At 31.4% G+C, this 72,089-nt stretch overlaps 4 protein-coding genes and 1 non-coding gene across 6 annotated transcripts in view; 2 read left to right on the top strand and 3 right to left on the bottom strand.

The window, feature by feature from the left end:
* The window catches only part of LOC132733395 (aquaporin AQPAe.a-like), a 13,953-nt gene extending 9,853 nt beyond the window's left edge, over positions 1–4,100 (bottom strand). The window contains exon 1 of one of the 2 annotated variants that reach the window (XM_060720047.1): positions 3,723–4,100. In XM_060720047.1, coding sequence (XP_060576030.1) covers positions 3,723–3,956 — 234 coding nt within the window. In that variant the 5' untranslated portion in view covers positions 3,957–4,100. Of the gene's footprint in view, positions 429–3,722 lie in introns of those variants that run through there. The other variant, XM_060720048.1, reaches the window with a different exon arrangement.
* A 3,755-nt stretch (positions 4,101–7,855) lies between these two features.
* Positions 7,856–14,878, bottom strand: LOC132733396 (aquaporin AQPAe.a-like). Its single transcript, XM_060720049.1, has 6 exons — positions 14,584–14,878; positions 12,950–13,137; positions 10,629–10,833; positions 10,024–10,113; positions 8,987–9,098; positions 7,856–8,090 (listed from the first exon to the last, which is right to left on the bottom strand). Exons 1-6 carry the CDS (start codon positions 14,785–14,787, stop codon positions 7,993–7,995), a joined length of 897 nt encoding a protein of 298 aa, XP_060576032.1. The 5' UTR covers positions 14,788–14,878; the 3' UTR covers positions 7,856–7,992.
* An 11,732-nt stretch (positions 14,879–26,610) lies between these two features.
* On the bottom strand, positions 26,611–37,536 carry LOC132733401 (aquaporin-4-like). The gene is made up of 6 exons (XM_060720053.1): positions 37,519–37,536; positions 32,155–32,342; positions 30,552–30,756; positions 29,759–29,848; positions 27,503–27,614; positions 26,611–26,708 (listed from the first exon to the last, which is right to left on the bottom strand). Exons 1-6 carry the CDS (start codon positions 37,534–37,536, stop codon positions 26,611–26,613), a joined length of 711 nt encoding a protein of 236 aa, XP_060576036.1.
* A 12,450-nt stretch (positions 37,537–49,986) lies between these two features.
* LOC132733382 (uncharacterized) lies at positions 49,987–66,410 on the top strand. The gene is made up of 2 exons (XM_060720025.1): positions 49,987–50,072; positions 61,425–66,410. The coding sequence occupies exon 2, from the start codon at positions 61,730–61,732 to the stop codon at positions 65,957–65,959; it is 4,230 nt and encodes a 1,409-aa protein (XP_060576008.1). The 5' UTR covers positions 49,987–50,072; positions 61,425–61,729; the 3' UTR covers positions 65,960–66,410.
* Positions 54,909–54,987, top strand: Trnat-ugu (transfer RNA threonine (anticodon UGU)). The gene has a single exon. It is a non-coding gene; the product is annotated as a tRNA-Thr (tRNA).
* Positions 66,411–72,089: the final 5,679 nt, after the last annotated feature.

Below are 72,089 nucleotides of genomic sequence, written 5' to 3'. Positions count from 1 at the left end.
GCAATAAACTCTGCCAGTACAGATCTCCATAACTCCCATGATTTTAGTTCTTTTATAATTTTACCACTAAAGCTTCGAGGTAATTCAGTCTTACTATGACTACTCCTTAACCTCTCTATATAATTTGCAATGTGAATAAAATATCCTTCCATTTCTTTTCGTATTGTAACAAAATAAATCAAATCAATTATTTGCTATCCATTGTATTACATTTTCGAAAGATTTTCTTACTTTGCAACCAAAAAGAAACGCCACTCTTGTTATACTGTGCCTCTTATTTGATACCAATATCAAATAATGAATTTATGGGACCAGAATCAAAGAGTTTACAGTACTTTATATTACTACGCGCTATAAAATAGTATTGACAATGCACTTCAACTACCATCACTCTGATATCAGTATATCGGATGTAATTGTGAGTACTGAACGGCCAACAGGTATCATTTAGTCATTTATCTGATCAATATGAGGGTGATTTAATCTTTACTTGATTAATTCGCCTTAATATATCTAGAAAACCCATCGTCATTGGTTCAGGATGCAAATTACAAAATGTGTGAACAGCTCGTTTTATCTTAAGATTTGTTGTGTTTTTTGCCTTTTGTTTAAATGCAAATTTTAGTTGTAAAAAAAGATGTTTTGCTTGAATTTAAACAGTTGACAATTTAATTAACGTTTGAAACACATGATGAATTAGGATTTCTGTTAAAAGTCCATTAAGCCTAAAAATACCATGATTTTTTTTTTTAAAGCCCCCAAGTGCACGTGTCCTGTTACTATTTTTAGTTTAAAAAAAATTAATGAAATGAAAAAAATATAAGTAGATAAATAAAGGTCCATTAAGCCTAGAAATGCTATAATTTATATTTTGCAAAAGCCGTTAAGGTTTGGTGTCCTGTTACTGTCTTTAGATTAAAAAAATACTGATATTAAAAAAAATAAATAGATAAATAAATATATAATCAAAAATTCTTATTGGCCATAAACCTGATCTTTTTTTCTGCTTCTTTTGCGAAAAGTACAGTTAAAGTTGATACTTTGTTTACATTTCATTTCCATTATCAGAAATATTTTCACATTCAATGCTGTTTTCATCAGCGGATAAGCATTTTACATGCTCTTAATCTATTATTTCAAGATATTAAAAACATGTTTGCGCTTTCCCAAAGAAAGAAAAAAAATTTTTTTAAGGGATAATGTGTGTTTAAGCTTAGAGCAAGCATTTGCTTTAATTGATAGGGCTTATAATTGATCGAGGTAAGTACATGACGAGAAAATATACCTCGGTAAAAAAATTTGGAAAGTTTTAATATATGAAATTGCTTGTTTCTGTGAAAGCGAGACTTGTTGAGTTATATTAAAGAGCTGATTTTACATGAAAATATTTATGATAGTTAAGAGCAAATAAAGCCTTAGTCCAAATAAATTCAATAGAAATATTGTGCAGTTTTTGTGTACTGCAGTATAGGTAATATCACCTCTCTACGAGAAGCGATATTCTGACACAGAACAAAAATATTGCAGAGACACATCTGGCTGCTTACATTTTGTTATTGAATTATACTTGTAGATGTTTTTATAGGCCTACAATTAACATTTTCGACTTCATAGAAAAATCAATTTAACCAATTCAATGGGGTCAATGTTATTTTACAAGCAATTCTCAAAAAGTTTAACTTTTTTAAATAAATCCCTTTTCACGATCGATTTAACACCCATGTTCTTAATTTCATAACTTTGCACTTTCAAATAATATATTTTAATAGAATAATTCACCTTAAGTTATATCTGATCAAGGAGAAAGACATTATATACAATACACTTTACAGAATATAACAAGACTCATTATAAAATGCTTTGAAGAATCAAAGAAATATTAGTGATATTAATATTGAGTTACCATGGTGATTTAAAATATTTCTTACCCTCGATATTACGTAAATGAACACTTGCAGAATGACAAGGCATATTTTCAAAATGGTTATTTTCGTTATTATGCTGATTTCTTCAGACTTTCATTTATTATGTTTTTATTTTCAGGTGTTATAGAAGAGGAGATATTGTTGCATGCAATGATACCTCTCTCTCCAATCATATAGAAGAAGAAGAAGAAGAAGAAGAAGAAGAAGAAGAAGAAGAAGAGATTATTCCAACCTGTACACATACCTCGTTGTGACAAGACTAGTAACAATATAATAAAATTAACAATGCACAGTGATTGGATGTTTATATGCAAATATTATAGCTAATTCAACATACTTATAACAAAGAAATAGGCTGATAATATGAAATATTCTTTGAACACATGTATTCTGTTTAATAAAACTTACTTTTTAACACATTATATGTCGCATTATTTCATTCTCTTCTTTTTTGTGGCGCCTATAGCTACCACTACCACCCGCCAAAATCATAATAGTAATTATAAAAGTTATGGTTTATATATTCGAAATAGTAATAAAGAAAAGCTTTTGCCTTATTGTCCTGCGTTTCAGCTAGTTATTCGTGAAAAATCATTAATTATCTTTAGTTATTTTAGTGTCTATTTCTTTGTTCAAATACCTATGATAACAAATACTAAAAATAAAGAATATAAACGCAATTCTGCTTTAATGAAGACAGCAAATCGGATTTCAACTTTTTCATTATCCGTCATGTGTGGCTAAATCAATCCGATTTTGCAATTTTCATGTAATTTTGCTGTTTTTTATCGCATAGTTTGGAACTTTTACTTTGTTCTTACTAACTTATTATACTCAGAACACTTTCAATGAGCATTTGAAAACTGTATGAATATATATCAGTACAGTTTTTTCATTGATTCCAATAGTAAAAAAACTCGACTGCTATATAGCGGTTGAGTTTTTTTCGCACCTTGTATATATCAATGTAGTTTTTTTTTTCAAAGAGGCTCCAATGGGGCAGTGGTAACGAACATTCCCAGTAGCAAAAAAAAATGGAATTAATAAAATAAAATAAAATAAATAAATACAATGAAAAATATAAACAAAGATAATTAATGAAATGAAATTTACTCTCATTTAATCAAAAGGTACATCCGCTGAATGAATTATTACCACTAAAAAAGCCCATCTTGAATCAATATTGGTAACAGTTTACAATCCGCCTCTAACATTGGATGTTTTTTGCATATCTTTTTTTGCGGCAGCAAAAACAACTTGAAAAAACTGACTTATCATAAATAACTGTAATGTAGCTAACAATTTATTTATTTATTTATTTCTATTACAAAAAAAAGAAAACATTATGCCATTGCGATAAAACAGTTATAGTATATGAAACGAGTTAGTTACGAGGATATAACACTGGCATCTCGGGATGTTTCTGCAAAAAATTGTCTCGGCCTAACGGCCTCGCCAATTTTTTTTAGCAGAAACATTCCTTGATGTCGCCCCAGCCAGTGTATATCCTCGTAACTAACTCGTTTCATGTACTATAATAACTATTACTTAATGATTACGAAGATCACTTTTTTCTCCAGATATTGACTTATAAGCCGTTCTTTTGCATTAAACATATTTTAATGTCAATATTGTTCAAAAGTGAAGGAACTCAAATGAAAACTAATAATTAAGCCCCTGTAAATGAAGATTTGATTTACCATTTAAAGATAAGTGAAAAGTTACAAGTTAATAAAGCAAACATTAAAAGAAGGAACATGAGTAGGTTACAAATAACGAATCAAAAGGTCAACTTACCCTAATATATGTAGAGTTACCACCAACCATTTCAACAAGATTTACAGTTGACATTGTTCCAATAAATACAAACAAAAATGTGGCAATAAATTCTGCCAGTACAGCTCGCCAAAGGTCCCATGACTTCAATTCTTGCACAACCTTATGTGTTAAAGTATAAGGAAACGAAGACCGAGTATCAGTTAGTCGAATTTTTTCCAAACGGTTAACGATATACAGAAAATAACCTTCCATGATTAAAATCCTTATTATAGTTTTTCTTTCAGAATATATTTAAGACACACTGCTCCGTTAGTTATTGCTGAAATTGTTCTGAAATAGTTTAAAAGGTCAACAATCCTTAACTTAACATAAAATTTATAACCTTTTTAGTATCATTTACACGGCATTTGTAAATTTTTATACCTCTCTTATCATGTTGACATTAAAACATCGAAGCTTACAAACTTGGAAAAAAATGTTTGCGTTATACTTACTGCAAAATAGGAGCATAACGGTTCATCATATGAAATTTAAATAAAGGTTACCAATAATATAAGAAAATCTTTGTATCATATTTTGGTGGCCTTTCTGTTGAAAACGTGTCCGAGTTAAATCGTATACATATACATGCACAGTGCGTTAACTGGCATGCAGGTATTAGTTACCCGCACTCCAGAGCATGCCCATTGATTGGTTCATTTTTGCTGGGGTTTACATATTGTGACGGCAGAGAAAGGGAAAGCGACAGAAAAATCATATCTAGATGTTCGTTCGTGGTTCCTTTTTGCCAGGGTTTCATGTTGTGACAACAGGGAACGTGTTTTTATGTTTGAATATGATACAAAAGAGAAAGAACATCAAAACACTCGGCAATCTGATTAATACTCGGGGGGCTACGCCCCCCTCGTACAATTCAGATAGCCTCGTGTTTCGATGCTCTTTCTATTACTTAGATAACATTTGATGGAAAATGATTACCCACATAGCAGGATTTGCCATGATTTTGATCTATTATATAATTTTAGATGAATAAAATAATTGTTATAATTTTAATTCGGTGTTAGACATAATATTTTGAATTTGGATAAAAGTGTGCTATAAACTACAAACACATTCAGTTTCCTGATATCAAAAAGAATAATTATGTATTTCTTTGATTCTTTTTTAAGTGCCATCTAATTTATTGTGTACTTGATAAAATTTGAATTCATAACTAAGTCTTATTGAAGTTTTCTTTGTCATCTAAAGGTCTAATAAAGGTTTGACAGCTGTGAACTCGTCCAATATAATTCAGTATTGCACTCAAAAATGTATCATTACGCCATATAATATACACTCGCATGTTTGTATTGCACGTTTTCATATCAATATCAAAATCTAGGTTTAATTTGTAACCTTAACATCGTTAAATATCTTAAATTTTTTTTTTTCCAAAATATGTATTGACTAAATACCAAACAACGCAGGCCGACCACGATCAGACGACACAAATATGCTGGCGGATCTTTGAAGACACTGGCCACATAGGTAGAATAATTATGTTACTGCAAGATGCCTAATAGTTAACTAATTAAGTGCGGTACTCAATCGATTAAAATCGACTATACGATTTCGCAAGGAACAAAAACGTATATTTTATTCATGCTTAAAGAAAAACTACAATGTTAATACACCATAAAAATTTAGCTGATAATCAAAACACATGCTCACCAACACAATAATCTGAAGTACATTTTGTAATAAATACACAGTGAAAGTGAAATATTACCATATGTCAATGAGTTTTTTTCTCTCCATAAATTCCTTTTTTTATATACTTTACTTTATTTACATAGAGGGAGAGAAAGAGATAAGTGAAAAATTTATGACACCAACGATAGATAATTTTCATCCCTAAGGTTTTAATTCTCTTCACATGGTCATGAAAACTTGATTTATGCCACGGATGTACTTTTTAACAGTGGAAGTTATCATGATATTGATGAGTATCTTTTACAACATTCGTCCCAAACACCTGTCAAATGATTGCTGAATTTCACCGGTTTACGACCATTTAATGCGAACAGGTAAAGCCCTCAACAGACGGTAGGATTTAGTTGTACAGCACTAATTAAAGATAAGATGTACAATTTTCAAAGCTCTACAACACTTGCATTTAGACGGTAATTCTACACTGTAAGAATCATTTGAGGTTTCCCTTAAATAGGATCCCTTTACATTGATCATTTACATACTTTACTCACTAAATACTTTTTTCGCCATGAGTAATGATTGAAACACCTCCATTTATATATTTTTTTAATGTGAAGCTGGACCGAGACTCAAACCTGGTAACCCTCGGAATACCATATTGCGGCTCTGCTGACTAAGCTATTTGGCCGCCTACAAACTACCTCCCCTCCCCTAATTAGAGAACAATTCAATACCATGACATAATCATTTTTGGAATAATTTGGGATTCGAACATAACACAACTTTGGGTCTCCTGAAGAGTTTTTCAACATCATTTTTACTCCATCTTACTACTATGCTTACCTTTTAGCCCAAATTCTTCTGGAATTTCATTCATTACACCCATTATCAGGAGATAATTTGGTTATCTGTTACTTGTAATTGTAGGAGGTCTGTAAAAATGTGTACGACAATATTTTCAAAATAGAAACATGTTCTATTCCTTACATCTAGACTTAAGATTTCCGAAATTAAGAAATAGTAGCCTTCACACATTAAGATTTGTCTGTACATCTTACTTTTAATTGGTGTTGTACTACAAAATCCTACCGTCTGTTGAGGCCTTAAGATAGATACTTTGTTCCGGAGTGTGCTATCTTTGCTTGTTCCTTTACAGTCCTACGCATTTACCCCCAGAGACCTGCTGAATTTCAATAAGGGCTAATCAGCTTGTAAATCACTATTAACTGCATATCTCCCATTTACACATCCGCCAGTAGAGAATCTTGTCATCATTAATTGGCCCTCTGTATTCTTATGTAATGTTTCGTAACGTTGAAGGATTAAGTTTTCTGTACATGCAGCTTTTCATTTTTAATATACACTCACTTTTTCTCTATTTAAATTGTGAAACTTTTCAATTATTTGTAAATATAGTCTATATCACAATATTAATTTTAGCTAGTATATGAATCATATGTAGGGACATACCTTTATTAGTTATAATCATCTTTTTAATAAATCAAGTTCCATAGTTTCTACTTCAAACTTCAAATATATGTTCCTTATCATCACCCTTATCATGTGTGTCAAGATTATAATTCTAGCCTGAATATTTTCAGAATTATTTCTAACTTCTTTAGTTTTCATAGGAGTTACTTCAAACTTTCAATTTAAGATAAATCCTTTAAGTGTCATATCAACTCCCATATATACATCATGACAAGGTTCATTATTCTAGCATCAATGTTTTCAGAATCATCATCCCTTATAATTTTCCTTATTAAATTCAGGTTTCAAAAATATGCTATCATCACGATTATCACATGTGCTAGCTGTTTATTTGGTCTTGTACTCCTCTTTCAAGAAGGGCGATGGCTGATAAGGGTTTATTAATAAGTTAATCGTATAAAATAAGTTTAAGAACATTTAATGGGTAATTTGTTTAATGGACGTCTTTCAGTATACACGTGAGAATTCGGTTTACGTAATAATTCGGTTTATGTGATCATTCGGTTTATGTGGTAATTCAGTTGATGTGATAATTCGGTTGATGTGATAATTCGGTTGATGTGATAAAAATATACATTTGTGTCTTTTCATGTCGATTTTTATCATTTAAATATCACATTACAAACTTAAAAAATAATGTTCTATTGTTAAATTGGTACCTATCAAGAAGGATCATATGCCTTCCAATTTAAGATCGGCCACAAAGCTTTTAATGATTCATTCATAGATGTTAAGTTATTCGAATTAACACAGATTTAAGAATTCGTCACATATGCAATACTATTTCATATCTAAACAACCTGCTAAGAAATATTTTGAAAGGAGAATGGGCCATTCGAAACTAACGTCTTTAATTGGTATGGTGGGTCTGTGATCGCAAATGTTCATATCTCGTTTTTCAAAAGGCCATAGGGCGAGTATTTATATTTTTGGAATTGTAATGTTTTAATAAACAAATGAAATACTGTTTAATTGCTTTATTTAATAACTACATAATTGCATCTAACAGGAGAAATAATATTTTTCTTTGGTTAAAACTTTGGTCATCATTATCTGATGCAATTATTTATCTTGAAGTCATAACACAATTTTCGATATATCTTGTTTACAATTGAAGTGACTGGTACATTTTCTCTTCATTTCCAGAACTTGGATGATCTTTAAAATACGACCTTGGAATAACAATCATGTCATTCGACTCCACTGAAAAATAAGTCAAGATAACAGTTATTTGCCTAATGTTGATGTGGCCTTTCTATATTCTGGTGTCAAGACTTGTCTATCAAGTGTAAATATGACAACAAATAAATAAGTACATATGACATATGAAAAAGCACCTTTATCTAAAGACAACCTTAAACATAATAATTAAATATTTTCATTTCAAATCTATTTCAAATTACTTTTCACAAACAACAATGTTATCGAAAAGGACGCGGTTTGAACAAAAGTACGATAATAAAGAAAATCCTCTTATTTTTAATATTTTTAGTTTCATGAATGATAATTGTGATTATATTAAAGTCACTTTTTTGCAATTAAGACAGTATTTGTTGAACACCATTGTTTATACATTTAAAAGAAGCTCGGTCAGTTAGTTACAGTCTTTGTTAAAGAAAGACTACCTTTTATACATGACAAAAATATAAAAAAAGATAATAGACATTCTTTGAATCTCTTTCCTTCAACAACGGACAATTGTGAGCTGCATGACAAAAACATTTATAACGTGTATGATTTAAAGGATTTGGATTTTAAGTATTGCAAAAGACATGTGACAAAGAGGACCTCAAATGCCCCAATGAAAACTGAGTCAAATCATCGACCTTGTATAATCTTGGTATTTGGAAGAATAAAATGTCCCTGTTGTCATTTAAATGTCAGCTCACTTGATTTTTGTTTCATTATTATTTTAATATACTCATAGGATTAAACAAGACAGTGAAACGAATTATATTTTGACCATAAACAGTACTTTCACTTTATGTTGTTCGTTTAATACCGTTCCTTGCAAAAATGTGGATTCAGGCGACTGTTTTGAATTGTCTTAGAAGCTTTAAACAACCATAGTTTATCAATTGTTTTTATTTTAATCTTACTCATTTTTGTTGTAGCCTCAGCAACTGTCATTTTTCCCCTGTATGGACTAAACAGAAACTTGTACACAATAGCTGCTGCCACTCCTCCGATGATTGGCCCAACCCAATATATCTTAAATAGATTGAATATCCAGATTTAGGAAATGTGGTGTATATGCTTGGACCGACTTTAAATACATCAAACTTTAGAAAAACGAAAATGAATGCAGCCGAAACAGTTTTAAAATAAGCGAGAGGAAATAAAGGTTTTTAGTTAAAAGACTCTAAAGTTTTAGCGACATCTAAATTGAAATATTTTTTTTCTGTTTCATCAAAAAAATCAAAATAAAAATCGAAATGATAGCGTGTTTAAATGTTTCTATTTAACCCGTTTCCGCATGAGTATTTCGTGGGAAATGGCTGTTTTCATTGAAAAGCCTCCTGTTACATGTTCAAAATGCTATGAAACTATAAAAAGGCTTCAATACTTTTCAAACTTGTCACAAATGTTGACTGGACCATAGCCTTTGTAAAGGCATACTTGTCTTAAATTTATTTTTACCATGGCCACGAGGGGACATCTCAAAATTGCCACAAATCGCTATTTTGCGTTGATTTTTCCATCAAAACTGATTTCAAAGGCTGGCACTTGTCAATGGATTGAGATAGAGTCAAAGGCTTTTCAGCATTGGCTGCACGTTACCTTAAGGTCGATCTTAGGCCATTTTTAGCCTTTCACAAGTCCAAAATTTTCTTGGAGATGAATTATTTAATTTACTTTTATTATGAAATGTAAACAGTGTCTAAGGATATTTGTTTCTAGGAGCATAGTAACATTTAAATGTAAAAAAATAAGATTGATCAATAAACTTATAAAGCTTGTTATCTACAGGTAGGCTAGAAATATATAAATGACAAACCAGCCTTACAAATTAAAAACTCAAACCATCTTCACAAATAAAAAAACACCAAACTGGCCAAAAGAAATTAGCCGCGCAGATATTATAAAATATTCTTAATCTAATCAAAAGGACTGTTATGTGTTCATAATGACGTACCCAATGATTATCGAATGCGTTGTCACCAGTTGAAACTGCAGAAGACGCAAATGAACGCGCTGGATTCATGCTCGCTCCTGTGAAAGGAATCTGAAATTAATGATAATATGCTTTAATTAGTTTTGATAACAGATAATGTTTAATAATTGCAGAAATGTCCAATAGACGAGTCATAAGTATGCTCTTGATCAAATATATCAATAAAGTGTCTGTTTAACAATTGCATTGTCATGTGTTGCACTCATCAAATAATGAATTCTATAAATTAACTTTTATATATTTTTTTGTATGACATGCAGAGATTGATGTATATCAAATAGCCATTAAACATGATCCTTTCCAATAAGCTTTTTGGCTAATAATTATGAAAACAGTTGCTCGATTTTCTCTATACCGCATACGTTTTTATTTAACTAGATATTTCCCTTTTTAGTATCGTGTTGTCCTTGTGAATAGACATATAAACATGTGCCGAACAAACCTAAAAACTTTGTACCCGGACAATAATTATTTATCTTCATAAATCTTGCTTTCTTGTCAGAAGCGTTTGACATTGTACACCATAAAAATCTCTCACGTACTTACAGAGTATAAAATAAACTTACTGCTGCCAGATGAACAACTGCGACAGTGAAGCCTATACCAAGAGCAGGACTCCCAAACAGTGCTCTATTCGGATCAGTTGTTCCAAATATGGACATAACTAGGATGAATGTGAAAACTATCTCACATACAAGTCCTTGACCTTCTGAGAGTTCACTGTACAATGTCGTCATACCAAGATTTTCATGAAATCTAGACGGTAACACCCTTAAATTTATGCAAATTTATGTAACTTTAACATGTATTTGTATGAAAAAGTATTGACTAACAGCATGGCGATTAATAAAAGTATCATTCGTCAGTCGTAAACCCAATCGTCATATAGAAATCATCGGACATATGTTAATTTTTTAGAGCAGCACGCCTCCAGATTCATTTTAATTTTAATAAAAATTTATTTTGAAAAAATATTTAAAAGTTAAATATTGTGAAATGAACAAAGAAAGTAATTGATACATTGCAATCGGCACATATAATCCACGCAAATAGAGGTCAAATATGCTATAGTAGCCCCTACTGCTATAGAACAATGGTAATAAATACTGCAAAAAAGTCATTAATTGCACATAAGAGATATAAATTATCACTTGAATCTTTAATCTGTTTTCTTTTCTTAAATTTAGTACAGTTTTCAAAGTTTATTTTTTTAACTGTTTTGGCTCATCTGGAGGCATGCAGCTTTAAATCTTGATAGAAACACATTAATGACGACACAGAAATCAATTGGTTAGATTTATCTTAACAATTTTGTATTTTGCAAGACTTTGATTCTACAAACATAGTTACATTCGTCTGAAACATGTACAAATTATAACTTTACTAAGTATTTTATGTATCAATAAAACAAATACATTTTGTTATTTTATCTCTTTTAATGCACGATTAGATGAACATAGTTACATGTTTAATATTCTGTTCCTTATAAAAGTTTATTTAGACATGATCGATTGGCAACTTAGTGCAAATAAGCATTTTCCATCAAAGTATCATTTAATTTCGATATGGTAAAAAGTGTAAAACATGTTTCAGTCCCTCATGGAATATTTCATTATTTAAAACACAATAAAACGTAAAGATTTATATATTTTTTATAATTAGATAGCGGCAATATTTGATTGAACCGTACAATTTATATGATAGCACGGAAAACCTCTTCGGTATCAAAAGAAGAAAACGCTTTGAATGCACTGAATGTTTTTCTAAGAACAATTGCAATACCATTAAATTTGACATTCATTTGAAAATCTCTTTCTATGGTTCTTTCTATGGCTATATATGTGCACAACTTTTACTTTGTATTTCAAATAAATAAAAAAATGTTTCTTATGAATGAAGCACTCCTACAATTAGATTTATTGATTAAAATTTACTTTTAACATTTTTAGGTTTCGAAGCTCAGAAAAATACGTGCATATCTATTTATTAATTTATCCTTCGTCCGTTCTTATGTAGGCATATATTTTTTTTAAAGATAGGCTAATTGGAAAACATTTGTGGTAGTACGCTTAAGACTAAACATATTTTATTCTGTGTCCTTATATATATGTTTGTTGTTTGGTTTTACGGGGCACAAACACAAGTTAGGTCATATGGCACCGAAGGAAAGATGATTTTGGCTTACCTCGGGTGTTACAAACTTAAAGAAAAACCAGGGATCAAAACCACCTCACTTACTGAAGCTAAGAACAAAATCATAATTTATGTTTGTCTTGAAGAGGTTAATGTTAATATTTATACAGTGAGTGCTTCTAAATGAGCCGCGTCACGACAAAACCAACATAATGGGTTTGCGACTAGCATGTATCCAGACCAGCCTGCGCATCCGCGCAGTCTGATCAGGGTCCATGCTGTTTGCTATCAGTTTCTCTACTTGTTATAGAGTATGTAAGCGAATAGCATGGATCCTGATCAGACTTCGCGGATGCGCAGGCTGGTCTGGATCCATGCTGGTCGCAAACCCATTATTTTGGTTTTGTCATGACGCGGCTCAAATCATTATTAACAAGACCAGTCTAAATTATTCAAGTTTGATTACAGGCCAATAAAATAAAACTTGTAACTTTGTTTTGATTTATAATATCTAAACTCGTTTTTCTATCAAGATTTTGTCCTACATTTACATAATTTACTATTTCAAAGTGGAAATAAACTTTATATTTAAATATTTAAAGTCGGTCAAAATGTTTTAAGATTAACATTTGAAAACTGTGCGTGAACTATTTTAGAGATTTATGTAGCACATATATATTTAATTTTTATATTAGGACGGTAAATACCAAAAAAGATACTAGTATACTATATATGGCATTGATAACATATCTACCATTTTAAGAGAAGTGATCCTAATATTCCACCTGCGCACTGTGCTTTTATGTAAACAATAGCGCGTGAAGGTGATATCTTCGTTGCAACCGCCATAGCCAATGAAACAGCCGGATTCATGTGACCGCCGGACACGTGACCAAACATTTGAATACATACAGCTATCATAAGTCCAAATGTGAACGCAATCTGAAATATAACAAAAGAAAGCAACAAATTAAAGCAACGATCATAAAAATAATAATAGTAAAAAAATAAAAACAACAACAACAAACTCCAAAAGAAAGCAATCACTTAGTACATGTATTTTAATGCGAAAGAGCTTAATAGCTATTTTCGCTTTATGCTTCTATCTTTTTATTACAGTTTCTGAAAAATACATTATTAATTATATTTTGTTTGCTATTTTAAAAGGAAATAAAGCAAATATTTTATCAATATGTCTTTAATTTATGGTTCATCGGCGTGTCCAATGGGACGCCGTCGGGTTCCATATTCGCAAACGCCAACGTAAATCAATATGACGATTTTGTAGCCATGGAGATGATCATGAGCAACTGAATGAGTTTTTATGAATTAAACGCATGTTATTGCACACCTCTTAAAGTTTGTGCTGCAATTGATTGAAAGGCACCAGTAAATGCTTGTTTTCATCATTTTTCAAGACTAGAATGAAGTACTGGACATGTTACTGCAGATTTATGTTCTTAAATATGTTAAGCTGAATAGATAAAATATTAAAATGAATTGCTGTTTGCTGATAATAAAGGGCATTACTTACGACATACCTTGAACAATGAATAATGACTTCAGATAAAAATCGGGTCATAAATTAACATTTTCAACCAGGATTCCATTGCTGTCAATGATCTTAGGGTATTCTGGTTGTCAGAATGTAAAGAAATGGCCAAAAAGATATTTTTTTTTACATTTTTTGGTCTTCTGTGAAAATTAAATTATATTAAGCATACACAATCTTTGCTTTAGCCGTAACTAGTTACACATTCATAGCATTATCTTTCATCGATGAGTCATAATTTAAATTCTTCCTTACATTGCTCTTTAATAGTATTATATTCCTATTCTAGTAGTTAGTCACAATAACTATTGTGCCTTAGACAAAACAGAAACAATGGGGTTTTCATACCTAGCAATTGCAAATGCTGGTTTCCATACAATAGAAAACAAAATATACACATACATAATTGTATATGGTATGGAATATATTCACAATCATTTAGAACAGCTTTACCTCAACTAAGTTTTAAAAACAAAATTAATCAGCTGTTTTTGAAATTCCAGAATATGTTTGTAGAAAGGCAAAATGCCATCCTAACAAGCACTTACTGATGTTTACAAAGCTATGGAAGATTTTATCTAATAGACTTGAATAAATGTTTATTTTTTTGTATACGAACGTTGTGAAAACATTAAATATTAAAAATGTTTTCTTGATTTGTGAAGGGAGACTGATGACTTAATTTTAAAAATTTAGCCTCTGTTTAATATGAAGACTTACTATTATTTCGATTATTAAATGATCAGTTAAGTAAATTCAGTTATGAAGTAATAATATATCAGTTATGAACTTGAATAAATAATCAATCATAAGTCCAAAAACCACGATCCACTTACCCTGGTGTAATCATAACCACCATATGAAGCCGACATTGTTCCAATAAATACAAACAAAACTGTGGCCACAAATTCTGCCAGTACAGCGCGCCAAAGATCCCATGTCTTCAATTCGTGTATTGTCTTATTTGGAAGAGAAGACCGACTGTCGGTTAGTCGAATATTCTCCAGATGGTTAGCGATATACAGAAAATAACCCTCCATAACTGAAATCCTTAATTTGATTTTTTTGAACTGTTCAAAAGATTGAAATAATCTTTTAGTCACACGTTTTCGTTAGATTGCGCTGGAGTTGTATTAGGAGTAAATATCTGCTTTTGTGATTTTTATACCCAACTCGAAATATTGACATTAAATATTTTATTACTCTAAGAGTACTTTCGACATTGTTTTTTTGCCAGAGCGTTATCAGTTATGAGTGAAATAAACTTAAGAAAGCTTACAGAGTTTGAATAAGAAAATTACGATTCATTTTAGTAAAATTTCATTTTAGAGGTAAATCAATTACTGTGACCAATTAGGGAAAAGAGCAAACGAGAAATGGCAAGATTTGAAATATATTAATGTTGCATTCCCGGTTTAATTGCCACCTGTTCATGGACACAAAATGCAATTGCAACCCACTGTCTATGCCCTAAGCAACAACTTAAGCGGAGCTAAAATGCAAGACTTACCACGGTATTGTAAAAAGCTGCTGAACAATCTGCCTTATATTTATTGTTATTTTGTAAGCTGACATAAAGTACATACAGAAGTAGCAATATTTTACCAATCTCTTCTTCATACTGTATTTAAAGAGATACTAAATTAACGACATCTGCAATTGCTGACATCCGTTTAAATCAGCAAAAATTAAATATTAAACACTGGATTATTATCATTTGATATATGACGCGGATTTAAATATTTACTGTGAAAACTGTCGCAATGTTGACAAGTATCATCCGCAAAAGTGTTATATAAGATTAATGAAAAATTTCAAAAGTTGACATGTACTTTTGTACGAATATCTGTTATAACTGTTTCGTCTTCATGATCATTTATCTTTTAAGAGCATGAATGTGGAGTCAGTACTTTGAGCTGAGCAAGTTTGTGTTGATTTTATATGATCTTATTGATCAATATTATAAATAAAAAGGATTTAGCGATATATATCTTTACTTCTTTTAAACACCTTTGTATTGAAATGTACCAATAACATTATCTTGACAATTCCTTTCTAAAATGCCCTTAGAACAAAATAATAACATGATATTTAGAGAATATGTAATCAATGCCTAAACGATAAATGAAAACTTTGAAGTCATTCAGATCGAGGACTTAATAAATTAGCCGTCATCAATTGTGTGTATGACCCTGTCACACATTAAATCCACATTAAAGAAAATTAGAATGATTAGAATGATAATATCTTCATTATTCATTATTGCTTGAACAGAAGGAGAATATCTAATTCATCAAAAATAAATTGTCTGATACTTCAAAATAACGTAGAATCAAGTGCAATTAGGCCGCTTTTAATGGATATCAGATGTCATCTTTTAACGAACAATCCCCCTTACAATGCAATCACAAATCACTTTTCAAACATTTTGCTGACATTTACACAATATCCATTGCATCTTTGGCCAATGGTATCATTATGTATTTGATTTAATGTAAAGTCATTTCACGCACGCTCGAGACCTCCAATATTTTTAAAGCTAATATGATCACTTTGTCGTATTTTTGTGATCTCTTCTGGCGTCCCGGTAGCCAAAATTCGACATGCCACAACTCATCAACCATTAATAAGTATTAGAATTATTCAACGTTGCAACAATTTCCTTGTCCCCGGCCGACGTCAGTATCAACATCTACATCTACATTTATGACACCTGAATCAAATGTACCTATCTTATATATAACTACCTGATCATCGCTGGTGTATTAATTGTCAATATATCAGACGTTATTTTTGAGAAACAATCAATAAGTAGGTATCAAATTTGTCGCTTTAAACAATTACGATAAGATCTGATTTCATCAACATTAGAGCTTTAAATGTAGAAAATAATCATTTGTCGTAGATAAATGTCAAATGCATAAAAAGATCTTTTATTTTCTATTTTAGCAATTTAAAAATGTGCACATTAGGTTGAAGTATCTTTTATGCAAAGTAACATTGATGCAATCTACATTGTAAATGCATTATATATCACGCTAAAGGGTATTTAAAGCAGTACGCTTATTTTCATGAAAATTTTGAAAATTTATTTAAAAGTTAGATATCGTGAAGTGAACACAAAAAGTAATACACCCACTGGAAATTGCACTTACAATCAAAGAACATTACCAAAACAAACGAGGTTAAAATAATTATGCAAAAATTTCCTTAATGTGTAAGTCATGCAGTAGAAATATGGTGATAAGCACTGCAAAATCAGTCATTAATATAACATGTCAATTATCACTTGAATCTTAAATCTGTTTACTTTTCTAAAAATCTTGTTTTCACATTTTTGTCAAGCTCGATTGTCTAGAAATGTTTTGGCTCTTGCAGCTTTAAACCTTTGAAAATGCAAATACTTTTTAATTGGGCTTATACTGAAATATATATTTTGTGGGAACTTTTTATCACCAGTTTTTTTTAAATACAAAACAAAACATTAATATAATTAAAAATTAAACTTATTATGCTTTATTAATAAATTCTTATAAAAGTAGGTCCTTTGAGAGCGATGAAGAAAAATAGATAAAAGTTGAAAATCGCAGACATTTTAGTCTGTTCATTAAAAAAGTAGGACAGCAAAATGTCAATGACATGTTCTGACATTTACCGAAGCAATATTCAATCCCTTAAAGGAAATGCTTTTAAAAAGCTAGACAGAAAAGTATAGCAACGTCTTCGTGAACAATAGGAGATTTTTTTCCCAGAGAGATATTTTAAATATATTATGTCAATTTTATAATTTATAAAATGCTTCTTATCTAGTTCATTTTTACTTAGATCTCGTTTCAAGTACAATAACAACATTTAGAAGTTATTATAGAGAAAATTTTCTTTCTTTGTTTCCGTTTAGTAAACAGTAACCTGACCTTTTCCTAATCTTTCTACAACTTACAGTATTAATTGACCTTTGATATATCAATCTTAACTTGTTATTAAAAGGATTTGTTATTAAAAGGATTCTATAATGGCATATTTATTTGCCTTAAGTGCCAACAAAGCAACACTTATATATTCGTTAGAGTACCGCCAATCGTTTGAAATAATTTAGATATTATATTGTATATTAAACACAATCCCCTTGAAGAGATAAATGTTTATAAATGTCTTAAAGCACTAATTTATGATATGTATTTCACTTTGTTTGTTGCAATGAAAATGTATAAGTCATCATAATTAGTCCACATTGTCATGAATAATTTTCTATTATTATTTCGGTAAAATCTATTGAAAAAAAGTGTAACATTTATAATTTATTAAGATTGAGATTGCATTGTCAATTCAATTCGATTCAATTAAAATTTTATTGCATTTTTCGGCAAACCATTGCTTTTGGCAAGACATATATAAAGTTATAAATAACTTGAAATATGACATACATACGAATCACATATACGATGTTCTCATAAAATGCAGTAACAATTCTTGCATCGTTTCTAAAACACTAGATTTAATGCGAATTAATTATCTAGAGAAGTTTACATAATTGTATTATATATTTTACTTTTATTTCATGACATAATGTAATAGAACTTGTCTAAAGTTGGGAAAGATGCATGTTTTTAATAAAAATGATTTTCTTCGTACTGAATACAAGGGACAACAAAATAAAAGATGATATTCTGATTCAATATTTTTGTACGAGCAAACTTTACATAATGTGTTATTTCTGTCATTTCTTCAGTATTTCCCTATTAATATTTCTAAAAAATGAGCACATTCCATAACAGAAACATAGCTTGCAGTGTTTCCTAGATCTAAATTTATAATTAAAATGCTATATTATAATTAAAAACTCCGGAACAATCATTGCAAGTTAAAGCATTTTGAAGACCGAGTAGCTTTTAAAGATACTTCTTGTTGCCATTTCTTAAGATCATATCTGAGGTTAATGCTTAATTTGCCTTTAAGTCGTTAAAGTTATTATAAAGTATTACAAAGGGGATACATTTTATCATTCTAGAGCATCTGTACAGAAAGGAATGAATAATTAAGATAAAATCACTCTTGAAATATTTAATAATCATTCTTATGACAAAATCATGATTTTTGTATACAATTAACCATTTCTTAAGTTTACACTTGCTATTAAAACGGAGATATAATAAAATAATAATAAAATGGTAAAAGAAATCTTAAAGGCCGGTCAACACACCACGATGGAAAATGTTTTAGGTTCTGTTTGACAGTTGTCTTTCAAGCAGTAGACACACAGACAGGTTTGATTAACTTTTTCATATTGCTAAAAGGCTAGTTCGCCTGAGTTGACATATGAAACATTCAGGTTTTAGATTCAAAACAGTGGGAATAAATTCTTTAAGATCGTTAGCACAAATAATGACATAGTTGATATTTAAAGAGGCAAACTTCTTTTTATTTATTTCACTTGATGTCGACAAGTTAGTGAAGATATATTGTACCATTCAAATGATTTATGAATACAATAGTTTACAGTCCTTCCAAGTGTGTTGATAACTTATGATAAAGCACATACTTTGTTGATGTCATAAATTTGGGAGTAACTTGACGAGATGCAATAAATTACTTAAATATATGGAAGCGGTAAACCATAACTTGTTACTGATAAAGAGATATGAAGAATCTTACAAGATGATATTAAACGATTTAACAAACTAAATGTATCGGGTTGAGAAACGCAGACTGTTATTTAACTGACTTAATCTAACTTTTGTTTTTGCACAATAGACAATCAGAAATTTTGGACAAAAAAAGTAGATCACAGACAAATGACAAAAAGACGATTGTTTTCTCCTGAACAGGACTTAAGTGATATACGTACGATGGGTAACATGTCTTGATTTCGGTCTGGAATGTTTGAATTAGTATGTTGTCAAACCTTGCCTAAACAGATGCAAGCATTACTTAATCCAATGTTATACGCGGTCTCAAATATCCGTTTTGACCGAACCAAAATATTCAAGAAATGCTTGTTACATGTCGTTAAAGACTGTGACATTGATATGTTATAAATGTATTGATGTCATCATCTGTTAACAGCAATTCTATTCATGAGTAGACCAAAATCAATTTGATATTTCCTCAAAATTTCCACTGACAAATGTTTAAGTGGATAAACCTTAGAATAAGACGGACATTTCGTCTTTGATTGTGAAATGGGATAACATAATCAAGAACACTGAGTTTCAGATGGCTTTCGGAGATTGAAGTTTTACGGCATATTTTTATTCAATGAGATTAACACTATTTTGTTAACAATACAAGACAAATGAGTTAAGATTAAGTTTTCACATAGTATAGTAAACAATTATCACAATACCTTATCTATGTAGGATTTAGCAACGTAATATTGTGACATTTACTATATGACATTTGCCAATTTCATTTCACATTTGATGGTATTTAATGCGTTATGTTACTACCTGTCAATGGATATTGACCACCATGACAAACTCAATTCTGAGTAAGAGGCATATTTAGTGTTCCAAATTGTGTATGACTTGGCCAATTTAAAGACGACAGTGGTGAGTGTAAGCTACTATTTCGGTCCCGTAGCACCGTCTGTAGTGGAAATAATCATTTATACATGAACTAATCATTATTATAGGGATGTAATCTTCTATAAATGAAGTAAAGTGCTGTCATGTAACTAAGCCATCGGCGCTGGAAATGCTTGCTTACATTTTAAGGAATTGCATGGTAAATGGACTATTACGTAATACGTATACGTCGTGTAGTAAACTTCACCATGATTTTGAGCCAATTTCTTTGTTTTATAATCACTTTCAAACGCAACAAACAAACAAAGAATATTTTATCTAACATTTATTTACACAATGCCTGTGAAGGTGCAACATATGAAAATAAAATTAATCTTTTTAAAATACACCTCTATAAAATATCTTATAAAATTTATTTTTTCATGTAAAATATATCCTGTTTTACTTATAATTACCTACAATACGTATAAATAAAAAACGTTTGACAATGTTGCTTTATTAATCAACGTATGTAAATGTAGGAAGCGTAAACAGTGCTAGAGATGACATAGTAATTATTTACAAAAAGTGTCCCCACAATTTAAATGTTATTATTGAAATCAACGGAAATTGTTCAGAGAATTGCAATATTCAGTTACCAAGATGACCATAAGATATCAAACGATTCCGAATATCTCAAGTTTGAATTGTCATGTCAAGTTGTACATAACCTTTTCTTTGTTGAATGTTGTAAAACATTTCCCAATTTTAACGCGGTCTCAAAAATACATTGCGTCCGAACCAAAATGTTCAAGAAGTGCTTGTTACATGTCGTTAAAGACTGTAACATTGATATTCTACAAATGCATTGATGTGCACCTTTTCTTCGTTGAATGTTGTAAAACCTTTCCCAATGTTTAACGCGGTCTCAAAAATTCGTTACGTCCTTACCAAAATTATCAAGAAATGCTTGTTACTGTAACATTGATATTTTACAAATGTATTGATGTCATCATCTGTTACTGGCAATTCTTTTCGTGAGTAGACATATACCAATAAGACTGCTTGTTGACATTTAAAGGAATTGCATTAGAAATAGACTATTACGATGTGGAGTATATTTCACATGATTTAAGCCAATTTGTTTCAATTATAATACATTTCAAACGTAACAAACACAAAAATAATTTTAATTTATCTTAAATTTATTTACACAATGACTGTGAAGGTGCAACATATGAAAATAAATTAATCTTTGTAAAATAGAACTTTATCATAAAATATCTTGTTCACAAATTTAATTGTGTCATTTTGTTTTACTAAGGATTACCTACAATATAAATTAAAAACGTTTGACAATGTTGCTTCATTAATCCACGTAACTATATAAATGTAGGAAGCATAAACAATGTAATATATGACATAGTAATTATTTACAAAATAGTTCCTGCACTTCAAGAATTGTTATTGAAAATCATCGGAAAAATGTGTTTAATGAAATGCAATATTCAGTCGCCGTGGCAACCATAAAATATTTTATCGTACGGCCTCAATATTACAAAGATCTTAAATGCAAACTAGCGAAACATATCTCATGTAAGTTATAGATAATTATACGTAGAGTTTATTATCAATAAATATACATGTATTATTACACCAATAACTCTATAAACATACTTTATAATAACAAAAACGTTAATTTTTGTTTCACTGTAAGTTTAGGTCTTTCAGCTTTCAGGCATTTATAATAACAAATGCATGTACATACAAAACACGAAACGGATATTCAATAATTCACATGGCCTTCTTTGATTCCATTTAAATGAAACAGCCCCCTTGTGGCCGAGGGGTTACCGTTAAAGGTTGAAGCATTAGAATTACATTCACCATTTATTCCTGTGTTATCGTAAGATGCGACTAAATATATATTTAATCACTTGAGTTTATGCATCACTTAGGTGAGGTGGTTATGACCTCTGGTGTTGATTTAGGTTTGAAACATCCGAGGTTAGCCAAAACCAACTTTCTTGTTTCGGTGCCATATAACTTAAATTGTCTTGTTGTGCAGTTAAACCATACAAAACAAACAGAAAATCAGACAAAACAGTACATGGCTTATGGTTATAGATTTTTAAATCAATTGTGATAATAAATATAAATGCAATTTTTTTTCTACGAAAAAATAGATACTTTCCTCAAATGTACATGAATTATAATCATAACTCATATATGTTCATATATGTTTTTTTAAACAACAATAACAAAACATATTTATGACCAATGTGTTAATTAAGCAGGCAAATAAATACACACAAACAATTATTTAAAACAATTCATTTTAACAGCTCTAATTAAACATTAATGACTCATTTAAAATTACTGCCACATTGCATGTTCCTTAAAACAATATTTATACAAAGTAAACAATTTATAGCTTAGGAAATTTGTACATAATACTCTCATAGCAGATTCAATAATTTATCAAATTACTTCTTATTCGTTTCTCTTTACAGACCTTTGATATATCAATGAGGAGTGTTCCGTAACTCAAACAAGTCAACTCTCGGTGCAAATATATTAAATGATTTCAAATATCACAAGTTTGAAATGTAGTCAAGACTTAGTTTTTTCCTTGAATGTATAAACTAATTTGTTAATATGTTGTCAAACCTTGCCGATATTTCACGCGGTCTGAAAAATTTGTTACGTCCGAACCAAAATATTCAAGAAATGCTTGTTACATGTCGTTAAAGACTGTAAAATGGATATTTTATAAATGCATTGATGTGCTCATCCGTTACTTATGGCAATTCTTTGAATGAGTAGACCAATACCAATAGGAGTGCTTGTTGACATTTTAATTGCATTAGAAATGAACTATTACAATGTGTAGTAAATTTCACATGTTTTGAGACAATTTGTTTCCTTTTTATAATATCTTTCAAACGTAACAAACATACAACAATATTTTATCTAAAATTTAATTACTCAATGCCATGTAACATCCGAGGTTAGCCGAAAACAACTTTCCTATTTCGGTGCCATATAACTTAAATTGTACTGTTGTGCAGTAAACCCATACAAAACAAACAGAAAATTAAACAAAACAGTACATGGCTTATGATTATAGATTTTTTAAGCAATTGTGACAAGAATTATTGATTCTAAATGCACATTTTTTTCTACGATAAAAAATGGATACTTTCCTCAAATGTACATGAATTATAATCATAACTTATATATGTTCACATATGTTTTTTTCTAAACAACAATAACAAAACATATTTATGACCAATGTGTTAATTAAGCAGGCAAATAAAAACACACAAATAATAATTTACAACAATTAATTTTAATTAAAAGCTCTAATAAAACATTAATGACTTATATAACCTTACAAAGTTGTCCCCGCACTTTAAATATTGTTATTGAAAATCATCGGAAGAAGTTGTTTAGTGAAATGCAATATTCAGTAACCATGGTTACAATAATACATTTTATCGTACGGCCTCATTATTGCATAGATCACAAATGCAAACTGGCGAATCGTGTCTCATGTTAGTTATAGATAATTATCTGCAGAGTTTATTATCAATAAATATATTATTACACCAATAACTCTATAAATATACTTAAAAAAATAAAAAGAACGCTAATTTCCGTTTTGCCGTAAGTTTTTAAGCCTTTCATATTTCTTCATTTAATAACAAATACATTTACATACATAACACGAAACGACATATATTCAATAATTCACATGGCCTTCTTTAATTCCATTGAAATAAATCAGTCCCCTTGTGGCTGAGGGGTTAAGGCATTAGAATTGCAGTCATCATTTAGTAAGATGCAACTAAACATATTTGAATAACTTGAGTCTATGCATCACTTAGGTGAGGTGGTTTTGACCCCTGACCCCGTTTCACTAAGAAAAGATCAGGATGAGGATCAAAAACCAACAAATAACAAAACAAATACAAAATATTCGGATCAAAATAAGGATCAATTTTAGGTTCAGGATCAGTATTTGGATCAACTGTAAAATGCCCATGTTTTGCAAAAATAACAATTAATTAATTCTAAAGTTTCATAAAAATGCTATTGCAAGTTCAGTTTTATCAAATAAATATTAGATTTTTAATCTATGAGGATAAACAATGAAGAATATTAGAGTTTTTAAATTTGATCCTGATATTGATTCTGATCCTTAAATCTTTGTGAGCACAGGGCCTGGTACATTTGAGGTTAGCAGAACCCACATTTCCTGTTTCGGCGCCATATAACCTAAATTGTGCTGTTATTCCGTAAAAACCAAACAAAGCAAACAAATAAATAAATGAAATAGTACATGACTTATGATGATATGTTCTAAAAGCAATGGTGACAATAAATATATCGGCACTTTTTTCTATGAAAAATGGATACTTTCCTCAAATGTACATAAATTATAATCATACAAAATGTATGACGCGTAATATGTTTTTCATATACTGTTTTTGTGTGTTTTTGTTTTTTGCTTTTTTTTGTTTTTGTTTTTGAAAATAAACATCAACAATAACAAAACCTTAATGTGTCATATCTAATCACTGCCACAGTGCATGTTTTACGTAATACATGTACCAAGTAAACAATTTATAGCTGAGAAAATTTTAACACAATACACACGTTGTAGGGTCAATCTTTTATAAAATTACGCAAATGTAATTGCTGCTTATTCATTTGTCTTCATTGACCTTTGATATATCAATGATATCTCAATGAGGGGCGCAGTTATACAATCAATTTCTTAAAAACATTTTCTACTTACCATATTTCACTTAATGACACAATAAAACAAACACCTATTAAAACAACATGCAATAATGTAGTTCTTGTGACTTTAATAAATATTTGTGATGCCGTGTCACAAACACTCCCTGGATACTAGATGACACGTTTTCATTGTAACAGAACTTTTAAGGTTTAATTGTTGGAAATTAGAAACTATTTAGGTAAAATCAAATAAAAATCAACCCAGATATTCTAAAGCTGATACTCTCGTTAAGGTTAAAATAAAAATGGACGACAGGTATAAAATATCACCGCGCGGAGATTATTGAGACCAAGTATAAAACAATAACATTTTTTAAAATGATATGTCCTTTGACAATCACCTAAACTTTAATTTAAGCAACCTGGTAATTTTCATCCGTCATTATGTTGTTTTTTCATCTTTATCTAACAATTTATGTTGTTTTTTTCATCTTTATCTAACAACAGAAACATACTTTATTAGAGGTAATTAAAAGCGTTAATTAAATAGGTTGTGTATGAATTTGAAATTGCAACTGCTCGTATGGCCGCAAGCACCAGTCTGAGCAGTATTCAATCGTCATCAACACTGACTGATATTCCATACTGAAATTACTTTTGAAAGAGACTTTTGTCCTACTTTTTTACTTTACACTCCAAGTCATGAAAAAAATAAATCGGCTGTGTTTGAATTTATTTTATGTCAGTATTCTCGGAACACATACTATATAGTCTGCTAGCGGCAACTGATTCTATCTATGCTATTATTGAAGACCAAGTTTTGCCGGTAGATGCCTGGTCATTGTCTACATGTGTTCTCTTTTTTTAGGTCAGTTCCCATAAACTTAAAAATTGTTTTGTCCAGATTGAAAAAGTGACATGTCATAATAAGATTTTTAGCGAATGTAAGCATTAGATGATAAAATACAACTTGAGAAGCAGACATAGATTATTTCGGATTTCTCGAGGTGAATTTAAATATGAAACCATATATACTCACAAAATTAACAAATTAACTGGAATAATACTGAAGTGTATCCTTAGTACAAAATCAATCAACTCTTTAATTGCATTATTTGTGGGGTTAAAGAATCGTCTGATGTCAAAACAAAAATAAAAAAATGATTTGAATAACATATGTTCAAACATCTAAATAAATGATGATCATATTTACAAGAGAAATTCAAATAATACATTTTGTATTTGTTAAATTTATCATAATTAGACAACTTCTTTGTATATAAACTAAAATCAGCAATATAACCTACCTATTTTCGACGTTAAAGCATTTATTATAGAATTTATACATACTTACGTGCCAGTTGCATAGGAGCATGTAGGACTTATTGGAAAAATAGATATAATTTCTGTTGTTTCAAAGTCTTTTTTATAATTACCCGTGATGATATAGAAATTTAGCATACTTTACATTGTTTTAGAATAGAACTAGACTATGCATTATTTCTTATTTATATGAACAAAGACTCTGAATTACACCCTGAATTACACCATGAACACAAGCGATTTGCTTGATGCATTAAATGAGGCAATGTCCCTGTAGTGTGTTTGTGTCTAAAAGTGATAAGATTGATATATCTTTTCTCCATTTTCCAAGTTCAAATAACCTTTGAAGTATGTTCTTGGAATAACAACCATATCACTTGATTCCACTGAAAATAAAAGCAAAAGAAAAATGGAAGTCATGGTTTGATCAAGGTTAATTATTATATAAATATAATTAAATAATAATTGAATATCAAATAAGGCGATAAATCAATGATTTGACTGTGGGTATTTTGGATGCAATTTTTGATAATTCGACTGAGGTGTATAATATAGTTATTTATTTTATACTTTTGAAAGGATATTTGATTTTCACAGGAAAAATTATCAAAATATTATTTCACTCCTTTCAATGTTAAAGATTTTCCCATTTTTGCTTACAATACCAACATTGTCGGGCTGTTTAGAACAATCCGCAATCTTTACAAAAACAAACAAATATCCTCTATTTACTTTAAAACAATTTTTATGAGTTTTAGTTAATTTGATAGAAGTAACGGTTTCCAATAAACCAGTGATTTTTGTAAAAACTTGAAACAGATCGCCAATATATCTAAACTTTGAAAGTGCTTGTTTAAATATTAAAATCCGTCAACTTTAGGGTTAATCTTATGCGTTCATGTATGACATTATAATCATCATTACACAGATTGTGAATATGTGTGCATTTCTCAAATAACTTACATATTTTCTTATGTTTCCTTTTTTCAGAAAAATTGTATTCTCTCACGCATGAAAAATGATTTTTTAAATAAATAAATATCAGATTACAATCACTATCAGATTTCAGGAAATAATTGGTTTGTTGTCCAGGAAAGATATTAGTTAGACTGACCTCAAAGATAAGGGTTTACGTGTGTATAAATCGGCGTAAAAACAAACAAATTTAATTGTATCTTACTCATTTTGTTTGTAGCTTCGTTGATTGTCAACTTTCCCCCTGTATGGACTAAAACAGTACTTGTACCAATAGCTGCTACCACTCCACCGAGGATTGGTCCTACCCAATATACCTGAAAAGTATACAATTATCTTAACACTGTTATTTAAACACTGAAATAAGATAAAATACGCTTAGTTTTTATATTTTTTATTTATTTAACAAGATCAGTTTGTATTTACTTTACTAAAAAAAAACATGAACGATTTTCATACTAGACAACTTATATAGATTTGTCCATCAAAACAATTCATCATTTTAAAATACTAAAAAAATGAACTGATTAAAAGGCACTTGTCGCATGAGATTCAATTGCCAGCAGCAGACTAAGGTGTAAGAAGTTAATTAAAAGCATCTGCAACAAAAAGTGTACATTAAACTGTGGGAACAATATGTGCAAAATTATACTAGTTATTTACAGTACATCAGTTAGAAAGATTATGATCGTTTAAATCAATTTCGAAAGTTGTTCAAATTTTTTAAATGACGCAAATCCGATAATGTTGATTTTAAAAATCACCATTTTCTGTTCAGAAGTGAAAACTTATGTTCTTATTGGTTTAGTGTTTCTTAGAAACCGCGACTAATATATTGATTTATGATACAGGTAACGTTATGTTATATACATAATTAAGGACATTGTTAAAGAGACTTGATAATAAATTATCCTATTGTTTTCTTCTTACGAGTTCTGACTGAAAATGCACATGACATTTTTTTGCGATTGTTCTATTACAACAAAAAAAAATGACAGTTGAAGAATGCTTAATTTTGCTGTTGCCTACAGTCAACAATGTTTTAAATTTCCATTGACCTTAAATTTTGAACAACGAGAGTATTAATTCTAAGGACAAAGGATGTAAAAATGTTTCAGTAGAAAAACGTTCACTTATACTTAAATGCTCCATAAGCCTATTAAATGCTATTATCTTTGTATCTCAAGAAAACCTTTTTTTTTGGTGTACAGTTTCACTTACCAAAACGTTTCTCATTGGCCACATTGCTTAAGATTATTTTGTGACTTTTGAGATTTGGTAAGGTTATAAGTATAGTTATAGTGAATTTGTGTTTTGCATTGAAGTCGGAATGCTGCTTTATTAACATTAGGCTACTTTTAAAGCAAATTTTAAAATAACCCATAATTTTGTCGCCATAAACAAAAAACAAAATAACTAGTGTAAAACTGCAAATATTGTTCTTGTTTACATTCTCTCATGCCTGTAAAATGGATAAACAAACGCATTATGATTATTATAAATTATCCGTTCTTGTTATGCTTTTTGTATAAAAAAACCAAAATTAACATCTCGCAGCCACTAACAGTTTGTAGTCCAGTCTGATGTTTGAATTGTTAATCAAAAGATATATACGATACTTAAAGTGAAAATTGTTTTTTGATTTCGTTTATTTTTCACCTAAGAGGCAATAGATTGCGGTGTAGAACAGCCACATACATGAAATTATATCGGTCTGAGTGGTGGTTATAGGCTATTTAACAAGGTTTGTAGTTTTGATGCAACAAATTAATTTTATGGATTTCGTGGTCATATCCTTAGCATCAAAACTCCAATCCGATGTTACTAAATTAATATAATTAGCCGAGAGATTATTATTAGACTATTATTTCTGAAATATTTCACATTCAGCGCTATTTTCTTCAAGTGACAAGCTTCTCGTATGATCTTAACCTATTATTTTACCATCATAAATAACATATTTCTTCCTTTTACAGAATGAATAACATATTCTCTTCCTTTTACAGAATGAAAAGCATAATCATTTTCGAGGCTTGGTGTGCCCAACAATTTTATTATTAAAGCTAAGTAAATCATACAATAAGGCAAATCATATGAGCTTCTTGCACGTTATGTTATTATTTATATGCAAGCCTTAATGTTTCAACGTCATATTTGAAAGTATTGCACGCAATGTTTGATCGAGCCTGTTCTTGGAAAGCAGTGGAAATTGTAAGCTACTGTCCCCGCCCCCTAGCACCGGCTATAAGAAGTTATATTAAATAAATCAGTAAGAAATAAGCTTCAGTCAAGGCAATACTAAGATAAATACGCATTACTTTTCTTTTAGATAATAACAACAACGTACAAATCCGTAAAAATCACAATTAAGTTATTTCTAAGACTTATTATATTCTATTAATATATTATATTATATTTTTGAATGAATTATTAAATTGTGTAATTAAAAAAGATGATTTACCCAGTGATTATTGAATGAGTTGTCTGCAGTTGATATTGCAGAAGAAGCCAATGAACGTGCTGGATTAATACCAGCTCCAGTGAAAGGAATCTGAAATAAAAAATACTTCTTTATTTAATACATTTATATATCATACGACGTTGTATACATAAACATGTATAAGTTTAAGATTCAAATGCCTAAAAACATTTCTTGTTCTGGTTACCAAGATTAAACATAGCTGCCTCTGTTTGTGACACATATTAGAAGTAAAAAGTAGATTGATATGCACAATTAAAAAATATATACAGGACGGATTGCTCCGATTTATCATATGTCATATATATGCTGACTTACATGACAAATTGACAACATATAAATTCTGATTTTGAAGAAGTGATAATATGATAATTCGAGGATAACATAACTTTTTGGTTGCAGTCTTTACTAACTTAAGTTTTAGTTGTCCATTCAAAAAGCAATAATCTTATTTTGTTTTGTTGTTTTGTTTTGTATTTGAAAGGAGAAAAATCGTTTTGAAAACCTCAAATACATTAATATCAATAATATACTCGTTGCATAAAATGGCGACAACCTTACAATTTAAATAAAAAAGTATGCTCAATATTTGAATGTAGTTGAAATCTGAAAAAGCAATCAAGAAAAGGTACATTTTCTTAACGGAACATAACTACAAAATACAAAACGAAACAAAAAACGACAGCGCTTGTTAGGATTATTTGTTGTTTCGAATGTAATTTTTTGAATTTTATTTGATTCCACAATATTGATTCCTTCACATTATATTACTTACAGCTGCCAGATGTACAACGCCAACTGTGAAGCCTATACCAAGAGCAGGACTTCCAAACAATGCTCTATTCGGATCATTTGTTCCAAATATGGACATTACTAGGATGAATGTGAAAACTATCTCACACACAAGTCCTTGACCTTCTGAGATTTCATTGTTCAATGATGTCAGACCAAGGTTTCCATGTAATCTGGGCGGTGTCACCCTATAAATCAATTGTTATCTGTTATTATAACGTTACTTCTGCTATGTGTCAATAATTACTTACTAAACAACTGTACTGCAATTTCGGTGAAAATAATAATTTGATAGTAAAATGAGAGACTTGCTTTGATAAACAGGGCATTGAGCTTGAAACCGTTTTCCTTTTACCCAACATATCATGTTACCCTATAATTATGTCTCTCCAAAACTGAAGAGTACAGTTCATTTCAAAATGCGTGTAAAAACGTCACATTATGTGTTAGGAACAGAATAGAACCTGTATCGGTAAAGATGGGCTTATAAATTTCAGTAAATACCGTCTATCAAACAAATATTTAACGAAAGCGTCTTAGATAATTAGTATGTCAAATATATGGAAACAGCTAGTTCAAATCTTAAATAATGTAACATTCACTTAATTTAAAAAATGTCAAACTGACTTTTCATTTATTTTTACTCGACCTTTTACTGAGAATAGAAAGGCTACATTTTTTGTTAATGTAAAATATAAATTTCACCCAAACCGATAAGTTCAATACATTCCTGATTTGACGGAAACATAACAATTTAAGAAAAGTTTAATTTCAGCATTTCATCGTGTAAGTCTATCCATTACTGTATGTCCTCAAAATTGGATAAAACAAAACAAAATAGCTGATTCTGTCCGCTCTCATAAATGATACAGATACGTTTATTGCTCCCTTGATGGTATCCACAAATAAAATTCCTGAATGAAACAAAGTCTTAAGTTCTGTCTCAGTCAAAAACGATGACTTCCAATTAAACAATATGATTTATATACAAAACTCTGTAAATGCCAATAAAGCAGTAATTGCACTTAAGACATAAGTGCTTTTATATAGAAAGAAAAGGTAGGTAGTTTAATGAAACAACAAGGAAAGTAATATCGAATGGAACTTTCCTCAGATCATATCGTATGTCATGCTTCCAGTTTGAACTTGAATAAAGCAGCTTTGAACAATATGTACATGTATATACTGCAATCTATAAATATAATTTTATACCTGAATTCCACTTGTTTTTTAAAGTCAATATTGTATGAAAAGATATGCAACTAGTTTTATGACAGACAGTAACATTTCAATGTGCAGAACAATAGAACAAGCTTTTTAATTTTTCAAAATATACGAGTAGACATTCATATTCTAAAGGGAGTGACAATATAAATAACATAAATTTCTATTATAACAAATCCTGATAATATTCTCTTTGAGCTTACCGTCTTGACTGCACTTGCAAAAAAGAACACTTTAAATCCAACTAAAATGTGATTTGAATGAATACTACAACACAAGAAATAAAATACCATGTAGCTTTTAGAAAAGATGACTTTTTCTGTCACTTTAGATTATCTCTCATCAAAATAATACTAGTTTACCCTTTTAATAGAAGCGATCCTAATATGCCACCTGCGCACTGTGCTATAGTATACAGTAGAGCACGTGAAGGTGTGATCTCCATTGCAACCGCCATCGCGATAGAAACTGCAGGATTCATGTGACCCCCTGACACGTGACCAAACATCTGGATACATACGGCTATCATGAGTCCAAATGTGAAGGCAATCTGAAATTTGATGTACATATAAATATATTAACTATGTCTAAGTACCATAGAACAGAAACAAAGTTTCATATTTGTATAAAATGATATTGATAAGAAAATAATAAGAAATCTAGAGAAAAAAAGGAAATGAATATATTTACAATAATTAGCTTTAGGCTTAATGACTTCTAGCAACCTTAAATAGAAAATATTTTGTAGTAAGAGCTACGTTTATACTGGCCCGAAATGAATTGTGCTGTGTCTCAATATCCAAGTTTTGTAAGGTTGTGCTAAGTTTAATCACGGTTAATCATATTATTCTTGATTAAAGACTTGAACTCTTCAATTAGCATTTAGGTTCAAACTGCGTTCTACTAAGTGCATGAATGTTGCTCCCAGGCCTGATGCGTCCTGATTTGATGCCGCACGTTGTTCAAGTCTTCATCCGGGTCTGAAACTTTTTATGTTCAGTAAAGGAATCCAACAGATCAATTGAAGACGCCGGAAAACTTTGGAGAACGTGTGTATATACAGAATAAGAAAACCCCTTAATGTCCGTAAGTCATTAAAATTGTATAACAAAAGACAACGTAGATTGCTTCTTGTTTGTTTGCTATGCGTTCTTTGCGCCAGCCGCCGCGCAGTCTGATCAGGATCCATGCTGTTCGCTTACAAACCCTATTACAAGTAGAGAAACTGATAGCGAACAGCATGGATCCTGATCAGACTGTGCGGAGGCGCAGGCTGGTCTGGATCCATGCTGGTCGCAAACCCACTATGTTGGTTTTGTCATGGCACGGCTAATATGTTTCTGCATAGAATAACAAAATCTAGTGTATTTTAAGGCTTTCTAAATTAACGGGTATAGCGTCGTCATAAAAGAAGTGTTTGTGAGAATTGGCACTATACAAAATTTCTGGTTTTTATTTGATATGAATTCGTTTTGAAAAATGCGCAGTTATGTAGTGCTAGGGCTAAATGACTAAACTGAATAAACGATTGTCAATTTTAATCAACATGCTAATACTTGTGGAAAAAATATGGTTTTGCATTTTCTGGTTAATTAATATAATATACGTTTTGAACAATGCGCAGTTACGTAATGCTATGGTGACTGATCTGGAAAAACAATTGTCAATTTTAATCAACATGCTAATAGTGGAAAGATTTTGAGAACAGGGCGTCTTAAATCAATAACTAGACGAATAGATTCACTCGTTACCTAGCGATGAAGCGGCGCTTCCTATTCTGTATTTCTATTTGAGTTATATCATTTTTTAGAAAACCAATCTTTAAATAAAAATTGATTCATAAAAACGGTAATGCACAATTGTACAAATTATTTGTTGCTGGGATTAATATAATAGTATCTTAAATAACATAAGAATGGACTGGTCCATAATGTTTATGTGAGAGCAAAACACAAAATAATTATCTAGATGCTGTTTATAAGTGTGAAATACATGATCCGGTATTACATCTCTATACACAGCAGATAATAATTTGTACTAAAACACTTTATTTGATTCGTAGTAGTAAATCGTTCAATAATTTGTCAGCATTTTCGTCAAGCAATATTTCAAATAAATATCCAAATAAATCATTTCTATTGTGTTTCTCTTATATTTGAACTACAGTGTACCCTCTGCAGGTAAAGCAATGTCCTGACTACAACCATCCCATGAAATTAAAAGAACTGCATTTAACATCTCTGAAAAACCATTTTAGAACAATAAAAATTTTTGCTTCAAAAGGGAAAAGTTTTTCCGGGGGGTTAATGTCCTCGGTTACCCATTTAGCCCAAAAAACGATTTAAATTTTATCCTGTTAGATGAAGGGGGCGCATGTATAAAGTTTTAAAAATTATTGATGATGGAATTTTTTTTGCAAAAATTTTTTTAGACTTGTATTTGTTTTGTCAAAAAAGAAAAACAGTGCTTTATTATTCATAAGTAAACAAATTGTGTTATGTGTTAATTAACAATAAAGGAATTCCCCCCTTGTTAAAATGGTAAAAAATAAAAACCTTAAAGAACGAGCACAACTGTGCAAATGAAAATGTTACAGGCTCCGATTGACAAAGCCTGCTGATGGACGCTAGTGGTAAGTCGAAGTCTTTATCAAATATGATAAACAAAAACAACAAGGAAAGGCGGCGATCAATGAACGCAGCACCCGCACGATCCAGCAACAAGAGCCAGCGCAAAAAGCCCAGGAAAAACCCCAAAAAAAAAAACGGGGACGGGGCACAAGGCAAGCATGGGCGGGTTTTAATCATTTAAAATTATACCCCAAAAAAGAAAAATTACTAACTGTTTTAAGAACTAAAGAAAAAAACACAAAATTTAAGCGAGTTTTCGACCCCCATATAATCCCCTTTAAAAAAACCCCAAAAGAACTTTCCGAAAAAACAAAACAAATAAAAAAAAACCCCAAAACACCGCAAAAGCTATTTTTTGTTATCTGAACTTCACCTAAAAACAATAATTTTTTAATTTGGGGGATTTTTAATTCCCCAAAAAAGGGTAGTTGCTTATCTAAACATATTTTTTCTTTGTCAATTTTTTTCCCTTTTAACAATTTTTGCCGAATTTTTCATCGACAACGGGAAACCAAATTTCCAAACCGCTGCATAGTTTTGCAATTTTAAAATAAAACAAAAAGTAATAGCCTTATTTTAAGCTCTGCCAACCCCACAGATTCTCCATAATTCCACGATTTAGTTTTGTAGCATTTTACTGGACGGAAACTTTGAGGTAAAACAAATTTTTTACTTCCCATTTCTTTCTTTTTCCCTCTATTTTATTAATTATGCAATGTGTTTAAAAAATATGGGGCTTCCATCTTTAAAACCATCAATTAATCGTTCCATCTGTACTTTTTTGACTTTTTTTGTTCCCCGTAGTTTTATTCACTTATTTTTACAAAGAATAACTTTTTTTTATAGACACACCTTGGTCTTCCAGCGTATGTTGGCAATATCAATTAATTTTCTATGAGACCTAATAAAAGAGTTCCAAACTTTTTAATATTATTTCTACGGTGGTCAGGGAAATAGTTCACTTAAACATCTACCATCACCTGGGCTTGGAATCATTTTATCAGATATAATTCTCAGTACATCACAACAAACAGATAACACAATACATGTTTATCTGATCAATACAGTATGCTAATATCTAATTTAATCTTAATTGTTGCTTTTTAAAATAACATGATTACCATTATTGTGTGTATTGAAAAACAACAACATCAATTACATCAAAAACTGATATATGTATAATAAACATTTTACTTTCAGTCTTAGCAAATTCGTTTTGAATGTGATCTAGATTCTTCCCTCCATATTTAGATCATTAGTTTTGTAAAAATTGTATTTTGACACGATTAGATTGTTTGTTTCAAACTGTGTTACAACTACTGCTGCTTCTGATTTATGACGATTGAATTTGTACATGTTTACATGTTTTTACATAATGTAAACTGTGACTCGGACAATAAATGTTTGAAATTAAATTGAAATTGAATTTGAATTGGTAAATTTAGCTTTTAAATTAAAATGCGTTAAGCGAAAAGTTTTGTTTTTGTTTAATATTTATATAAGTTAGTTTGAACATTGAAAAGAGAAAGTATTATAATAATATATATTACTTACATGCATATGGACAATAGAATCTACTTTAACTGATTCCTGTTTATCGCATTCAATATCATACCATTTGAATCTTTTAGAAGATTTCCTGTTATGAAAATCTATCTTAAGAAAAATAGCAAATTGTAACTTGATTCCTGATTTTGCAGTGGTGTTTTATGTAATATTGAGGAGCACTGATAAAATATCTCATAATCACTATGGCGACGGAATGCTCCGTTTCACTAGCGATTATTCCAATTACTTCTAGTCTAGTGAATGTATGTACATAACAAATGTGTCATTATTACATTATAATTGAATTGATGCAAGACAAGAAGTTTCTTTTCAGCTCATTATCTAAAATGCTTTGTTGTAAGCAATTTAAGATATTTCGAAGATTACGATATTCACCAATAACCTTTTCACCGCCATTGGTGGGGATACATATTTGCCTCACAGAACCACTTATGTATTTACCACCAAGATAGGGTTTAAACCCATTATTTTAAAAATTTACTTTTAATTTATTTTCTATTCCTTAGTATTTTTTTTTCTATTTTTTAAAATTTTTGGTTGTAAAAAAATTTAAATTTTTTTTTTTCTGTATTCATTTATTTTTTCATAATATTTCCCTCCCCTTTTTTTTTAAAAATTTTTTTTTTTTTCTATTATACTACCCCAAAAATTTTTTACCCAAAATAAACAAAATTAATTTTTTTACTTCCAAAAAAAAATACTTAAACATTTAAAATATGTACTTTATTGTCAAGCTTCAATAAAAGCAAAACAAGGTTTATGTCTTTGACCAATAAGTACCTTTTTGTAAACTATAACAATGCACCAAATATATATACCATTTAAAGCATTTGTGGGGTATAATGGGGCATTTGAGTAAATAACATTTAATGATTTTCGGAACATTTTAAAGCATATTGGAACATAAGATACGTTTATCCTAGCATTCTGTGCCAGTAACGTTTAATTTACGGCTCGTTTGTCCTTCACATTTATAAGTTTTAATTATCTTCAAAGAAAATAAACAACATAATATAAAATGAAAACGGAGCCATAATTTGAACTATAATTTATCTATAAAACAGGAAAAGATCACTTCATTACTAGGCAACGAAAATGTCATTAATTATCGATATAATGAGTTTCGTGATGTTTCGTTCTCGACTTTTTCACGAAAATTAACATGCTAATTTATATTGACTGCATTTGGTCACGTTTATTCAATTCTTTGAAATAAATATCATCTAATTCAGACCTCAAAAATCATAACAACATGTCTTGATCATTGTCTCCATTTTGTTTTCTGTATGATTTCTAATAGTTCGTTCACCCATAGTTAAAATTTATTGTGCCACCATTATATCTTGAAATTGTCGACATTAAGTTTTCTGTATAAAGATTCCTGATAGCCCATTTCTCAATCTCTTAGAATTTGATATGCGACTACTTTTTTCTGAAATTTGATACATGTTATTGCCATCAATTTAAATACAGTAATTTGCAGATGTATAATTTTTGGATAGCGCACAATAATTCCATGCACCTAACCTTTTCCTTTCTATCCATCTATCTTTTACTTAGTCATTAGTTCTACTAAGGTACCTACTTGTGACTATTAACTTTAAAAAATTGTCGATGGTTTAAACGATTTTATTCCCAATTAAATATATAATGCACATACAAATAATCAACAAGCAAAGTATTTTTATAGTATGGAAAAGGATGATAACAAAATACGAGTCTTAAAGATTTTTTCCCTTTAATTTGTCGATTTGAAAATACCATTATATAAATAAGCGATTACCGATGAAAATGGAATCTTGCAACAGCATAGAAACAGAAATGAGTGTCATTCAAGCTACTACCCTCCCACTCCTTAAAATGAAATAGCACCAAAAGATAATTTTGCAACATATATTTATATATTGACATGAAACTAAATGATAAGTACATGCCTTGTTTACTAGAAATATCAGCTTTAGTTCTAATACAATTTAAAACCATTGCAACATATCATTTCAGTCATTCAACATGGTAGTGTGGGTCAGTGGCTGTTAATATTTCATTTACAGAAGTAAATACATATTGTATAACTAGTTTATTCCTGCACATTCTAGAAGCATTGTAAAGTGATATGATCATTCTGTAGAAAATTGAAATCGGTTCCATGTTAGTTCATTACAATTAACTATTCTTGATCAAACATGAATTAATCTTGGAACGATCACTAATTAATCGTCATTCATTAAGTTTGTATCTAAATCATGTTGTTTAATTACAAGGCATTGTCCTTAAATGACATGGAAAATCAAGCTTTATTTTGTAAGCATTATGTAGTGTTTCCAATTATAAAATACCTAGGGAGATAGAGAAATATTTGTATCGTTAAAAAATCGGAAATAACTAGAACGCTGACGTAAGTTGTACAAAAACAATCATTGTTTGTCACAATTGTTTTATACAATGATACACAATTAGATTAATTTATTCACAAATTATGAGACTGACATTAAAATATTCCTTAATTGGTATGATTCCAATTTTAAACGTACACATATTACATGTATATCGAAGTAATGAGGTTGTTATGCTAAATGAATTGTTTTCACGTATTAATACGTATTAAATTAATGAAAGGTGAAATGCCTCAGAAATCTTTTATATATCTAAAACTTTCGAAAAGTTTTTTAATCTTAAAATGTAGTCATAATTCCGAAAAGTAACTGGCCAATTATCTAAAACATCCTTTGCTTCTGTTGCTTTTTGACAATAGTTACAGTGGATTAGTATATTGTATGGAAGTCAAAATACTAATTTGTTTACATTTTGTTGTCTTTATGACAAATAATTTCGCATTCAGCGACATTTAAACATGATTAGACTCCTGTTTGACCTTTCTAAAACGGACAAAAATCGTTTTTGAGTAATAATATGCCTTTAAGCGTTGCAAAAAATAGTTGACTGGACATGTATTTTCTAATTCTTACAATATTAAGTATTATTATTTCATCAGGACAAAGTTTATTTTCTTAAAATTTGGGCGAAATTGATATTATGCTCTTATGCCATTTTTAATAACATTTCTATTTTACCGTTGATGGAATGCTTAAACGAATATTTGCCCCGTTAAAACCAAATAGTAATTGATAGCTAAAGAGGTTACAAACAATAAATGTAATGCTACTACTCGTGTCGCCCATATTTTGCAAAGATTTGGCGTTGCTATCGAACATTTCTTGTTGTTTTCATATTTCTATGTTACGGATAGGCCTAATGAAATTTTTGAACATTTATCTTACTTTTCGTAACTGTCCTATGTAATTAAAAAATCAGAATTCTCGGCAATAGTCATTGTGATGTTGATGAAAAATTTCTAACGATGACGTAGCATTGTATCAAAAGATACATGACATATACTGTAGAAATATCTTTCTCCTAAATTTGGCCAGTAAAAAACGTGTAACCATTGGTGAGGGAGCATGAATATATCTGTTGATAATAACAACTGGTACAAAATATTAACGACAATGTTAAAGAAATCACTTCTTTGTATCACTAGCTATTCATTGACGTTTCAATTGCCAATTAAGAAAAACAAATATATATTGTAAACAGAAACTTTATCAGCTATAAATTAAATGCTGGAAATGCTAAAATATCTTCACTGACTAATAAAAGACAAAATGATTTTCATATTCCGTGCGTCATGATTATTACCTTACAAAAAATATACCGTATCATGCTATTGTAATGAGTTGATTATTTTCGGCATAGCTGTTGCATAGTTAAATCGATTTTGATCCACTAATAGAGCCAATAAAAACTGGTTTAAGAATAACATATCATTGAATATGTCTAAGACGGAGATAATATTTATATTATTTCTGTTGAAATATCAGATTAGTCACTAAAACAGATAAAACAATTCTGAACTTTGCTCAGAATGTAATAAAACGATATTTTTACCTTTTAAAAATATTAATTTCCATTTTGAAATTTGAACTCATTTGTGACTGACTATTAATACTAGTAGTCGTCTCGAATGTGAGTATCTTTAACTCAACGAAATGAAAAATATCGTTTATCTAATGAAAAAGACGTTATAGTTTCCACCTAGCCATCGTCAAGAGATGCCCTCCATGGCGTTGAAGAGTACGCAACTGGAGATTAAATTGAACTGTTTGCAAATGGCTTTTCACCGAATATAAGATTCTACGATATGCAAAGTTCTGTGTTATCATATAGATAAATGTAGTGTTATTTATAAATCTTTTTTTATGTTTTGAAATGAAATATGACTCAGCTCGAATGGAAGATTATTTAAGCAAATATTGCTATACACCAGATGAACTCTTAGAATAGTATAAATTAATTCATCACAATTAGTTTAATATTATGTTACTCGGTATTATTTTCAATTATTATTATTTTGTTAGAAAAGTGTTACGAGGCACAATCTAGAGTTTTCATATAAAATTGTTGCATCAGTGAGTGGTGGTGGTGGTGTTGATAGTTTTGACTCCGGATCTCGACAGTAAGCCACATTGAATTCACCAGAGCACAGTTCAACCACCGCATCGTTCCTGGGCAGGCTGTCAATCCCTTTACCAGTACTAGACACCTTCACTTTCGCAAGGTGCCAGAGCATCGGTGATGTCTGCCTTTTAACATATATTTAAATTACATTTATTCCATTACCATTGAAAAATCACGAGAAACAACAATCCATTTTGTATGTTATTTCATGAACTATAATCAATTCAAACTATGACGCGTCACTTTACGTATGGTATATTATACAGAGATCAGGCGATGTAGAGATTTGTCTTAATATATCACCATGGTGATGGAATATTACGCAACATTTATTCTTTATGAAAGAAATTTTAATAACAAACGCCTGGTTTAATAACAAACGCCTGGAGAATATATGATAAAACATCATCAACAACAATTAGAACAAAAAGCAACATCATCCAAAACAACAGTGGGTAACTTTATTCGAATATATTCTAAAATATGTAATGAATGATTTCATAAATGTTGTTATCTAACTTATTAAGTTAGGTATAAATTGTATGCACATTGTATAAAAGGGCCAGCGTGAGCAACAAACTGAAAGATTTGTAGTTGTATGTGCATCTCTAATAATTTTACAATAATCATCAAATATTAAATAAAAATATTCAAAGCTGTTTACGCGTTTAAATGTATTTCGTTTTTGTGAACAATAAGCTCATGTCTAATATCTATCATTTCATATAAAATTAAATAATTTGTTCATTAATTCAAAGCTGAAATAATGGGTAATGTAGTTAGTATATTTATTAACAAGGGGTTCGGATAATTCGTTATTGTTCGCGTTGTGATTTAAAAAATGAAAATATAATAAATAAATAAATAAATAAATAAATAAATAAATAAATAAATAAATAAATAAATATTAAAAAGTAAGTACACAAACAATCAAATAAATAAAGCTGATAATATATTGAATCATCAACTTTGTTTTGATGACCTTAAACAAACAAGAAATAATTCGTTTCGACAAGTTTCTATTTTTTCAAATTAGATTCAAGCGTTTGAAACAAAACGTGTGTCTTGAAATGGTAACAATGGACTAAGTAAGGAAATATCTCGAAACACACCCATTAAAATTCATTAATTAGCGTCAGGGTTTTATTGGTGCTATGGAATCAGAATGATTTCAATACAAAAGATGCAGCGCTAATGAAATAGTTATTTTATAGGTGTTTGTGTAATTGGTTCTAGATTGGTATAAGTATGTCAATAAATCACTCCTTTGAATCACAATCACTAGACAGATTTATCGTAGGTCATTCAGGACAAATAGGTGGTACTGCTGTTATTTATCGAACATCAAAAAATCACAAAATTCATAAACATGTTGTTATATTAAGAATTGGTTCAAATGATGCAGGCTTGATTCTATAACATAAAACTTAGTCTGAATTATTTAACCCTCAACATTCTGACGGAACAGGGTATACCCTACCGACATCCGTGATCTCTTATCATTGTCTGCATTGTTCGCTTTTCAGTCTGTAATAATTTACCAATTTTCCATAAAATGGCCAATAGTTTTTGGCAAAATTGATAAACTAACAAGCACATTAAGAAGCGTGGTAAGACTTAAAAATAGACCCGATCAGCTTCCGGTTTTATAACCGCCGTCCATTATCAAGGATTGGGATAGCAAATGACAATTTAAAGTGATTCAGCCCGCAATAAAAAGCATTATTTTGATCCAGATATTATTTGTTAAATTGCAAAAGTTTAAGAGTGGTCCGACTTTATACTGATAGTAAAAGCTAATCCATTCTGGTTCCAGCAGGTTGAATTAAAAAAAAATATGAAAATAAAGAAATTTGAAATTTTGACCCAAATTTGCAATTTCTGAAAGGAGTTAAATAAAATTTAATAAAATACTCAAAAACGTATTCTTTTATTCAATAGAACATTAGAGAAATTACAGAAACTGCATGATTTAGTAGTAATGTACATAATAAGAACTAAATCATCAATATAATAGAATCGAATGTAAAACTTTGAAATATATGTGTGGTAATTAATTAAAAATGAAATGTTAATTGAATCTTAGGTAGATTATAAATTTATTTGTGCTTTAGAAATAAATAATATTTATTTTTCTTAAATAATAGGCAACCAAATCTCAATTGTCAATGACCACTGATACATTTTGAGATTTTGGGAGTGCGTCAATTAAACGAGATTGTATCAGTATATATGTATTGGTTAGAACTACACTCATGACATTCGAAGTCATTAAAACTCTTTGAATCATGTCTAATTAAGTTGGTAATATTGACCCAATCACACAGTGTGCCTATGGTGTGACTTTATCTCTGCGAAATAAAATCGAATCTTTACAATTAAAGAGCTTATGGTCAAATAAGAGTGTACAGGAAATGAAAAAAATATTTCCAATATTGCAAATCATTTTAAATTACATGATGATTTGTTCTCGGATAATTACGTACATATACATATCCTGCGGCAACAACGATATTGTCATTTAATCCATCTTAAATGTCAAAAAATGATCTTGAAACAAATTTTGTTCTTTTAAATTATAAATGGGCTGAAATTAGTAAACTTGAATCAAGTTATGAACTTCAGCTAACCGTCACTGTTTGTAAAGAAAAACGCTTATAACATGTTCAAAATTGTATCGTGGAACTATGTTTTTTGGGGTTTAAATTAACTATAATAGTATATTACTTGAATAATAACTTAAAGCACGCATTGCATATCATAGATAGATCATTAGTTATTAATTGTTAGTCTATCTAACAAACAATTGATGTGTCGCGTGATTTATCGACACATTATCTTTATTTCGTTTCAAAAACGTATAGCACAATAATAGTTCTGTAATAGTTTAACTAGGAGTCATCGCTATTTAATGAGATGGAAAATGGACTCTTTTTTATTAAAACTGTCCAATAGTTTTCAATTATAGAATATTCGCTTAGGGAGTAGTGAATATGCCTGCATCAATAATGTATTTGATGCTTATAATTTCTTTTAAACATGGGATCATATGTGATATAGAAAAACTTCGGAACTCATTATTTTGTTAGTGACATGCGAGTTACGTCATTTCAGTTACGATCTAGTTTTACACACTGAATTGTATAAAATCGTACATTTTTTATAAATATATTTTTTTTCAAGTAAAGGAATCAGCTTAAGTACTGCATCGTGGAACATAATGCGGTTTCAAACAATAGGGTAAGTTACTGCCGTGCTCAAGAGAAAAAGTCCATATTTTTTGAAAAATCGTTTAGTCAACCTCTCGCTAGAAAGGGGATAAAACTAATAAAACTCTAACTTTGAATATATTAAAGAAAACTATTTACAGAATCATGTTCAACTTGGTATTCAAATGTAAAAGACCATACACTGTCCCTCAAACAACAGTTCATTATTGCGATCAATATATTTTCTTTCGTTATGAAACTTCACAAGTTGAAATTATTTAGTATTACATATAATAAAAACATTAACAATTATATATTAGAAATAAATAATATTGCTCATCTTATCATATTTTTAATTATGAAAGTGCAAGTCAAATAAAAATTATATTCCACCTGATCAGGCTGTCCTTGTGACAAATATGTCCATTTATTTAATTTTACCCATGAAATATGGTGCTATATCAGTCAAATATATTTCATATTTTTTAAAAATAAATATGAAATATAAATATGAAAGTGGGCGGAGTCAAAACTCATATTTATTTTAAGGGACTTCTTTCGCCGTTTTGTTTGAAAAATCTGATAAATACAAAACAACTTTTTCTTGAATTTTGTTTTAAAAACTATCTAGCATGAAAGAAAATGGTCTAACTAAGAAAATTAATCCGAACACCAATATCTTTAATTCAGTAATTAACGCTGTACAGACGTTTATAGAGTTGTTTACATGACGTCACAATGTAGTGCCAAACAGCGCGTGCTTCCGCATAAATTACTGCGCGCTGTACAATTGCAGTTGGTAGCAAGCAAGGGGATTCGTTACCATTTTCTTTGATAATGAAATTAAATAAAAAGGTTATTTTTTCGTTTTTCGTGAAATATGGTATATATTTTCACTCAACATGATAAAATGCCACATATTTACACTCGCCGTCCCGGCTCGTGAAAATATGTGGCATTTTATCATGTTTCGTGAAAATATATACCATATTTCACGCAAACGAAAAAATATCCTCTTAATATATATTCTCAATTGCTTTTTTTCAAGTAGCCAACTTATTTAGTGCAATACATTTTAGACCATTTTATTCTGAATGCTTGGCTTCATTCATTTAGTCCTTATCTTATAACAAATTCTGTAACGACAAAATAAGTAGATGTTTATTAGGAAAAAATATCAACATTGTTATACAAAAGGATTCATCTCAAAAAGTGTTTTTGGAACACTACAATGCACATAGACTATGAAAGAGCGTCAACTGCCTACCGTAATCGCCATACAGCCCTTAAGTTCGTCTAAACATGGTTCTAGCACATTTGTAGAAAAAGGACGAGTTTCTGTAATTCATCGTGTAAAACTATGGAGTTATTTGTATGACACTAACCAAAAAATTAGTTCAGAGGTTTTTTCTATATCACATATGATACCATATTTAATGGAAATAATTATAAGCCTCAAATGTCTGTATTTTTATTTCATTCAATATGACGCAGGCATACTCTGTGCTCCCTAAGCGAATATTTTATTATTGAAAAGACAAGGAAGGTTTTGATATAAAAGAGTTCATTTTTTTACCTCATTAAATAGCGATGTCTCCTAATTGAACTATTACTGATCTATAATTGTACAATAGGATTTTGAAACGAAATAAAAATTTTATGCCGATAAATCACGAGATACATCATTATTGTTCTTAGATAGACCTACAATAAAAATAACTAATGATCTATAATACTCTTTAAATGCATGCTTTCAGTTTTTATTCAAGTATATTATAATTGATTAAATTCCTTACATTAAACCCCTAAACAACATAATTCCACTTAAGAGTTTTGAACATGTGATAAAAGTTTTTCTTTTCAAACTGTGACGGTTAGTTGAATTTAATAATTTGATGCAAATCTACTATTTCAGCAAATCGAAATATTTTGTAAAAACAAATTTTGTTTCCAGCTCATCTTTTGACATTTAAGATGAGATTAATGATAATATTGTAGTTGCCGTAGTACGTGTTTATGTAATTCTCAAAGAACAAATCATCGTGTAATATAAAATGATTTGTAATAAGTTTAAAATATAATTTCCTATTCACTCTTATTTGACCATTAGCTCTTCAATTGTAAAGATTCGATTCGATTTAATATCACAGAGATAAAGTCACCCCCCCCCCCCCCCCCAGGTACACTGTGTGACTGGAATAATATTACTAACTTAATGAGGCATGATTCAAAGAGTTTTAATGACCACGAATATCATGATTGTTTTATCACATTATTTTATCAGATGTTATGATAAGTACTATAGGCCAGAAGGTATAACAAAGTTGTTGTTCTAACCAACACAATTATACTGATACAATCTCGTTATAATTGAGGCACTCTCAAAATGTATCAGTGATTGTGAACATGTATAGGTCATTTATAATTGTAATTGGCTTGCCAATTAATTTAGTGAAAAAAAAAACAACATTATCTACCTTAGATTCAGTTAACATTTCATTATTAATTCATTACCACACAAACATATTTTAAAGTTTTAAATGCGATTTTATACGACTTTACTATTAATTCAGTTTCTGCGAGTTATCTTATGTTTTATTGAATAAAAGAATAACTATTAGTTCTTGAGTAAAATTAAATTTTAATCTTCTTTTAGAATCCCCTAGGTCAGGTCACAATTTCACATTCTCTATTTCCTTATTTCCTTAAAATTCAACTTACTGGAACCATAAAAGATAAGCCACCAGTATAGAGCCAGGCTGTACAATAACTAATAATCTTAAAATTGATCTTTATTGTAGGCTGATTGACTTTAAATTGTCATTTTTCTATCCCAATTATTGATAATGGACAGGGTTCTCGAAAACCGGAAGCTCACTTCGAAAAATCAGTAGCGGACCTTTGACGGATGGGTCCTAACTTGTCAAAACAAATGAAGACCTCATACATTAATTGTTACAAGCAGCTTGTTGGAAATTAAAAATCATTCACATCCGTCTTTGTTTGTAATTTGAGTTCCCTCTTTATATATATAGAACACGTTGTTTATCTGGCCAAGATAATACAGTGTAATTACCTCCTTACGTCATGTGATGTCACCATAGACAATCCATTGCGTGGTTTATGACACTGTGTTGAAATCGTGAGTAAACAGAAAGATAAAAATATTCCAATCGCAAGTTTGAAATTGTTTCGGTTTTAGTTCGAGTCAACGTTATCCAACGGTGTGAGTAAAATGTTTTGCTTTATAGATATAGTCTTTGCTTTCATTGATGGTCTCAACATTATGAGCAAAACCAAACATAAGTGTGTATGGTATTGTAAAACTTGCAATTATTAAGATTTTACATGGAAATTGTTCAATCTGAGACAATTAATTAAGTATACATGTAAAAGTTTCTATATATTTTTTTGCACTTCTGCATATAATATTTACTCAAAAATTGACAAAATTGAGCGGACTATGCCGTTGAATCTTTTTATGGGATGGGATGGAATTGTTTTGAGTTGGAGTTTTTTATATAGATGCTGTTACATTTTAAAGTAGAACACCAAAGTAGCATTGCACTCGATTTTGTACTTGGATGGCATACGCCACTTACATGCCATGTATGCTCCATGAAAGCCGCCGTATGTATACTTCTAAGGATATTTTGAAATTTAAAATTCTGCTGAAGCCGGTGCCAGTGAACGTGACCAGTGGCTTTCACTTTCCTTACCGTCCATGAAAAGGCCCGATAAAGCCGAGGCTACAACATTGTCAATTTTGCCGTTTTGACCATTCTTTAGGAATTCAATATTTTTCTCTATATTTTCGTCATATTTCTATTTAGCTTTTGTTTATTTTTTTTCCAATTTTATAAATTCATTTTTTGACGTTTTTTTCTATGTTTATTTAAGTTATAATGATTTTTTTTTAATTTGCAGAAAATCGTTTTATTTACAGATACAAGTTATAAAGCATAATGAAACTCAGCGATGTATTGTTGTTGATTACACTTGTGAACTTGAGCGTGTTTGTGTGCTGCCAAGGAAAAACAAAAACGTCACGTATGTCACAATATTTACATCGTTGAATGGCAATTTATCATAACAGATTTCTGCAAATTTTCACTTTGTCACGTAGAATATCTATAATATTTATAAAATAATCACGGCACATCTTCGTTTTGAGAACACAAAATTACATGTATGTTATCATATTTAATGTTAAGCTGCAAATGAAAAAAGTGTACATTGTGCTTTTACATGATTTGCCCATTTTTTATTACCACAGTCATATCTGCGTTGGTTGTAAAGAACAATATTCCCGAGCAACCCAAACGTGTAGGTCTTCCGCAGGATTCAATTAAAAAGAAAGACGAAGAAAGGGAGACAAGCAGGTCAATTACAAGTTTTTGTCAGACGCTTGACTGTCTTCGAATCCTCCAGATGCTTGAAAGGCAAATGAACAATCAGTTTGATTTAATCATATTTTATTGCTTGAAACATGTACATGTAACATAGAGATTACATTAATACTAAACAGAATACAATAAATACGAATAAGGAAACATGTATGTTAACAGTTTGAAGCAAATGGGTTGGGCCACAAGTTTTACCAACATTAATGAAGGCCCTTCCCAGTCTTTAGGTGTATACAGTGAGCGCTGGTGAAATAAATTTAAATTTGCATAATATTCATTTTGTTTTTCTTACGTAAGAACAAATTTACTGTTTTTTTTTCGTCATTCTCTAATACATGATTTATTGCGTATAATATTTGATGTGTATTTTTTTTATTATTAAAATAACCAGGGAGATTAAAGTGTACATGGGCGTTTTTTCCAGATTTCTTGTACGCAACAAATCAATGTGTAAAATTACACTTATTTGATAACATTCCTAGTTTCAGTTATAGCTATATTTTGGATGAAAAGGTAATGTTAAATGAATTTGAGAAAATGTTAAAAGCCATTGCATCATTCATGACGTCAGTTCAGTGACAACATTATTTGCCATATTAAAAAAATTATAACTACAAATCTTTGAAATTTTCGCAATAACTGACACACTATATTCTGGTTAATTGTTATTTGTTGAATAATTTATTATGAAATGAGCCGTGTCATGACAAAACCAACATAATGGGTTTGCGACCAGCATGGATCCAGACCAGCCTGCGCATCCGCGCAGTCTGATCAGGATCCATGCTGTTCGCTATCAGTTTCTCTTCTTGTTATAGGGTTTGTAAGCGAACAGCGTGGATCCTGATCAGACTGCGCGGATGCGCAGGCTGGTCTGGATCCATGCTGGTCGCAAACCCATTATGTTGGTTTTGTCATGATACGGCTCAAAGTATATAATTCATATAGTTGCAGGACACTCGGAAACCGAAGCAAGAAGACTGTCACTGATATATTTCGCAAATGCCTTATTTATATAAACAAAGCAAAAATATCTACAATCAAAATTAATATTTGTTGCAACCGTTCACTGACGAGTCAATATATTTCAAAAATAGATATAAGAGGGATAAATCTACATTTTAAAAAACAACTTTTAGCATTGTAGTGATCTCCCTCGAAATGTTTCCTTTCTTGTGATACACTAGAATTTAATTCTTTTTGCCTTTTATATGAAAATGAATGAATATAGAAATGTTGAAGTATATTTTGTATCATTACAATATCATATCTTTGAATTGTAAAAAAATGTACATATGTATTTATATTTATTTGTCTTTCAAAATTTATCTTAATGTGCTTCTTTTATGAGTTTTATGTTTATATGCATGTATGTCGGTCAAAAGCTATACATAGCTTATGTTTTGTAAAATGTTATATATGTATACCGACAATAAATAAATTTTGATTTGATTGATTTGGACCTTCCGATCAAACTCTCTACATATCGAGCTAATCTTAGCATCTTGCTAATGTTACTTACTGAACTAATCAATAAACTTAATTAACGAATCATTTATAAAAAATATTGGTTTATATAAACATATTAAACCTTCGGGCACAGCAAGGTTAGTTTTATTGATATAAATAGAAAAAAATGTCAATTTGGATAATTTATTTCTACCATAAAATACATAATAATATACATCATTTACAATAAAATTAACCTTTTTGATAGTTTAAATTAAAAATAATAGTAGTTGGACATCCCGAATGTGACTACGAAATGTCATAATCCGTACATAAAGAAGATACGGTACCTGATGGCATTTAAGTAGGCAAATTGTTCATTAATGGCAAAATTACTTCCCTTTGTTAAAATCCCACCACTTGCAGGATAACAAAGAATGAGTCAGACAAAGTGGAATCTCAAGAAATCTGTCCGTTGCACGAGAAAGTTTAATAATCTAAGGTATGCATCACTTTTAACGAGAGGTTTTTGACTTTGAGATATTGCCACTTACAATAATCGTGAACAATCTTAGTCAAATAAAAATTGATAAACTGATAAATGCATGACTGGGCACGCTGTTTCCTAGTCCAGTACATCAGACGTTGCGGACTTTTAATAGTTTATGATGGTCAAACCCGACGTCTAATAGTTATTGCTCATAAATGCAAAGTATCAAATATAAAGGTGGCGCGATAGCTTAGTCAGTTAGACCACTGACTATCATTCCTGAGGTCCCAGGTGCGATCCAGGGTAACACCTTTGGGATTTTTCAGAGACACTTTCAGTGTTTCCCACCTTATTAGACGTGAACTGGAAAGAAATTCAAGTAATCTTTGCATGTATCAGTGCTATAAACTGGGCATGTTAGAGAACCAAGGGATATTTTCAATAAGAGCTAGAGACTGGTTCCCGGATTCGCTTGCATCTAATAGCTGTCTCTGATGTGACTAGTCTATTATAGTCATGTCTATGTCCCTGCGAGGGGTTTGACATTAATGGATGATAGATAGATAGGTGGATGGATGGATGGATAATTCTGTCCGTCTATTTACCCCAAGACTACACTATAACACCCAAAAACTGTCTCTTTGACAAGACTACCCCAAGACACCCCAATACTTCCACAAGACACTTTCACTAACATGTTAATAACAGTCTTAATTTTACATTGTTAATGGGAAGTAACTATGTGATTTCACATGTACAGTGAACACATTGAATTATCTCCCTTCTGAGAAAAGAAATATATCACACATACATGCCAACAAATAATCAATTTAATGCCGTAATGGCACTGATTATAACTCTGAATGGAATGATAATTAAAAAAACTGTTTTTCTTTTCTACATGTATATTAAGCAGTGTTAAATCTAGAATTTCAAAATTATTTCATCTAGAATTTCAAAATTAATTTAATTATGGGGAATTGTCCCCCACTCAGCTGAAAAATGTGGGAGATTTGAAAAAATGTGGGGGACGTGCATTTACCTAACAATATGTAAAGGTGTAATGGTTTACCGGTATACCCATAAATTGCAATATGAAAAATTAAATTTCGTACCGTGGTACGATTTTTGGGAAACTGGTATTTTACAAAGATCATAATTTTTAATTAATCGCCTTCTAATTTCGTACAAATTTCGTATAAAATATTTTTTTGGTGAATTTTTTGGCGTCAACGTAAGATAAAAATATCCAAAAACTAGTACACTTAAAAGTCAATACGCGGTTGCATAATTTACATAAGCAGCGGCCCAGGTGTGAAAAGTCACGCGAGACTAGTTTTGTTTATCAAATTGTGTGACACTTTACTTTCTATCTATTCCTTACAATTCTTTTAAGTTTCTAAATAATAATAATAATAATAATATATAATGTTACTTCATCTTTACATCAAAACATATACACGATATTACGTATTGTAATATATTGCAATACACTTTGGCAAAATGGCAATATATTGCAATACGGTTTTTGCTGTATAACCCCTTACAATATGACATACCATAAAGAATTCATTTATTTTATGGACAGCTATTGTCCGCTCAACAACAGAAATAGACAAAATTAAAATATTGACAAATAGCAGTAAAGTGCGCAGATCAAACTGTCAATACACATGATTGAGTATGTATTTTACTTTAGTCCTCACCCAAAGTGAAAACAAACATGGCAGAAGCATTTAAGATACAGTAGAGATTAACCAAATAAAGTTGAAAAGACTGTCAGATGTATGACTTCGCGGGCATTGACTTCATTAAAATGCATGATCTGAAAAAAAAGTGCAATTCACGCAAACATGCGGCCTAGATGCAACTCTGATTAAGTAAAAAGATCAAGTCTCAATAAATAAGTTAAATAAAATAAACTGTATTTGTTCCACATTGTTGTAATTGTTTTTACTTATGTTAATTTAAGATATATATAAAATATCTTTATTCCTTCTGTGCAAATAGTTTACAACAATGAAATGTAACTGTTAATTGCCATACCATTTTGTTGAGCAAAAAATGAATTTTTGTTATTAAAAAAAAAAGAGAGAGATTAAAAGTTCTTAAAAATACATTGTGTGAAATCCTTGTTTTTATTTGGTTGGGTCGTTCAGCAGGCAAACAGAGAAATTAAAATTTCATGATCATTATTAGGGTTTAAGTGGAATAAGAGATTATTACTTTGAGAAGCAGTAACGGTCATTGATTACATAACATTTAAGCACAAGTTGTACTTTATTATATTGTTGACGTCAATAACTTTTGGAGTGCCCCGCTGTCACCAGCATGTTTTAATGTAAAATTAAATATTGTTGTAATATAAGAAGCTACTTACATGCATTCTTTCTGTGCTTGTTTGTTATTAATTCTTCTAAGCAGTATAAGAATTTCAAATTAATATCTCAAATATATTTTACACAACAAAGAAAAGTCTGGAAGTTTTTGGATAACCCCTTGTACCTTAGGTAATTGATCATTGCACTTTTTCTACATTGTTGCTGTTATGCAATTCTAGCTATATTTTTAGTTAACACATACAAACAAACATATTTTTAAAATATCATCATGAATCCCAGGAATTACAACCTATCACACTACCTCTGGGAGATAATTCAAATGTCATCGGTTGTACCTTGTTACTCCCCTTAGATTATCTCTGACAGGATTATACATGTAGTTTAATAAAAATTTTCCAATTTAGACAATATATAAAGTTCTTGGGGTAAATGGACTGACCGTAAAAAAATTACAATTATTGTCTTGCCTTTCAAACTTCAATCAGAAGTTTATCAAATTTTCAGCATTTTCAAGACATGTTTGTTTTCACTAAGTGGGTCCAAAGTGAAAGTTAAGGCCACAATTCATATAACAACAAAGCTCACAATGTAAAATGATGCACCATTTGCAATTACACTTCCAGATTTATGTTTTAAGGACTATTATATTTAAAACAAAAATAAAACTGATAAAAATAAGAACATTAACCTCGCATAAGACAATGTAAAATCTGTTGCAAATTTTTAATGCACATTTCATAAATGGCAAAATCCAGTTTAAAGTTTGTTGTAGTGCAGAGGAATGCTATTTTTTGCAACAAACACACAAAACAAATGCAACCGGGCCTTTTCGGTCTTTGACACATTTTATTGTTACTGAAGTAATAGACTATAGTTTTCATTTTGTTGTCTTTTCCATACCCTTCAAAGAAGAAGGGGTATATTGTTTTGTTAAATTAATGTCTGTCGGTCTGTCTGTCCGTCGGTAGACCACATTGTTTCTGCTGATTATCTTAAATGCTTTTGATTACAAAGTCTTCATATTTCACATACTGATTGGTCATAACAAGTAGATGACCCCTATTGATTTGGGGTCATAGGTCAAGGTTACAGAGACCTGAAATGTCAGAATGTTTTCCTCTAATTATCTTGTAAACCATTTATCAGAAAGTTTTCATATTTCACATTTAGATTAGTCATATGTAGTAGATGACCACCATTGATTTTGGGGTGTCAAGGTCATGGGGTCCTTAAATGTGCGAATGGTTTCTGCTCATTACATGTATCTTGAAAACTATTTATCATGAAGTCTTTATATTGAACAAATTGATTGGTTTTAACTAGTGGATGACCCTTTTGATTTGGGTCTTTAGGTCAAAGGTCAAGGTCACATGGACGTGAGATCTGTCGGTCTGTAGGTAGACCGTATGGTTTCCAATGATTATCTTAATTAAAAACGAGTTATTGCAAAGTCTTCATATTTCACATACTTATTGGTCATTACGGGTAGATGACTCCTATTTGTTTTATGGGTCACTAGGTTAAAGGTCAAGGTTACATGGTCCTTACATGTCAGAATAGTTACCACTTATTATCTTGAAAACCATTTATCACAAAATTTTCACATTTCACATATTGATTAGTCATATGCTGGTAGACCGTAGACCATGTGGTTTCCACTGATTATCTTAAAAACTATTCATCACAAAGTCTTAACATACTGTTTGGTCATAACTAGTAGGTGACCCTTATTGATTTTTGGGTTACAAGGTTAACGTGACAGGGCCATTAAATGTCGGAATAGTTCTGCTATTTATATTTATGATAGCTTTCATTCAGTTTCAGGTCATACATTGGTCATTATTTTTTATTTTTCCATAACCGAACACTTCCACATACCCATTTATAGCATGTTTCTATTATAATAACAAAATTACCAATAAAATGAGTCAAGGGCTAGAAAGGGGGGCTTATGTATCGTTCGACATTTTTTGTTTACTAATTGATTTTTTTATAGATATGTCCCCATGTACTGCGTCTATAGTACAGTAAAAACCTGCAATTAAGACCATCATCGTGGTCTTAATTGTTGGATGGTCTAAATTGTGGATACTTTCATCATTGCTTACATACATTTTTGACCATGGTGTATTTTAAATTAGTCATTTTGTATGAATAAACAATATGTATCTTAAGCTACAAATACAATATATATTGTAATATTTAATCAGATGAGAGCAAAACATTTTTCTGAAGAAATTTAATATGAAATCTTTTTGATCTGATTTCAATATTTATTATTATTAAATGTACATACAGTATTTCACCAATCTTATAAGGCAAGATAAATGTGCTGAAAGTAACATTGAACTACAGTAACTCTAAAATTTACTTTCACACCTTATTTCATACAATTATCTTATAATAACAGTTTTTGACACCTTGTTAAATCAAGTGTCATGCCTAAGAGCATTCAAGCAGATAAATACAACAAATATGTGATCTTGGTGTGTGTTGTCTTTTTTTTGGCCAGCCCGCATAGCTCAATCGGTTAGAGCGCGAGACTTGTAATCTCGACATTGTGGGTTCGATTCCCGGGCTGGCCAACTAAAATTACTAATCAGTCTTTCGGATGAGACTTTAAATCGAGGTCCCGTGTATGGGTGCTTAAACACTTGGCACGCTAAAGAACCAGGAGAAGCTTCTGGAATTGGGGCATCTTTCTGTATCTGTAATTGCACTATCCTCCGAAAAATAAAATGACTAATACTCTTCTGGAGGGCTCGCCCATATGGGCAACCGGTGGCGAGTATAAATAAACGCAAATACACACACACACAGTGTTGTCTTTAAAATTAGTGTTATCTTTAGTGAGTTCAAATGAAGAATAAATAAAAAAATTGAAACTGAATCTGGTGGTTTTTAAAGTGGATAACCGGGGTAGCCTTAATTCTAGAGCTTGTAATTATTGACATAAAGAACAGAAAATTCTGTTCTTTTATAAGATGGTCTTAATAGCGGCGTGATCTTAAATCTGAGTTGGTCTTTAGTAGGGATTCTACTGTATTTAACAAGTGAAGCATGCTGCCTCCTTTGATAGCTCTTGTAAATATTAGATTTTTACTCTAACGTTGTTTTTTATGTTGCGAAAAAGATGTAATAAGAAAGTAATTCTGTTAGCAATGTCATACATGTTTCTCCTCTTCATAGTTTTCTAATGTATCTGAAATTTTAGAGTGACGACACTTTCACTTTTAAGGCATTTTTCAAGTTAGATCATATGACAGCATGACACTTGTTCCATACACTTACAGAACTCAGCGAACTACTTTCAGAATACTCTATGAAAATTGTCGTGTCGACCACAACATGACTCATACTTGTCACAAAAACCTGTGCTATAACGACAATGTGTAACGACCTGACGAGCCCATATGTATCTAATGGTTAAGCATACATTCAGCCCGTCCGTTGTCCAAACTTTTACTTTTTAAACGACATCTCCTCATTGACCATTGAGCCAATTTCATTGAAACTTCACAGGAATGTACCTTTGATAGTCACCTTTAAAAATTATTCAAAGAAATTTCATGCAGAACTCTGGTTGCAATGGCAACCAAAAGAAAAAACTTTAAAATCTTCTTTTAAAAACCTGAAAGAGCTAGAGCTTTAATATGTTGCATGAAACATCATATAGTCAGTGTCTACCAAGTTTGTTCAAATAAAAGCCCTGGGGTCAAAATTGACCCCACCCGGTCCCTGGGGGTCATTGATTTTCCTTATTTGTATACAGTTAAAACTTAAAAAATCTTCTTTTAAAAAACTCAAATAGCTAGAGTTTAGATACTAAGCATGAAATATCTTCCAGTGAGTGTCTTCCAAGTTTTTTCAAATAAAAGCCCTGGGGTGAAAATTGGTCCCGCCCAGCCCTATATGTGTAAAGTAAAAACTTAAAATCTTCTTTTAAAAACCACAAAGAGCTAGGGCTTAGATTATTTATAATGAAATATCTTTTAATGGGTGTCTACATAGTTTGTTAAAAAAAACCCTTGGTAAAAATTGGCCCTGCCCCGGGGGCCTATATACAGGTGAGCGATTTCAGGGCCATCATGGCCCTCTTATTATTCTGTTAGTCTGATAATTACTGGCATTTTTTCTTTTGCACCATACATTATAAGTAACTGTAGAATTACAGATCTACTTACAAATATATTGTATTTGATTGAAGATTTTTCACTTTGTGTTTTATTAATAAAATAATATTTTATGGAAGACTTGAAGGTTGAATCTATGCCAAAAATATCAGTTAGATATGTGCAATGGTCTCAATTGATTAGTAAGTCAATTTTTAGCTCACCTGTCACAAAGTGACATGGTGAGCTTTTGTGATCACTTTTTGTTCGTCGTCCATCCGTCGTCCGTCCGTAAACTTTTACTTGAAATGACATCTCCTCATAAACCTCTGAGCCAATTGTATCCAAACTTCACAGGAATTTTCCTTTGGTAGTCAACTTTAAAAATTATTCAAAGAATTTAATTACATGCAGAACTCTGGTTGCCATGGCAACCGAAAGAAAAAACGGAAAGAAAAAACTTAAAATATCTTCATTTAGAAAACCGCAAGAGCTAGAGCTTAAATATTTGGTATGAAACATCAACTAATCAGTGTCTACCAAGTTTGTTCAAATAAATGCCCTGGGGTCATAATTGGGGCGGGGGTCATTGATTTTCCTTATTTGTATATAGGAAAAATTTAAAAGTCTTGTTTTAAAAACCCCAAATAGCGAGAGCTTAAATATTAGGCATGAAACATCTTTTAGTGGGTGTCTACCAAATTTGTTCAAATAAATGCCCTGGGGTAAAAATTGGCCCGGCCCTGGGGGGTCATTGATTTCCCTTATTTGTATAATAGTAAAAACTTAAAATATTTTCTTTTAGAAAACCGCAAGTGCTAGAGCTTAAATCTTTGGCATGAAACATCACCTAGTCAGTGTCTACCAAGTTTGTTCACATCAATGCCCTGGGGTCAAAATTGGCCCCGTCCTGAGGGGTCATTGATTTTCCTTATTTGTATATAGTAAAAACTTAAACATCTTCTTTTAAAAACCCCAAATAGCTAGAGCTTAGATATAAAGCATGAAACATCTTCCAGTGAATGTCTACCAAGTTTGTTCAAATAAAAGCCCTAAGGTCAAAAATTGGCCCCGCCCAAGGGGGTCATTGATTTTCATTATTATGCCCCCATCGAAGAAGAGGGGGTATATTGTTTTGCTAATGTCGGTCTGTCGGTCTGTCTGTCTGTCGGTCTGTCCGTCTGTCGGTCTGTCCGTCGGTAGACCACATGGTTTCCGCTGATTATCTTGAAAAGTATTTATCACAAAGTCTTCATATTTCACATAGCGATTGGTCATAACTAGTAGATGACCCCTATTGATTTTGGAGTCACTAGGTCAAAGGTCAAGGTCACATGGACCTTAAATGTCAAAATGGTTTCCGCTGATTTTCTTGAAAAGTATGTATCACAAAGTCTTCATATTTCATACAGTGATTGGTCTTAACTAGTAGATGGCCCCTATTGATTTTGGGGTCACTAGGTCAAAGGTCAAGGTCACATGGGCCTTAAATGTCAAAATGGTTTCGCTGATTATCTTGAAAAGTATGTTTCACAAAGTCTTCATATTTCACATAGTGATTGGTCATCACTAGTAGATGACCCCTAACGATTTTGGGGTCAATAGGTCAAAGGTCAAGGTCACAGGGGCCTTAAATGTCAAAATGGTTTCCGCTGATTATCTTGAAAAGTGTGTATAACAAAGTCTTCATATTTCACATAGTGATTGGTCATAACTAGTAGATGACCCCTATTGATTTTGGGGTCACTAGGTCAAAGGTCAAGGTCACAGGGGCCTTTAATGTCAAAATGGCTTTCGTTGATTTTTCCATAATTGAACACTTCCATGTACCCATTTTTGGCAAGTTTCTGTAATAAAATTACCAATTATGTGAGTCAGTGGCTAGAAAGGGGGGTACAATGTATATGTGTCGTTCGACATTCTTGTTTTTTATAGAGTAAAAACTTAAAAAAAATTCTTTTAAAAAACCAAAAGAGCTAGAGTTTAGTAGATACTGATACTAAGCATGAAATAGTTTCTAGTTTGCGTCTACCAAGTTTGTTTAAATAAAAGCCCTGGGGTCAAAATTGGCCTTTCAGGCGGGGGGGGGGGGGGGGGGGGGGGGGGGGAGGTGATTGTTTTTTCCTGTATGTATATAGTAAAAACTTAAAAAAATCTTCTTTTAAAAACCCCAAAGAGTTAGAGCTTAGATATTTATCATGAAACATCTTCTAATGGCTGTCTACCAATTTAGTTTGTTCAAATAAAAGTCCCTGGTTTAAAATTGGCATTTGCCCAGGGGCCCGATTTCAGGGCCACTATGGCCCTCTTTTTATCCCCCGCCGATGGAATCAGGAGGGGGATATAGTTTTGGCGTAGTCCGTCCGTCCGTCCATCCGTCCGTCCTAATTTCGTTTCCGGAGTAGTTCTCTGCAACTACTGGCTGGAATTCAACGAAACTTTATGGGAATCATTAATATCAAGAGGAGATGCGCATATCGTCGGCTTGTTCCGGTCCGACACTTTAACTCAGAGTTATGGCCCTTGATTAGTTATGCAGTATGCATATAGAGTAAAAATCGTTTCCGCGCTACTTCTCTGCAACTACTGGCTGGAATTCAACGAAACTTTATGGGAACCTTCAATACCAAGGGGAGATGCGCATATCGTCGCCTTGTTATGGTCAGACACTTTAACTCGAAGTTATGGCCCTTGATTAGTTATGCAGTATGCATAATTATAGAGTAAAAATCTTTTCCGCGCTATTTCTCTGCAACTACTGGCTGGAATTCAACAAAATTTTATGGGAACCTTCAATACCAAGGGGAGATGTGCATATCGTCGCCTTGTTCCGGTCAGACACTTTAACTCAGAGTTTTGGCCCTTGATTTGTTATGCAGTATGCATATAGAGTAAAAATCGTTTCCATGCTACTTCTCTGCAACTACTAGCTGGAATTCAACGAAACTTTATGGGAACCTTTAATACCAAGAGGAGATGCACATATCCTCGCCTTGTTAGGGTCAGACACTTTAACTCAGAGTTATGGCCCTTGATTAATTATGCAGTATGCAAATAGAGCAAAAATCATTTCCGCTCTACTTCTCTGCAACTACTGGCTGGAATTCAACAAAACTTTATGGGAACCTTCAATACCAAGAGGAGATGCGCATATCATTAGCTTGTTTGAGTCAGACACATTAACTAAGAGTAATGGCTCTTTGATTAGTTATGCAGTATGTATATAGAGCAAAAATCGTTTCCGCGCTACTTCTCTGCAACCACTGGTTGGAATTCAACAAAACTTTATGGGAACCTTCAATACCAAAAGAAGATGCGCATATCATTGCCTTGTTTGGGTCAGGCACTTTAACTCAGAGTTATTGCCCTTGATTACTTATGCAGTATGCATATAGAAAAATATTTGTTTCTGCGCTACTTCTGTGCAACTACTGGCTGGAATTCAGTGAAACTTTATTTGAACCTTCAATACCAGAGGAGATGCGCATATCGTTGCCTTGTTCGGGTCAGACATTTTAACTTTTGAGTTATGGCCCTTGATAACTTATGCAGTATACAACCAGAGCAATAATCATTTCCGTGCTACTTCTCTGTAACTACTGGCTGGAATTCAATGAAACTTTATGGGAAACAAAGAGGAGATGTGCATATAGTCGCCTTGTTCCGGTCAGACACATATAACTCAGATTTATGGCCCTTGATTAGTTATGCAGTATGCACACATCTCATTGGCATTTCCACATATTACTATTTAACACAGAGTTATGGCTCTGTTATTGCCCTGAATATTTATCAAGTTCAAAGAATATTACTGTTTATGCCATGATAAATATATAAATAAAGCCTTATGTCTTCAGTTGTTGTGTTAGTAATAACCAGTACTCGGCGGGGGATATAAATTCAACGAATTTGCTTGTTTTACATTTTTTTGCCCCCACTATAGGGGGAGGGGGCATTTAGATTTACCCTTGTCCGTCCGTCCGTCCATCCTTCCGTCCGTCCATTCTCTTTTTGTGTTGCACGTAGCCTAGAGTCATGAAACCTTACAAGAATGTTGATCAGCATATGAAGTTGTGCATCTGGGTATTTTCATGTGGATATATTTAGAATTTTAAGAGTTATTGACCTTGACTTGACTTGCATGTAACTCAAAAAATATTTGACGTAGAGTCATGAAACCTCACTGGAATGTGATCAGCATGTGTATTTGTGCACATGGGTATTTTTGTGTGGATATATTTAGTATTTTTAAAGTTATTGCCCTTGAATTAGTAAAAATTTCCAATTTTCAACTTGTGTCGCACATAACTAAAAAAGTATTTAACCTAGAGTCATGAAACCTTAAAAGAATGTTGCTCAGCATGTGTAATTGTGCACATGGGTATTTTCATGTTGATTTATTTAGTATTTTTAGAGTTATTGCCCTTGAATAAGTAAAAATTTCCAATTTTCAACTTGTGTTACACATAACTCAGAAAGTATTTGACTAGTAGGTCTGAAAGTTTTCAAGAATGTTGGTCAGCATGTGTACTTATGCACCTTGGGATTTCCTTGGGGATTTATTCAGTATTTGTAGTATTTGCCCTTAACTTAATAAAATAATTTGAGTTTTCAACTTTGGCAGATGTAGCCAAAAAAAAATTTGACCTAGAGACATAAGATTGACAAGTCGGTGGAGTTAGGGGGCACCCGTGTCCTATGGACAAATTTCTAGTTTTTTTTTTCGAATTTCTTCAAATGCATGAACCCAGCATGGAAAGATCTTGGTAAAGGTCCTATTACTGTTGGCTTTATCTTACAGGCTTTATTTTTGCTTTCAGACTGACCAGTACTGTCACTTAAAAGTATCTTAATAATATTGATTTGCCATGATATGATATACTTAGTTTTCTTTTTCTTTCTCGTTTCAGATCTGTAATTCAAGGATTTAAAGAACTGTCTTACATTCATTTAGCTGTATGTTTTTGAGAATATTTTGCCTCAAATTTCCTAAGTATGTGAATCAGCAGTGCAAAAAGAATAGAAATGTGTGCATTGTGATGAATTTTTAAGAAAAACAAGTTTTGTTGCTGGAAAAAAATACTGTATAATACAGACCCTAAAATTGACCCAGGAACCTTAGCTTTAAAATTGATGTGAGAAAGTCTTGATAGATAGCGTTCTTGGCAGTAATTAAAATCACCTGTGTGGCGATGATTGTTATGTATTGGTTAAAATGACTGAACCAGGTTTTGTGTATTCTGCACATGGAGTGGTTGTGAAGAAAGAAAAGGAAACTGCAGAAACATTTCTTTCCTATGCGGAAAGTCAGATCAAAGATAAAAACGTTCAAAATGATGCAAATATTGAAAATGTCACATTAACGGATGTCTTGAATGTTTGTAATGCAAGGAAGACAAAATTTGAAGAAAATGAAGTACGAAGAAAAATAAAGAATAATAAAGTAATAGTATGTAAACAGGAGGACATAGAAGCAATTGTTAATATAAAGAAAGAAATTGAAGACCATGAGTATGGGTTTGGAGAAAATGTTAGATATGATATTACAGAGACTCTGTGCACAAATGAAATTACGAAAGATAAAGAATTTTCTTCACAAATAATAAGAGGAGGAATTGATGTTATTGTTAAACAGGAGGTTGAAAATGCCGCTTACAATTTGCAAATGGAATTGGAACGGATGGATAGAAGTAGTGAATCAAGCAACAAGTTTGTTCAACTGATACCTGAAGAGGGGCATATAGAAAGTAATGTGCTGTCGGTTTCTTATGGAGATAATGAAGTTACCAACATACAATATAGTTCAAGTGTTAAAGGAAATCAACAAATACCCGAAGAGGAAGAAATACAAAGTGATATGCCAACAACTTCAAATAGAGAAAATGAAGGCACCAACATACAATGTGGAATTAGTGATAAAGGTAACCAACCAATACATGAAGAGGGAGTAATACAAACTGATATGCCAACAACTTCTTATTGGGATAAAGAAGGTACCAACATACATCATGGATTAAGTGATAAAGGAAATCAACCAACACCTGAAGAGAGAGTAATACAAAGTGTGATGCCAGTACCTCGTTATGAAGATAATGAAGTTACCAAAATACAACATAGATTTAGTGATAAAGGTTATCAACCAATACCTGAAAAAGGAGTAATACAAAGTGATATGCCAATAATTATTAATGGAGAAAATGAAGTTACCAACATACAAAATAAATCCAGTGGAAAAGGAAATCAACCGATAGCTGAAGAGGGGGTTATACAAAGTGATGTTCCAATAGTTACTAATGGTGAAAATGAAGTTCCCACGATACAATGTAGATCTAGTGAAAAGGGAAATGTGAGATTATCAGAATTCAACCAAGTTCAGCTTGAGCCAGAAATTTTGTTCACTATTGTGTCTAATTTTCCGGACTTTCAAAATGGAATAATTGACGACGACATTACCGATATTGATGTTACTCGTTTAGATAAAAAAGATCTAGAATTGAATCAGAGTGAACAAATGCTTTTGACTGGTGTATATTTGAAAACCTTAAGCAATACTGAATCAGTTGCTTCGCCACAGCAGAGAGTATTTAAAATATGTTGTAGAGCAGAAGAGAAAGAAAGTGGCAGAGCACTTTTGATCTCAAAATTTTGTACTGTTAAACCAAATATTGTTAAGCATGTACAAGGGGGGAAATCATTCTGTAACTCAAAAAATGTGAAGGACAGTTCATTGTTCGTGGTAGGAAAAAATCTTAAAAATAGGAAGCAAACAGAAAATAATGGTTGTGAAAATTACAGTGTTCCTGAAAAAAAATCATCAAAAAATGGTATTAAAAATGACAAATATCTAATGAATTCTATAAACCCTTTAAACCTCCCAGAAAATTATGGAGAACTGAAATCAAAGTTAAATGATACATCAAGACATTTTGGCAGGAAAATGCACTTGACAAATACCGAGGAACTTAGACATAATGGTATAGCACATACTGGAATAAATAAAAATGGAAAATGTTTGTCTATTGCTGAACAATGTAAGGCACTAGCAAAAAGCGTTACAAAGTTTAGTAAGAAAGAATTACCAAACCTAAAGTATGTTTGTCATTGTGGAAAATCTTTTGACAGTCGAGAAGATCGTTTGAAACATGTAAAAGAAGATCATTGGATGCCAAAAGAATTTACTTGTGAGGATTGTAGGCAAAGTTTTAGAAAATGGCGGGATTACAGTCGGCATAAATGTGACGATTCTAAAGATGAAAATAGCTTTGCATGTACAACTTGTGACAGAATCTTTGAGTCCAAGAAGGTACTTCAGAATCATACAGATATTGGAAAAAAAACTTGTAAACTTTGTGACAAAGTATTCTGTTACCTTGAAGATCTAAGCAGTCATGAAAAGACACACTTGAAATATTCTTGCAAAGTTTGTTCAAAGAAATTTTACACTAAGTGGAACTTAAGTATGCATTTAAGAAGTGAGCATACGTCATTAAAGTGTGACATATGTAAAAAGTCCTTTCTGTTTTCAAAGTTTTTAAAGAATCACATTAAAAACATGCATGCCAACGATTTGTTCAACTGCTGTGATTGTGACAAAAAGTTTACAAATAAATCTTCTTATAAGCTTCATAAAACTAAATTTTGTCAAAAACTTTTGCCTGGAAAAACAGTTGAAAAAATTACTTCAAAAAAGCTGAAAACAAATCCAGATGGCATACCTCTTAACAGTATTGATATTATGGTTAATGCTAGCTCTGAAGACAGTAAAGATAATGTAAAAGAGGTGGTTATTGAAAATGGTGATACATTAATTCGAGCAAGTGAAGAATTGTCAAATGAAATTTCATCCATATATCAAAATTCTGAAGTAGAAAGTCAAGGTATCTGTAAAGATAAGAAAGATATGAGTATGGTTGGGGATGTTTGTAAAGCACCGGGGACGAATAGAGATAACACATTTAAAGCATTAAAACAAAATTCATACTCACCAGAAACAGAATTCCCATTTGCAACAGATTCATGTGCTGTAATGCCAGAAGCCACGGAATCTTTACCAAAAGTAAGTGATTTGATTGGAAAGGAATCGGGTATTGGAAATGAAACAAGAAGTGACAAATTAGCAGATCAGTATATTGTTTGTGAAAATGATACAGGTGATGAAAATGTTGAGGTTGAGTCGAATAAAAAAGATGTAACAAAGGAGGCTACAAGTCATCCTTATGTACGAGTTAAACGGGAGAACAAACATTATGAAGATAATGACAAGGTTTTGGCCTTGTGTAATGTAGAAAATAGAAATTTGCATTTGTCAGAAAGCTCCAGATCAGCTGAAACCATTTGTTACAACGAGAACAAATTAATAATTTCAAACTCTTTGTTTGAAAATAAAGATAAACCATATAGATTTAAAAGATGGAAAAGAAAGAAAGGACCAGAATTACAGAACGCCAAGAAATATTTGACCACAAGAATTGAAAGTATTACATCAAGTTTGAAATTGTATCGCAAGGACAAGGTTTTTTCTGAACAAAAGTTAAGTGGCATGAATTGTGAACTACAGAATACTTTAAAAGCAACACAGAGTTTAGCAAACAACATTGATGACTCTAGCGAAGCTATTCGAAGAGATTCCAATAAAAAACATGCATTTGGAAAAAGTAATGCTATGAAAACAAGTATTATACATTCAGATGAAGATACAACTTGCGCAATAAACGATGAGAAAGTAATTAAAAATGATAAAGAAATGAATATTGATGTAAGTGGTGACAGTGATGAAGATATTGATAGGGCATGTCAAAAACATTCACTTAATGATACTCCATTTCAAAAAAGAGCTGCTGAAATTGAAAGAAATGAAAGAGATAATGGAATAAGTTCTGAAGAAGACGATAGTGGCTTTGTAGAGGAGGTTGTGTCACACAGAGATGTGAAGGACTATTCCTTTAAAAAATTGCAAAATTTCTCTAAACAAGGTGAAGTGTTCAACAAATTTCTTATTTTAAAGAATGAGGGACAGATCATGGATAAGAGAATAACAAGACACGCCACCAATACAGAAATAGAATATGGCAATGCAAGAAAAAAGAAGTTTAAGGCAGATGAAGATTTATCAGGGATTAAGTTAAAGAGAGTTTCTGTTGTTCTAACAGATATCTTTAAAATGGGCAAAGCCAATTTGGAATTGAATAACAATAAGAATGAACAGCATGTCCATGAAGAGGAAGAGATGGCTGTTGAAGATGGTAACAAGATGGATGATAAGTTGAAAGGAACTGCATTTAGTAATTTGAAAGTTTATGATGATAAATTAGCAGTTGATGCTTTTAGTGATTTTGCGTCAGGTAGTGAGTCGGCAAGTGATGATGATAGTGAGGGATATGAAGAATGCACAGCGGAAGAAGTAGCTGCTATGTACAAGTGTACCAAAACTCAAAATTCTAAATGATAATACATTTAAGGGGACTCAGTAATGTACTGATTATTAAGCTGTTTTAGAAAAACTGTGATAAAGGTTGAATATCACTGTAGACCAAAGTATAAAAAATATATATTTGCAACACTAAATAAACACTTTTGAATTACCACTCAAAATGGTTGTATTTAACAAATTGTTCCATGTTGATACTGTTAATGTGTTTACTTGTTTATATGTTTTCGACGTTTATAATGTTAGCAAGTAGTAAGTTGTTCATGAAAATAATGGATATGCTCAATGATTTCACTATCATTTGTAAAAAGTGTTTTATAATGAAATTATGCTTGCACGTTTTTTAAGTTCACCTGTCACAAAGTCACATGGTTTGCTTTTGTGATCGCTTTTCGCCAGTCTGTCCGTTGTCCGTCAGTTGTCCTTCCTTCTGTAAACTTTTACTTTTAACGGCATCTATTCATAAACGGCTAAGAGAAGAATTTCATAAGACATGTTGTCTTTCATTCTAATCCTGTTTTTTAAGAATATTTGAATTGCATCTGTATATTGTGAATTATAACATGTATATATATTCTGAGAAATAAAATATGTTTAAACTAAACTAAACTAAACGGCTAAGCCAATTTCGTTCAAACTTCACAGGAATGTTCCTGTGGTAGTCAACTTTAAAAATTGTTCAAAGAATTTCATTCCAAGCAGAACTCAGGTTGCCATGGCAACCAAAAGAAAATACTAAAAATTTCCCTTTTTTAGAAAACCGAAAGAACTAGAGCTTAAATATTTGGCATGAAACATCATCTAGACGGTATCTACCAAGTTTGTTCAAATAAATGCCCTGGGGTCAAAATTGGTCCCACCCATGGGGGTCATTGTTTTTTCCTTAGTTGAATATAGTAAAAACTTAAAAAAAATCTTCTTTTAAAAAGCCCAAATTGCTTGAGCGCAGATATTAAGCATGAAGCATCTTCTTGTGAGTGTCTACCAAGTTTGTTCAAATGAAAGCCCTGGGATCAAAATTTGCCCGCCCCGGGGGGTCATTGTTTTTCCCTTTATGTAAATAGTAAAAACTTAAAACATCTTTTAAAAAACCCTTAGAGCTAGAGCTAAGATATTTTGCATGTAACATCTTCTAATGGTTGTCTACCATTTTTGATTAAATAAGGGCCCGAGGGTTAAAATTGGCCCGGCCCCGGGGATCTTGATTTTCCTTATATGTATATAGTAAAAACTTAACAAATCTTCTTTTAAAAAGCCCTTAAATAGCTATAGCTTAGATATTAAGCATGAAACATCTTCTAGATGGTGTCCATTAAGTTTTTCTTGCATATCAGACTGGCGTTTCCGTGAGTTTTACCCATGCCGGAACTTTCATCTGGCATGGGGGTTCCAGATGAGTCGCTTGTTGTACAACGGTACGGTTAGGATGACGTCATTTTACCGTTATGAATGAAGTTGTAATTCATACGATGTTGTAAGAAAGAAGTTACGGTTGTAATGATATAAATTTTCATTGAAAATAAAGAAAAAGAATTAAAAATATAATAGAATATGGTAGAATATGCAATAAAAAATATCTGACGTATGTTTGCGGTTCGGATCGGAATATCCGTCCCTTGGTCATCCCCCCATGGGCGGGTCACCTCGGGACGGATATTCCGATCCGAACCGCACTATATGACAGATATTATTTGTCAAAATAAAAGCAAGCCCTTGGGCCAAAAATAGGCCGGCCCAGGGGGGTCATTGTTTTTCCCATTATGTATGTAGTAAAAACATAAAAAGTCTTCTTTTAAAAAACCCTTAAAACCTAGAGCTAAGATATTGAGAATGAAACATCTTCTAATAGATGTCTACCATTTTTGTTCAAATAAGGGCCCCTGGGTTAAAATTGGCCCCTTTCCGGGTATCATTGATTTTCCTTATATGTATATAGTAATTACTTAAAAAATCTTCTTTTAGAAAACCCAAAAGGCTAGACTTTAGATATTAAGCATGAACTTAATGAGTGACTACTAAGTTTGTTCAAATAAAAGCCCTTAGGAAAAATTGGCCCAACCCAGAGGTGGGGGGGGGGCATTGTTTTTCCCTTTATGTGTAAAGTAAAAACTTAAACAAATCTTTTTACAGCTAAAGCTTAGATATTTATCATGAAACTTTTTCAAATGGGTGTCTCCCAAATTTGTTCAAATAAAAGCCCCTCGGGGGTCTATATACAGGTGAGCGATTTAATGGCCATCATGGCCCATAGTCTAAAGTGAAGTATTTTGCTCATACAAATGATTTGTTATTACAAAGGGAATTATGGCTTTTTTGTCTAATGTCATGCTTTTAGAGCTTTTATGTTGCTGTTTGTGAAACTATATTTAATTATGCAATTTTATATTATCATAATTTTATGCATTCCGTTGAATACATGAATTTCATAGCTTACATTACAAGGTGCTCAGATGAAGGCTTATGTAACTGAATTAAGTACTGTATAAGTACTTATTTTGGCGGGGGTTTATATTTGGCTATATTGGCGGTCAGGGTCAGTAGCGCCAATTCAAAACACCGCCAATTTAAAGCACCGCCATTTTAGATCATCGCCATTATTCTTTGAAAGGTAGACAACTCATGGTAAAATAGCTTTGGTTTGTCCGAGTAATCTCCCTTGATTATTTGTAATAAAAATAAACATTACAAGTAAGCTGAAATTTTTGTGAAATTATATATCTATATACTGTATTTATTACGAAGATGATCACACGACGAGAAACAAATCTAAGTGTCATATAAAAATCAGATATGGAATCATGTTACACTTTGTACATTTAATTACTTAACGAATTTTATAGTCCTGCCTTAGAGAAAGACTCGGCAATGATGTCGGGCTTTGTGGCTAGTTTAGAAACAGCCTTGACCAGCCATTGTGCATGCAATGGTTTCACAACAGAAGTCCGCAGGTCAATTTTTATATCTGACAAATCCGTCCCAGCAGCTAACCGTTTTTGAATTTCATCACCGTAAAATGATTAAAACTCTGCCTTAAGATAAGACTTAAATAAATTGTTAGGAATGAGATCCAATGGCTGGAGGCGATCCGTACAAGCACCAGGTACAAACACAGCTTTGATTCCATTCCTGTCTAAAAGGTCTAACAGGCTTTGAGAAACATCTCTCTAATCACGATACAAATAATAACAAAAATAGTTCATGTTTTTATTAAAATCGTTCAGAATTAGCACGATGTAAAGATAAAGGTGACCAAGCATAGGTATACCGTATGCCGTAAAATAAACGAGGACAGTCAACTACTGCGTGACCGGTGTTATTTTTATTTATTTTTTTTATTCTTTATTTGTAATCGCCAATTCATGACCCCATATTTATGCCAACAAGTGTTTTAATTTGGCGGTCTAAAAGCGTTTGCGCCAATTTATGACCCCGCCAATTCAAAACACTTTAAAAAACGCCAACATTTGACACCGCAGATATAATGCGCTATACAGTAAATCAATGTCTTTTCTTCAAACCTTTTTTGAATGATCCTTAAGTAAACCTTTACATTAAAGTTATATCATTAGGATACACAATCATCCCCTTTTAGACCTTATTCAATGTGAAATGATAAATACTCCAGTGGTCAAAAAATTTCCTTGTTGAGATATCATTTGTAATGTTAAACTAACCTAAGCATAAACTGATGACTGTCATTCTCTCTCTGTCGTCATTCCTTCTCCTCTCTCTGTCGTTGTCCACAATTTGTTCAAACAATATCTCCTCCTAGAACACCTAATGGATTATGATCAAACTGTACAGGTATGGTCCTTAGGTGCTTTTCTAATACTACTTAAGTTATATAAAGGTCCCATTCGGATACATAAGTAGGTCACACGTGCTATTATAGACTTAAAAATGGAGAAAAAAAGCTTCTAAGAAACACATTGCCCGGAGCTTGGCTTGTAGGCATGTAGCATCACTTTGTGGTTCTTAGCAAGGTATAATATGAATCATACCCATTAGGTCAAAATTGGTCACTTAGTTTACAAAGGCTTACATAGGTAAAAAGATTTAAAACTCTTTCTTGTGAAACTCCAATGTCAGGAGCTAAGTTATGTAAGAGCATGTTATTGCATGGAGCATTTCAAAGTGGGTCTCTATAAAAGTTAGGTCATTTATACCACTTGGGGCAACATTTGTGCCCCGAGGTCTACTTATTTATACAGAATTGTATAATAAAATGTCCTTAGAAACTTCAATGCCAAGAGCTTAGATATTTCGCAGGTAGCATCACCGTAAGGTTCTCTACCCAAGTATGTAAGTCATGGCCCAAGGCTCAAAATTGTCATTGTCCTAGGGGGTCACTGAATAAAATATATAGATGTGTATAGAAAAAAAATATCTTAAATCTTCTTTTGCGCAACTACAATGCACAGAGCTCAGATATTTTTCAATTATTATTGGGCATTGCCAGGAACAGACGAGCGTTAACACCGCATACGGTGTTCTTGTAATAAAATAGAAGCAAAAGCTCAAATTCATTATATATCCATGGTTCTTTTTCATTTTCAATCTACGGCTCACATTTGGAAATTTGTGTTTGAAGTAGTTGTTAAAATTGGATATACGTTGAACTTTACCTGTAAATAACTTTAAACTATTTCCGTCCAATTTCAATTTTAGGTAAAATTCACTTAATATAAATTATTTAATGGTTTCGTCTGATAAGAAAAAAATATGAGGATAAGACATATTGAATTGATTTAAATTTTAACTTGAATCTTCAAGGATTCATTTGTTCCCTTCAATTTAGTTTGTGATATAGGTCATTTTTGAATTTTTCCCAAGTCCGACTTCTACATAAAAGAATCTATCACGTTTTTAGTGCAATATTGTTTTCAATCATGTATGAGGGCCAACACGTCCCTTTTGTTTTACTATCATTTTTTATATAAGGAGTTGTAAGGTTATGACAGTGAACTGATAAGAATGGTACACATAAGAAAATGATACTATGCACTTTTTGTCTCTTACATTTATTTACATGGTGGCCTTCCTTATGTTACATACACTTAAGTGTTATCAAACGATTTAGAGATATGCAATAAAACATCTTGTTTACCATACATTTTGTTCAAACTAATTGCTGAATAATGCTATATAATTTGGTTATAAAACATTTTGTTCGAATTATTTGAAATAAAAAATAAATAAAAAAAGTTATATTTTCTCTACAAATACTTTATCGCCGTTTTAGAAAAGCCAGGTGAATGAGCTTTACACAAAGTGATGTTTTGTTACAGCATGTTCTTCGTTCGCTTTTACCCGCCATGCCAGTACGCAATATATTGTGTACCTCCTTAATCATATGATATATCGTGATTGAACTAGGGATGGTCCGTCTATAAAGGTTATAAAATACACAGGGACAAGAAATAACTTTAAACGGAACAGAACAGAATGTATATTTCATGGTATGTACAAATGTTGCTGCAATGCAGCAATTGAGAAGCTCCGCGCAAAATGCGCTCATTAAAATACCTTACCAAATCATTTCTACGCAATTCAGATAAAGTACTACGAGCGAGACAAAGCAATGATAGTATATGCCATGTGATTAGAAGTTTGGCTTTAAAGAATGGTAAAAGTCTCGGAAAATATTTGTCAAATGAAACTCAATTTCAGTATTATGTCATGCTCTACATTAATTTATTTGCCTATGTATTGAGACATGATATGAAAATTACTAAATAGCAAAAGAATAATCTATGTACATCGGTTTTAGGACCATTTATTGAAATATATATTTAAACTATTTTTGTTAATGATATTTATTGGAAAAAAATCACTCAACTCGGTTCGTAACGTTTTTCTTTTTGCGTGTTCATTTGGATTGATTTGGTCAGTCACTTATAGCAAAAGTTATTTGCAGGAATGTTGGTCCCATATTTCCCACACTCGAGGTTTTGTCAGGACAAGGTCATTATTTCTACATTTTCAATAACTAAACACTAATTCATATTTTATTATCATCACTAGTTCATGGAGATAAATAAATTTTTCACATGTGATCTGCAGTATGCTTGCCAAAGTACACTGGACGTGAGGGATAAGAGTTGACAACGCGCCTGTGTTATATTTGTTGTTTTTCTATATGTCGGCC

This window comes from Ruditapes philippinarum, unplaced genomic scaffold (assembly GCF_026571515.1).
Source record: "Ruditapes philippinarum isolate M1 unplaced genomic scaffold, ASM2657151v2 ctg3843_1_1_1_1, whole genome shotgun sequence".
In the NCBI taxonomy this organism is placed as follows: domain Eukaryota; kingdom Metazoa; phylum Mollusca; class Bivalvia; order Venerida; family Veneridae; genus Ruditapes; species Ruditapes philippinarum.
The sequence above is the reverse complement of the archived record's forward strand: the minus strand, read 5'-3'. Positions and strand labels throughout refer to the sequence as shown.

Excerpts from the sequence above, each read along its gene's own strand:
- LOC132733396 (XM_060720049.1), bottom strand. The coding sequence starts at position 14,787 with ATGGAGGGTTATTTTCTGTATATCGCTAACCATCTGGAGAATATTCGA. Across the intron at positions 10,834-12,949 it reads GGATCACTTCTCTTAAAATG|GGTGTTACCGTCTAGATTTC; the intron begins GTAGATATGTTA and ends CATAAATTTAAG. Across the intron at positions 9,099-10,023 it reads ACGCATTCGATAATCATTGG|ATATATTGGGTTGGGCCAAT; the intron begins GTACGTCATTAT and ends AATCTATTTAAG.
- LOC132733401 (XM_060720053.1), bottom strand. Across the intron at positions 29,849-30,551 it reads GCGTTGTACATCTGGCAGCT|ATTCCTTTCACTGGAGCTGG; the intron begins GTAAGTAATATA and ends TTTTTATTTCAG. Across the intron at positions 27,615-29,758 it reads ACTCATTCAATAATCACTGG|GTATATTGGGTAGGACCAAT; the intron begins GTAAATCATCTT and ends TATACTTTTCAG.
- LOC132733382 (XM_060720025.1), top strand. The coding sequence starts at position 61,730 with ATGACTGAACCAGGTTTTGTGTATTCTGCACATGGAGTGGTTGTGAAG.